Here is a 72,089-nt window from a genome sequence, read left to right as displayed (position 1 = left end):
AGAGGGGGACCTGCTGCATGGGTGACAGCTTCTCCCCACGTATCAACCTACCCTGGCTTTGCGCCCTGGAGAGGCCACTTCAGACCGACAACCAGAACGCAACACCATAGTCTCCTGAGACAGATGGACGCCTACTACTTGGATGGTCCACCAGTTTTTACATTCTTGTAAAGCCACTAGCACGCATAGCGTTTCGGGCAGGTCTTTTGTCCTAATACGGCTAAGTCCTAAGATTAATATTAATCTTAATTAATAACTCCGGAATACGACCCGCCAAATCGTTTCACTGCTGGGTGAAGAGAGGCGTAATGTTAAGGATTGGAACCCAGTCAATCCTCCCCGGCCAGGATACGAACCCAGACTAAAATGTTCGCGATGTGGGGTGGCTAGTGTTTCACCACTGCGCCACGGGGACCAGTCATTGAAAGTTGCAAAAAAATTGGGAACTCTAATAAGAAAGTCAACTTTGTTTTCAAGGAAAATAAAGTTATTGAACTGTAAACATCTCTGGTGCGGCCACATTTGGACTGCTGTATCAAGCATAGAGGCCTCAGCTTCAGAACATATCTGCTGTGGAGAAAGTACAACACAGAGCGACGAAAAGCATCTCAGAACTATATCGGATCCCATACCAGGAACGGTTGAGGGCCCCAGGACTAACACAGCAAGCCAGACGGGGCATGGTGGCTCCCATACCAGGAACGGTTGAGGGCCACAGGACTAACACAGCAAGCCAGACGGGGCATGGCGGCTCCCATACCAGGAACGGTTGAGGGCCCCAGGACTAACACAGCAAGCCAGACGTGGCATGGTGGCTCCCATACCAGGAACGGTTGAGGGCCACAGGACTAACACAGCAAGCCAGACGTGGTATGGCGGCTCCCATATCAGTAACGGTTGAGGGTCCCAGGACTAACACAGCAAGCCAGACGGGGCATGGTGGCTCCCATACCAGGAACGGTTGAGGGCCCCAGGACTAACACAGCAAGCCAGACGGGGCATGGTGGCTCCCATACCAGGAACGGTTGAGGGCCCCAGGACTAACACAGCAAGCCAGACGGGGCATGGTGGCTCCCATACCAGGAACGGTTGAGGGTCCCAGGACTAACACAGCAAACCAGACGGGGCATGGTGGCTCCCATACCAGGAACGGTTGAGGGCCCCAGGACTAACACAACAAGCCAGACGTGGCATGGTGGCTCCCATACCAGGAACGGTTGAGTGCCCCAGGACTAACACAGCAAGCCAGACGTGGCATGGTGGCTCCCATACCAGGAATGGTTGAGGGCCACAGGACTAACACAGCAAGCCAGACGTGGTATGGTGGCTCCCATACCAGGAACGGTTGAGGGCCCCAGGACTAACACAGCAAGCCAGACGGGGCATGGTGGCTCCCATACCAGGAACGGTTGAGGGCCCCAGGACTAACACAGCAAGCCAGACGGGGCATGGTGGCTCCCATACCAGGAACGGTTGAGGGCCACAGGACTAACACAACAAGCCAGATGTGGCATGGTGGCTCCCATACCAGGAACAGTTGAGGGCCCCAGGACTAACACAGCAAGCCAGACGTGGCATGGTGGCTCCCATACCAGGAACGGTTGAGGGCCCCAGGACTAACACAACAAGCCAGACGTGGCATGGCGGCTCCCATACCAGGAACGATTGAGGGCCCCAGGACTAACACAGCAAGCCAGACGTGGCATGGTGGCTCCCATACCAACAACGGTTGAGGGCCCCAGGACTAACACAGCAAGCCAGATGTGGCATGGTGGCTCCCATACCAGGAACAGTTGAGGGCCCCAGGACTAACACAGCAAGCCAGACGTGGCATGGTGGCTCCCATACCAGGAACGGTTGAGGGCCCCAGGACTAACACAGCAAGCCAGATGTGGCATGGTGGCTCCCATACCAGGAACAGTTGAGGGCCCCAGGACTAACACAGCAAGCCAGACGTGGCATGGTGGCTCCCATACCAGGAACGGTTGAGGGCCCCAGGACTAACACAGCAAGCCAGACGGGGCATGGTGGCTCCCATACCAGGAACAGTTGAGGGCCCCAGGACTAACACAGCAAGCCAGACGGGGCATGGTGGCTCCCATACCAGGAACGGTTGAGGGCCCCAGGACTAACACAGCAAGCCAGACGGGGCATGGTGGCTCCCATACCAGGAATGGTTGAGGGCCACAGGACTAACACAGCAAGCCAGACGTGGTATGGTGGCTCCCATACCAGGAACGGTTGAGGGCCCCAGAACTAACACAGCAAGCCAGACGGGGCATGGTGGCTCCCATACCAGGAACGGTTGAGGGCCCCAGGACTAACACAGCAAGCCAGACGGGGCATGGTGGCTCCCATACCAGGAACGGTTGAGGGCCACAGGACTAACACAACAAGCCAGATGTGGCATGGTGGCTCCCATACCAGGAACAGTTGAGGGCCCCAGGACTAACACAGCAAGCCAGACGTGGCATGGTGGCTCCCATACCAGGAACGGTTGAGGGCCCCAGGACTAACACAACAAGCCAGACGTGGCATGGCGGCTCCCATACCAGGAACGATTGAGGGCCCCAGGACTAACACAGCAAGCCAGACGTGGCATGGTGGCTCCCATACCAACAACGGTTGAGGGCCCCAGGACTAACACAGCAAGCCAGATGTGGCATGGTGGCTCCCATACCAGGAACAGTTGAGGGCCCCAGGACTAACACAGCAAGCCAGACGTGGCATGGTGGCTCCCATACCAGGAACGGTTGAGGGCCCCAGGACTAACACAGCAAGCCAGATGTGGCATGGTGGCTCCCGTACCAGGAACAGTTGAGGGCCCCAGGACTAACACAGCAAGCCAGACGTGGCATGGTGGCTCCCATACCAGGAACGGTTGAGGGCCCCAGGACTAACACAGCAAGCCAGACGGGGCATGGTGGCTCCCATACCAGGAACAGTTGAGGGCCCCAGGACTAACACAGCAAGCCAGACGGGGCATGGTGGCTCCCATACCAGGAACGGTTGAGGGCCCCAGGACTAACACAGCAAGCCAGACGGGGCATGGTGGCTCCCATACCAGGAACGGTTGAGGGCCCCAGGACTAACACAGCAAGCCAGACGTGGCATGGTGGCTCCCATACCAGGAACGGTTGAGGGCCCCAGGACTAACACAACAAGCCAGACGGGGCATGGTGGCTCCCATACCAGGAACGGTTGAGGGCCCCAGGACTAACACAACAAGCCAGACGGGGCATGGTGGCTCCCATAGAAACTTATAAAATACTCAACAAATTGGAGGATTTAGTGAATCCAGACCACTTGTTTAAAAGATCGCATGTATTGTTGTTGTTGAAAAAGATTCGCTACCTGGAACAAAAAGTTTCAAGTAACACGGGCTATGGTGAGCCCGTAGATAGTTATTTGGTCGCATGTAACATATACATGAGGCAACAGCTTAATCAAGCTCAACAGGTCACAATCACACCACCACCCCCCTCACCTCATCCATCCACACAGCTCTAGTATCACCTAGATATTGGTACTGGTAATGGCTCGAAAGAGCCTCTTCCTACGGGCTATTCATGCCCGTGCCACCTTTACGAAAGCTTAATCTTTATCAAGCAATTAAGTCAAAATATAGGAGAAAAAAAAACGTTTTTCCCCCCAAAGGGCTATAGACCCCTGGAACAGCCTACCTGCCAAAGCCTTAAACCCCACCACTCTCGATGGGTTTATTATAGGCGATTTTTTTATATATAAAATAAACACAAAATGTACAAAAAAGGAGAGCATAATATTATATAAACATAGAGCATGTAACAGACATAAAGGAGAAAAACACATAGCACACAGAACCCAGAACCCTGTACAGTATACAGAACCCCGTACAGTATACAGAACCCCGTACAGAATACAGAACCCCGTACAGTATACAGAACCCCGTACAGTATACAGAACCCTGTACAGAATACAGAACCCCGTACAGTATACAGAACCCCGTACAGTATACAGAACCCCATACATTATACAGAACCCCGTACAGTATACAGAACCCCGTACAGTATACAGATCGCCCATACAGTATACAGAACCCCGTACAGTATACAGAACCCCGTACAGTATACAGAACCCCGTACAGTATACTGCACCTGCATACAGTATACAGAACCCATTACAGTATACAGAACCCCGTACAGTATACAGAACCCCGTACAGTATACAGAACCCCGTACAGTATACTGCACCTGCGTACAGTATACAGAACCCATTACAGTATACAGAACCCCGTACAGTATACAGAACCCCGTACAGTATACAGAACCCCGTACAGTATACAGAACCCTGTACAGTATACAGAACCCCGTACAGTATACAGAACCCCATACAGTATACAGAACCCCGTACAGTATACAGAACCCCGTACAGTATACTGCACCTGCGTACAGTATACAGAACAGTGTACAGTATACAGAACAGTGTACAGTATACAGAACAGTGTACAGTATACAGAACAGTGTACAGTATACAGAACAGTGTACAGTATACAGAACAGTGTACAGTATACAGAACAGTGTACAGTATACAGAACAGTGTACAGTATACAGAACAGTGTACATTATACAGAACAGTATACAATATACAGAACAGTTTACAGTATACAGAACAGTGTACAGTATACAGAACCCCGTACAGTAAATACAATACCAATACCAATACCAACATCTGGACCAACATAACCTCTCCGCTTACTTCAGGGATAATCACCGATAACACTACAGACCATTACCCCACATTTCTCCTAACTAACATTAATAAACCACCTCTAGATACATGGAAGATAAGCTTCAGGCTGCACAATGAAACTTCTATAGGCAATTTTATAGCTGCTGCAGCTAATGTCAACTGGGAGACCGAATTAGGTAACATAGGGGACATCAACCTAGCAGTGCAATAATTTCTTCAAAAAACTCTCAGCATTTATAACACCCACTGTCCTATGCTAACGAAACAAGTTACAACTAAACGGCTAAACACTCCTTGGCTTACAAAGGGGATACTTAAATCTATTAATAAAAAACATGACCTTGAGAAGAAGTATAGGTTAGGACTCGTCTCCAAAGAATTTTCAAAGAATTACTCATCATTGCTATCTAACGTAATTAGAAGAGCCAAAATTAAATACTACGAAGGTAAATTTACCCACACAAAGGACAACATTAAGACAACATGGAGCACAATTTCACAAATATTGGGATCAAAAAGGATTTTTTTATAACAAACCAATACTCCTGTCAAATAACGATGGTCTGCTTTCAGCCTCTGATAGTGCTTTTGAATTCGAAAGGTTCTTCTCATCCATTGGGTCATCCCTTGCTAATGATATTCAATCTTCCAGGACTAATGTTCAGGACTATCTTACAGGTAACTATCCACAGTCTCTGAACCTAATGCCTGCTAATTCCACTGATGTTAATGAGATAATCCTTTCCCAAAAAACCAAAAGTCTAGTGCCCTTGAGGAGATACCAACTCTAATTTACTAAAAAGCCTCCAGATCTTTAGCCCCTGCTATTGCATTACTCTACAACAAGTCACTTGAACTCCAAACCTTTCCAGATATTCTAAAAAAAAAAAAAAAAAAAGAGAGTAACCCGTCTATAAATGTGGTGATCTCACTGATGTCAACAACTTCAGACCTATATCAATTCTGCCAAACTTGTCCAAGTAAGTAAGTAATTATCAAAAGAAGGCACCAAACCGGGAAGGCTATGTAGCACCATCAAATGCGCAAAATAATCAGAGGGCGCTAAATATCACCAAGGATGCCAATACGAGAACAAAAACGCATAAGGAGAATGATATCAAAAGTATCCGAGTTACCAAGAATTCTATTGAGGGACAGGTGACCGCGAGGGGCGGTCGGAAAGGAAGACACACGCTCGTCCTGGAAGTCAGGACATTCAAGAAGGACATGCACGACCGTAAGAGGGACAATGCAACTAGGACAATAAGGTGCAGGGCGGCGCTCCATCAAGTGACCATGGGTTAAGCGAGTATGGCCAATACGCAACCTCGCCAGAGCTGTTTCCCACCGCCGGTTACGGTGGAAGGAGGACGGCCACGAGGAAACACAACATTTAAGAGTACGTAGTTTGTTACCAGTAACAGACAACCAAGAAGCCTGCCAACGGGTAAGGACTGAGGAATGGATAACCGGGTAAAAGTCGGAATACGGAATGCCTTTACGAGAGATGGGACAAGAGCGGATAGCTTCCTTGGCGGCAGCATCCGCACGCTCATTTAAAGACACACCAATATGGCTGGGAACCCAACAAAACTCAACCGACTTAAATTTACTGTGAACAAGAAACAGCCAATGCTGGATCTCGACAACTACTGGATGAACCGGATTAAAGGACCCGAGAGCCATCAGGGCACTACGAGAGTCAACAACAACTACAAAGGAAGACTGACAATGAGAAAGCAGGAGACGAAGAGCATAGAGAATAGCATAAAGTTCCACTGTAAAGATGCTAGTCTCCGGAGGTAAGCGACACATATAAGTGCGATCAGGAAAAACAACAGAGTAGCCAACACCGTCCGCCGACTTAGACCCATCGGTGAAGACAGAAACGGAGCGGGAGTGAGAAGAAAAGTCCTCAAGGAAAAGGCGTTTTAGAACCGTAAGAAGGGTAAAAGCTTTAGTGATACGGGTCAAGGAAGTACAAAACCGCGGAAGAGGGACTCTCCACGGGGACAAAGAAGGAACAACACGAGGAGAAACATTAGAAATACGAACGGAAAGAGAATCCTGGAGGCGAGATAACCGGACAGAAAGAGGGAGGTGGTGAAGAGGAACAGGAACCGCAGGAGGGGTAAAAGTTAAAGCACGACAGAGGCGAGAGGAAGGATGTTGTAAGGACCGCGCAAGATAGCAAAGACAGTAGCGATCACGGCGGTCCTGGAGAGACAGGAAGCCAGTGTCAACATACAAGCTAAGGACGGGAGTCGAGCAAAAGGCACCAGAACTGAGGCGCAACCCAGTATGGTGCAAAGCATCAAGACGGCGAAGAGTAGAAGGAGAAGCAGACGAGTAAGCAGGGCAACCATAGTCGAGCTTAGACAGGACAAGAGAGGAATGTAAAGCAAGGAGAGTGCGCCTATCTGCCCCCCAAGAAGTATGGGACAAGACCCGAAGGAGGGTAAGGGCCTTAGAGCACTCAACACGGAGGTAAGAGACATAGGGAGACCAAGACAAACGAGTGTTAAGGAATAACCCCAAAAGCTTCGCGGAATCTTTGTATTCAAGGGGATGACCATAAAGTGGCAAAGAGGGACGAAGAACAACCCGTTTCCGCGTAAAAGTCATGGCACAAGTCTTAGAAGTAGAGAACTTGAAGCCATGATCGGTGGCCCAAGACGACACGGCATCAATTGCAAGTTGAAGCCGGCGCTGAAGGAGAGGCGAATCATCACCCTGACAGCAAAGGGTAAGATCATCGACATAGAGAGCGGAGAAGACACCAGAAGGAAGAGAGGAAAGAAGACCATTGAGGGCAACCAGAAAAAAGAGTAGTGCTCAGAACACTACCCTGGGGCACACGTTCGTATTGCTGAAAAGAGGCAGAGAGCGGTACCAAGGCGCACCCGAAAGGAACGACGAGAGAGGAAGCTGCGGAGAAAGAGAGGGAGATGACCACGAAGGCCAAAAGAATGAAGTTGAGATAGAATATGATATCGCCAAGTGGTGTCGTAAGCCTTTTCCAGGTCAAAAAGGACGGCAACAACGGAGGTCTTCGCAGCAAAAGCAGTATGAATATAGACCTCCAATTTCACCAGGACATCTGTCGTGCTGCGGCACTTGCGGAAACCAAATTGAGAAGGGGAGAGGAGGTGATGGTGTTCCAGGAACCACATCAGACGAACGTTAACCATACGTTCAAAGAGTTTGCAGACACAACTTGTGAGAGCAATAGGGCGAAAGTCCTTAGGGGAAGTACCCAGAGACCCCGGTTTGCGAACAGGGAGGGCAACGGCATCGAGCCAGTCCTCAGGGACTGACGACGACTCCCAGATCCGATTATACAGACTCAGTAAATACTGAGACGTGCACGGAGGGAGATGGCGAAGCATCTCATAATGAATACCAACGGAGCCCGCCGCCGTAGAACCGCAGAGGACCAGGGCAGAACGAAGTTCAGAGAGAGAGAAGGGATCATTATAGGGAAGTTGAAGACGAGTGCAGAAATCTAAAGGACGAGACTCAAGGACAGGTATACGAAGAAGAAAAGATTGGGGAAGATGAAGACCAGAGCTAACAGAAGAAAAGTGGGAACCCAGTACGGAAGCGACCTGCAACGGGTCCGCCACAAGAGTATCATGGAGGTGAAGGACCGGTGAAACATCGGGAACGAATTTACCCGCTATCTTGTGGATACGCTTCCAGATCTGGGCCAGAGGAGTTTCGGACGTAATTGTTGAGACATAAGATGCCCAACATTCACGTTTAGCCGTACGGATGGCCCTACGGGCCACCGCACTCGCTTTCCGAAAGAAAAGAAAAGAATCGGTCGTCTGCCTACGGCGGTGCCTCTTCCAGGCTCCACGCTTACAGTGGACAGCCCGAGCACACTCCGCATTCCACCATTGAACGCACTTCCGTGGACCCCGAGAGGAAGAGCGAGGGATAGAGCGGAGGGCAGCGTTGAAGACAGTGTCATGAAAAAGGAGGAGAGCGCGAGAGAGAGGCAGAAGGGAGAGGTCAGAGAGAATAGCACTGAGGGGTAAATAGGGTCCAGTCCGCCTTAGCAAACTGTCACCTAGGGAAAGAGAGGGAAGGGCGAAAAGAGAAAAAGGAAACAAGGATGGGGAAATGATCACTTCCATGGAGGTCATCAAGAACCTGCCACGTGAAATCTAAGTAAATAGAGGAAGAGCAGAGAGAAAGATCAAGACAGGAAAGGGTGCGAGTCAGAGAGTCCAAATGAGTGGGCTCACCAGAATTCAGAAGAGATAGGGAAGAAGAGAGGAGAAACGGCTCAAGAAGGCGACCCCGGGTATTCGTCAGAACGTCACCCCAAAGACAATGACGACAATTGAAGTCACCCAGCAGGAGCACAGGCTCCGGCAAGGAGTCTAGGAGGTGTTTCAAATCAGGAAGAGAAAGCGGGACAGTCGGGGGGAGATAAATGGAACAAACTGTGTACCATTTCCCCACAAAGATACGAGCAGCAGAACAATGGAGAGGCGAAGGAAAAAGTAAAGAAACAAAGGGAACATCAGCACGAATCAAAAGAGCAGAAGAATTAGGAGCTCCAGCAACGGCTGGAGGGGGGGGGGGAGAGAAAGGAATAGCCACGAAAACGACCAGGATGAGCACCAAGCATCGGCTCCTGGAGACAGACACAAAGGGGCGAAAACCACGAAATCAGAAGTTGGAGTTCGAGGAAATTGGCGTAATAACCTCGAACGTTCCATTGAAGAAGAGACATCGACGAGAAGAGAAAGGACAAAAACAGAGAACAAGGAAGAAACAAAGGCGAAAGAGCAACAGAGCACGTTGAAGAATATCAGGGTCGGGATCAGGGTCAGCAAAGTCAGGGTTAGGGGGCATGGGTAAACTGAGCAAAGACGGAGGGAAGGAAACGGGAGAACAGATCAGAGGTGGGTGGGCAGGGTCCGGAGGAGGAGGAGGAGACAACGAAGAGGAACAGTCAAGGACAGCAGCAGGAAGAGGGGTAGAAAGAGGGGAGCGTACCTCAGCAAGGGCAGCAACCGAGAGGGAAGCAGGGGCTAAAGAAACCTCCATAGCAGGAACAGGGGGCGCAACCACAGAAATGGGAGGGGAAGGAGCGAGAGAGGCAGAAGTAGGGGCCAAGGAAGAAAGCGAAACTTCTTACCTGCCGGGGAGGAGGAAGGAGAGGAGCCAGGTTTATGCTTCTGACTTAAAGAGACAGGTGTCCCAGCAACCACGTACTGGGCAACGGATTCTAGCGTCTCAACAGGAGAAGCTGAACGAGAGCACACATGACGTCCGTTTGGAGAGCGATGGACATCAGCCCGCACTGACAGGCGGCGGGGAGAGTCAAGAGACGGAGGGGAAGGATGGGAAGGAGGAACGGAGGGAGACGAGGAAGAAGACACAGGAGACACGACAGACCGGGTAGAAAGAAGGGGAACCCCAGACAGAGGACCAGGAGGTGGATCCTTCGGGAGAGAACCCAAAGGAACAGAGCAGGGGGCAGTGGGCGTATCAGGGTCCAAGGCCCGGAAACGGTTGTGAGTCTGAGGAAGGCGGGAAGGACGAGGAGAGGAAGAGCGCAACACGCGACCATAAGAGAGATTAGCATAAGGCGGGAGCCGGCGAACCTGGCGCCTCGCCTCAGGAAAAGATAAACGCTCCCGGTGCTTCAAGTTGAGGACGGCTGCCTCAAACTTGTAATGGACACACGCACGGGAGAAGGTAGGATGGGCCTCACCGCAGTTGAGGCAACGAGCCTGGGGAGAAGTGCACTCCGACTTAAGAGTGACCTTCGCCACCACACAAAGGACAGAGAGAGACAATCCCGGAGCAGCGGAGGGCACCATGCCCAAACCTCCCGCACTTGTTGCAGAGCCGAGGAGAAGGAATGAACTCCTGGACAGAGCACCTGGCACCAGCAAGAATGACAGAGGGTGGAAGGGTCCTACCATCAAAGGTAATCTTCACAACCCGGAGGGGTTGACGGCGACTACCACGAGGGGGACGAGTAAACGTGTCCACCTGGAGAATAGAATGGCCCTGGGCAGCAAGGATATGTCGAATATCGTCGTGGCAGTCGCGCAGGTCCCGAACACCGGTCGCAACATGGGGCGGGAGCAAAATAGTGCCAACACTGGCATTCAACTGAGCGTTCTTTGAGACCCGAACAGGGGTCTCGCCAAGGCAGGATAAGGCAGCCAAGCGGGAAGCAGCATCCTGAGAAGGAGCAGCAACGACACGTGTACCGAGACGAGTGGGGTTGAAAGTAATGGAGGCATCCACGGAATCAACGAGATGTCGATGGAGGGAGAAATCGTCAGGAGGCGCAGAATCAAGAGGGAGATCAAAATATTTGGTTTACGAAGCGGGACCAAACAAGGCTTGATAGGTAGCAGAACTGGAAGGAATCGAGCGAGGGCGGCCGTGACGAGGACGGCAGTGAGAACCCCCAGAGAGAGAGGGGTTAAAAGGCGCAGTAGTTACAACTAGAGAAGGAGCCGCGCCAGGGGACGAGGTAGTCACCACTGGGGGCTTGGGGCTCGACCCAACCACAGAGGAGGAAGGGGAGCCAAGGGAAGGAGTCAGAGAGGCCAAAGGAGGAGCAAGGTCGAGGCCCAATGCAGCGGAGGCTACAGAGCCCGGTCTTCCAATACGGACCGACTCGGGGGCTTGGTCGCCCACCCCACGAGCCTGGGAAGGTAAACCAGAAACAGCCGAAACAGGGGTTATCATCATTACGAAAAAGAAAATTCATTCACGAATGTGCCCCCACACCCACCATGGAGCCACAATTAGAGGCAGGACACCCAACAAGAAGCTATCGCCGATCTTGCCGGGGCCTCCTAGGGGTGCGTCGTGAGTATACGCCCCACAAACGCCACCTTAAGAACCGTCAGTCCGTCGAGATCGGGTTCAGTGACGAAAGGGGGATTGACAATAAAAGGTTCCCCTCGCTCTCGACGTCGGGTACTACAGTTCTACGGGTGCAAGAGTATGCCTCCTCAAGCACCCGGGCGTCAAAATAGAAGAAGTCCAAGGGAAGAACCAGAACAAGCAAAAGGTCGGCAGGAAACGGCAAGCAGATAGGAGAAGAGGGGGAAGAAAAACGAAACAGAAGGAAAAGGAAAAGGTGCCCAGCAGAATTGGAGAGGACGGCAGCAGGAGCACAAGGCTAGAACAGGACAGAGGACTGTCCCAAGGAGCATCACACTCCGGCAGCCGCCCACTGAGCCCCCACACGGCAACAACGAGCTAAGCGGGGAGGGGGCAAACTTGTCCAAAATATTTGAAAAACTAATCTACAAGCAGCTTTACTCTTATCTAGCCAAACACAATATACAGTACTTAGCTCTTGCCAATATGGCTTCAGACCCCCCAAAAAAGCACTAACGGTGCACTTATTAGTATCATTAACTTGATACATGCAGCTCTTGATAAAAATGAGTTCCCTGTTGGGTTATTTGTGGACCTGCGTAAGGGTTTTGACACTGTCAACCACCAAAACCTTCTTCTTAAATTACATCATTATGAACTCTGCAGGTGGAAAGTCCCATTGTGTGAAGAGAATTAGAATGGTGGAGATGTGATTATAAACTAGTGAAGATATTGACTCTTATACGTTTCACCTTTTTTAAAACACTTTGATGCACACGCGTCGTACCTACACGACGGGCTTGCTTAACGGGTTCCGCAACCGCGTCGTAAATAGCCGCGCGATGTAAAAAAAAAGAAACATATAAAATCCAATTCTTATTCGATCGACTTGGGGTTAGTATGAAAAATGTTTGCCATTAAATTTCCGTTTTCTCTAATAGGCACATGGCCTATTTGGGAAAACGGCATTGTTTTGTAACTTAGTGGGGAGACTATTGAGTTGTTGACGCAACGAGGGTAATCGCCCACTTCACACACTCTTGGTGTGGGCCGCAATCATGATTCTACATTTATATGCATATGTCTGTGTAGGGAATTTTATTGCGAGTTCAGTGATATAAAATTTAACGCTGTAGGACTAATGTGGAGCTGACAACAAACAAAAGAGTATGAACATTTTGTTGCTGTTTGGGCGTCACGGCGAGTGATCTACGCTTTATTTATTTCGTGGTTGGATAGCTAATGCTTTGGTGACATTTTATACATATGATCTTGTAGAGAATTTTATTGCCAACACCTTGATACCAAAATGAAATACGTAGCTTGAGAATTGGTTTCAGGAGAGTGAAAAGATTACACACTTTTTGGGGTTTACGCTCAAGAGCCCAAAACGCCGCGCGCACAATGCACTATTTTTTTTCACGAGGCCCCGGCGCATTAAAGTGTTTAAGCCGGGTCTTTCCTTCTAACCCCGTCCACTCCCGCAGCAGTACACAAGTGCACACAGTTACAAAAGCAGTGTGTAAACAAGAGGCTGGGTTGATATATTTGGAGGACAGTGTGAAGCCCAGACTGTTACTTTGTTACCCAAATTTGTAACAAATTAGATGGCAAATTCCTTGGCATTCTCATTGACCACAAGCTGAATTTCCAGGGACACATTCTAAATATATCAAAAAAAGTTTCAAAAACTGTGGGCATTCTTTCTAAGATCAGATATTATGTACCACGCCCTGCCCTGGTGACTCTCTATTACTCCCTTATCTATCCATATCTCAACTATGGTATTTGTGTTTAGGGCTCTACTACCCAAAATCATTTACGTCCTCTAATTACTCAACACAAAGCTGCTATTAGGACAATATCCAACTCTGGCCCCAGACATCACTCGGTACCCCTACTCAAATCTCTGAATATTTATTTTATTTTATTTTATTTATGCATATACAAGAATGTACATAAGGAATGTGAGGATACAAATATGGTAATTACAGTCTTATAAAGCCACTAGCATGCGCAGCGTTTCGGGCGGGTCCTTAATCTAAGAAAATTTTAAGGAGGTAAATACTTGCAAAATTTATAGACAAAAAAATGATAACAGATTACATGAAATAAAAAAAAAAGATGAGAGAAAATTGTAGGTACAGTATATTAAAGCACATAGGTAGCTAAGATTGATTGCAATGACAGCTTGAATGGTAGTTGACAAAAAATAGGTAGGCACAATACAGCAGAAACAATATAAGATTGATTGCAATGACAGCTTGAATGGTAGTTGACAAAAATTGGTAGTCACAATACAGCATATGGCTAGCACATAAAAGAAGACAGCAATGAACACAATGATAAGGTTGTTTGATATTACATAAAAATTAGGAGATTGGGTAACACTAGGTACAGAGCAAATTTAAAGCTCAGTGTAGGAAACTAAGAAGATGAAGTTAGGTACTTTTTGGTTTTGCTTTTAAATAAGGCAAAAGTTTTACAGTTTTTCAATTCACTAGGGAGTGAGTTCCATAGACTAGGTCCCTTAATTTGCATTGAGTGTTTACACAGATTAAGTTTGACCCTGGGGATATCAAAGAGATATTTATTTCTGGTGTGGTGATAATGGGTCCTATTACATCTGTCCAGGGAGAGTTTCAGAGCATGGTTTGCATTTAAGAACAGGGTTTTGTAAATGTAGTTGACACAAGAGAATGTGTGGAGGGAGTTAATATTTAGCAAGTTTAGGGATTTAAACAAGGGAGCTGAGTGTTGTCTGAAAGCTGAGTTAGTTATTATTCTGATAGCAGATTTTTGCTGTGTGATGATGGGCTTAAGGTGGTTTGCAGTGGTAGACCCCCATGCACAGATACCATAATTAAGATAGGGGTAGATTAGTGCATAATATAGTGAGAGGAGAGCAGAGTTAGGAACATAATATCTGATTTTGGAGAGTATACCAACTGTCTTAGAGACTTTCTTAGTTATGTGTTGAATGTGGGTGCTGAAGTTGAGTCTCTTGTCTAGGAGACATGTTAGACATTATATGTTAGACATTAACATGACATGTTAGACAATATGTTTGACATTAAGTCACTGCACATTCTCTCATGTGTATTATACATATATAAATCGCTAAACTATAATGCCAATCCTGATCTCAAATGGTTCATAGAAGGTTGTAATAGAACCCATGAGCACCACACCAGAAATAAATACAGTTTTGATATTCCTAGAGAACGACTTAATCAAACTAGAAATGCTCTACAAATCAAAGGGCCTAGAATGTGGAATGACCTTCCCAACCATGTTAAAGACTCTACCTCTCTCAACCAGTTTAAGATAAAAACGAAGCTATACCTAATAAATTCCCTGTAACCTACCTTACCCTTCTATTGTCAACCAATGTCTGTTTTTTTTTAAAGAGCGCTGTTTGTCGACATAATTGTATTTGTGCTGCTTTTTCAGCTATGTTTTCATTTCTTGTTTTCATTCTACTCATTATGCTCAATTAGTATTAAGCTTGTCATTTAAGTTTATCATGCCCGAAACGCTTTGCGTAATAGTGGCTTTAGGCATTGTATGTACTAGCTCTACCTATAAGTCAACCAATCTTTGTAAAAATTTATTGTATGTATGTACCTTACCTAAATAAACATTTTATTTTATTTTATTTTATTTTTTTTACTGGGTCTCAGCCAGCAAGGGAGACGCCACGCTGCCAGATGCATCAGTGTAAACATTACCCCAACATCCCAGTGGAGTGTTTAAGGCACTCAACAACGGGTCGTTAGCAGTGTCTCCTATGACCAACTGCTCATACCTTTCCATGCATGTAATATTCTTTTGTCTTGGTGTCGAGAATGGCTGATTAATTAATTACCTCTGGGAATGTTATTGATGAACAATCGTCAAGGGACTTTCCAATATTAGACATATATGTGCAAGTTAGTGTACCCATTATTGTTGTCCATTATGTGGAGTGTTTGACCATATGTTGACTTATTGGTAACTATTTTTGGCCAGGAAGTCAAGGTTATGTGGTGAAGATATTGAACACATGAGCACATTAGATATATGTACAGTTTTGACCAAAGGTTCACCTCAGTTACAGAGGAGACAGTCACGTGTGATGTAAGATAATTAACAACATGTTTGTAACATGGTGTAACGGGAGTGTTGAGGAGAGTTCAAGAAGAGTACACTGAGGGGTTGTGGGTCCAGCCTCAGTTAAAACCATTATTTGCCATTGTCCTTTATTTGTATAAAATGTTCTTCATTTTGATTTAGGAGTTTATTTCCTACCTCTGCAGGTGTGGAAGTGAACCGAGAGTAATTAAAGCCCATCACTATTTCTCGAATACATATAAATACAAATCAGGATGGGAATAATTAAATTAATGAGAAAATCCTTAGGAGCCGTGATGAGGATTCGAACCATTGTGGTGGGTATTCCCACGCACACACCCCAGACAATCAGGCCACGACATGGAAAAGGACTGCAATCTGAAGTTCTGCTGAACACACGAGGGTTTCCTGAGGCTTCTGCTGAAGCCGGACCAGGATTTTCGCACAATCCCCCCCCCCCCCCCACCATTCACTCTGACAAAGTGCATGGGGGGTAATCACATGTTAGTGTCATTACTCTGTGTATTAAAAGAGGAGCATCAGAGGTAGAACATTCCTAGATGACAGCGAGAGTACATGGGGGAAGGGGGGGGGGGGAAATTGTGTGAAAATCCTGGTCAGGCTTCAGTGGAAGCCTCAGGACATTCTCGTGTGTTCAGCAGAACTCCAGTTTGCAATTCTTTTCCATGTTGTGGCCTGATTGTCTGAGGCGTGTGCATTGGACTACCAAACACATAGGTTGTTAGTGTGATTACTCCCTGTGAATCAAATTAGTATGGGTGAGGATTGCTAAACATGCCCTCGTACGGATTTTTTAGGCTTACACTAATTTCCTTGTCGTCCTTTGTGCATGAACCTTTGTTTATAGTAATAGGTCCAATACTGGAGGAGATTTTTATTACGATTTCACATTCTTGAAGAAATATTCTGGAGTGTTCTTTATCTCTTGAGTGGCTTTCTGTTCTAATTTACAAGGCTTTACATGAATGTAAAAACATCATTGCTATGTATTCTTATAAACCAAATGTACCTTCTTGTATATAAATAAATAAATAAATTGCTTTTCTTCAATCTGGTATGGTTGGTGCACGTATGGTTGATGTGAGGCCTCACCAGGTGACTCTCTGGGTGTTACTGGCATCAGTGAAGTGCCAGAAGCAGAGCTTTCTTTCCTTCACAGTTGAGGGGAGGAACCAGTGGAGCTGGGGGTGCCCAAAGCCTCATAGGGACAACCACTATCCAAAGTGGACCTCTGGGCTCATATTGCTGCTCAGCAACGACAGCAGTGATTCTTGTTGACACTCCCAAGTTGGCTGAGAAAGAACTAAGAAATAATCCCCACCTGTTATGATATGAGTTTATCGACTCCCAATAATATATAAATATAAATATATATATATATATATATATATATATATATATATATATATATATATATATATATATATATATATATATATATATATATATATATATATATATATATATATATATGTTAAGAGGGAGTAACCTACAGCATCAATGTAAAACATATCCTGGCCAAATATCAATAAGTGTCTAGGGGAGTGAAAGGCTAACAAAAAATAATCCAGTTTACTGGGCATTAACATACCAAACAAAGAATACAATCTATAAACTCACACTCAATGATTTATCCAGCTTCTCAAAGCTGGGCATGATCATCAACAGGTCTCAAAACTGCATTCAAACAGCACTAGCTGACGCCAGGCTCTGTCGTGGCGCAGTGGGACACTAGCGCCTATTATGCTGCTAATACCAATTCAGGGTGGTGGTGGTGGTGTCACAACCATTAACAAATGAGGTATGAGGAATCAATATCATATACAGCACAATGGCATCACTTAAGATCCTCAGGTACCCACCTCACTAAGATATATAACAGCACCTATCACCTGGTATAAAGGATGCACAATGGTAGAATTGATCCATGGTATACATTACTGCAACATGACAAATATCCTAGCAGTCAAATGACACAAATAAGGTCACAAAACCCGGACCGTAGTGGCAACACATGCGCTCGACTGAGAAAATCAAAGAGTGACCGCCCAGAGCCATGCTGGCCGGGAGCGACACTGTATCCACCTCTATGAGTCAGCTGACTCCTCTCTTTCAAATATCTCAAGCTCATATACAGACATATCTCGATCAAGAACTTCTAATTCATATATCAACAAAATAAAGACTATAATACACAACCTTACATAATAATACATATCAATAATTCAGTACATTAAAGATTATATCATGATATAAAAATATGTGAACAAAGAATTCATATTGGCAAGACATGGTAACACTGGCGGGAGAGGGGAGGAGGGGTTAAGGGAGGATTTCAAGACATCTGCCAGCCAGCCATTATACATAAGTATACATGAATACAATATAAAGTATATATATACAACATGTGTATCAAAACCATGTCTATGTGGTATACATCTCACAGTGCCAAAATCTAATTTAATGTTAGAGGACAATGTAATGAACAATAATGAAAGGGAAATTACACAGTATACATGACAGTAATACATCCGAGACCTAAATTTATACATTCTCCATCATAGTTCACATAATATTTCCTATACAGCATTATGAAGCATTCCATAATATAAGTATATACGGATGTTTTTCAAGCTACATGACATTAGGCTACTGCTATTCACTAGATTTCTAATATATATCCACAAATACATGGCAAGGACTTATGGTACAGATATACAATATACATAGATATATGTGGCATACATTGGCAATACACATTTTTTTTTTTTTTTTTTTTTTTTTTTTTTTTTTTTTTTTTTTTTTTTTTTTTTTTTTTTTTTTGAGATATATACAAGAGTTGTTACATTCTTGTACAGCCACTAGTACGCGTAGCGTTTCGGGCAAGTCCTTAATCCTATGGTCCCTGGAATACGATCCCCTGCCGCGAAGAATCGTTTTTTCATCCAAGTACACATTTTACTGTTGCGTTAAACAGAGGCTACAGTTAAGGAATTGTGCCCAGTAAATCCTCCCCGGCCAGGATACGAACCCATGACATAGCGCTCGCGGAACGCCAGGCGAGTGTCTTACCACTACACCACGGAGACTGCCTAAGTCTCCGTGGACTTAATACTCCGTGGACTTAAATTTAATACTAGTGTGTTGTCGAAAAAAGAATAACTACATAAATTAATATTCGTGATACGTGGCTAATCAGCCAAGACATCACTATACAGTTTAAGCACATCATACACCAGCTACAGTATGATCATACTGGTGTATGTGTGGTCATAACACCACCTCACACCCATATGGTAATACCACAACACACCATGGTCCAGTATGGTAATATCACAACACACCATGGTCCAGTATGGTAATATCACAACACACCATGGACCAGTATGGTAATATCACAACACACCATGGACCAGTATGGTAATATCACAACACACCATGGACCAGTATGGTAATACCACAACACACCATGGTCCAGTATGGTAATATCACAACACACCATGGGCCAGTATGGTAATATCTCAACACACCATCGACCAGTATGGTAATACCACAACACACCATGGTCCAGTATGGTAATATCACAACACACCATGGTCCAGTATGGTAATACCACAACACACCATGGACCAGTATGGTAATACCACAACACACCATTGACCAGTATGGTAATATCACAACACACCATGGACCAGTATGGTAATATTACAACACACCATGGACCAGTATGGTAATATCACAACACACCATGGACCAGTATGTTAATATTACAACACACTATGGACCAGTATGGTAATATCACAACACACCATGGTCCAGTATGGTAATATCACAACACACCATGGACCAGTATGGTAATATCACAACACACCATGGGCCAGTATTGTAATATCACAACACACCATGGTCCAGTATGGTAATATCACAACACACCATGGTCCAGTGTGGTAATATCACAACACACCATGGTCCAGTATGGTAATATCACAACACACCATGGTCCAGTATGGTAATATCACAACACACCATGGTCTAGTATGGTAATATCACAACACACCATGGTCCAGTATGATAATATCACAACACACCATGGACCAGTATGTTAATATTACAACACACTATGGACCAGTATGGTAATATCACAACACACCATGGTCCAGTATGGTAATATCACAACACACCATGGACCAGTATGGTAATATCACAACACACCATGGTCCAGTATGGTAATATCACAACACACCATGGACCAGTATGGTAATATCACAACACACCATGGTCCAGTATGGTAATATCACAACACACCATGGTCCAGTATGGTAATATCACAACACACCATGGACCAGTATGGTAATATCACAACACACCATGGACCAGTATGTTAATATTACAACACACTATGGACCAGTATGGTAATATCACAACACACCATGGTCCAGTATGGTAATATCACAACACACCATGGTCCAGTATGGTAATATCACAACACACCATGGACCAGTATGGTAATATCACAACACACCATGGTCCAGTATGGTAATATCACAACACACCATGGTCCAGTATGGTAATATCACAACACACCATGGTCCAGTATGGTAATATCACAACACACCATGGTCCAGTATGATAATATCACAACACACCATGGTCCAGTATGGGAATATCACAACACACCATGGTCCAGTATGGTAATATCACAACACACCCGTGTAATAGTGAAATAGCAGTGATAGTGAGGTGATAGTGATATGACAGTGATAGTGATATATCAGTAAATGTAAGGAGGAAAAATATCAACGAGAAGATAATGCAGTGAAAGTGAAATGATGTTGGTGTAGCAGTGATAGTGTTATGTGATAGTGAGCTGTTGGTGATATAACAGTGACAATAGCTGTCATATAGTGACACCAACAGTTTGTTATTCAACATGGTCAGTATATGACCCCAAGTGTGGGGCCTGAGGTGATGGTGATATATAGAGGTGATAGTGAAGCTATAGTGATACAGCAATGATAGGTTACAGGACTGGGAAGATATAGCATTGATGGTGATACAGCCGTGATTGTCAGGTATATGATACCAAAGTATAATACCAAAGATAGTGAAGTTATGATGATATTGTGAAAAAAGTCTGTCCTTAAATTACATTGGCATCAAAACACGCAGTGATGCAAGAGTGATGGTGATGGTACAGTGAACTAGAGTGACAGCACAACACCACAGTAGTGATGGTGGTGTTACAGTGAACTAGAGTGGCAGCAAACACCACAGTAGTGATGGTGGTGGTACAGTGAACTAGAGTGGGAGCACAACACCACAGTAGTGATGGTGGTGGTACAGTGAACTAGAGTGGCAGCACAACACTACAGTAGTGATGGTACAGTGAACTAGAGTGGCAGCACAACACCACAGTAGTGATGGTGATGGTACAGTGAACTAGAGTGACAGCACAACACCACATTAATGATGGTGGTGTTACAGTGAACTAGAGTGGCAGCACAACACCACAGTAGTGATGGTGGTGGTACAGTGAACTAGAGTGGCAGCACAACACCACAGTAGTGATGGTGGTAGTACAGTGAACTAGAGTGGCAGCACACCATCACAGTAGTGATGGTGGTGGTACAGTGAACTAGAGTGGCAGCACAACACCACAGTAGTGATGGTACAGTGAACTAGAGTGGCAGCACAACACCACAGTAGTGATGGTGATGGTACAGTGAACTAGAGTGGTAGCACAACACCACAGTTGTGATGGTGATGGTACAGTGAACTAGAGTGGCAGCACTACACCACAGTAGTGATGGTGATGGTACAGTGAACTTGAGTGGCAGCACAACACCACAGTAGTGATGGTGATGGTACAGTGAACTAGAGTGGCAGCACAACACCACAGTAGTGATGGTACAGTGAACTAGAGTGGTAGCACAACACCACAGTAGTGATGGTGATGGTACAGTGAACTAGAGTGGCAGCACAACACCACAGTAGTGATGGTACAGTGAACTAGAGTGGTAGCACAACACCACATTAGTGATGGTGCTGGTACAGTGAACTAGAGTAGCAGCACAATACCACAGTAGTGATGGTACAGTGAACTAGAGTGGTAGCACAACACCACAGTAGTGATGGTACAGTGAACTAGAGTGGTAGCACAACACCACAGTAGTGATGGTGATGGTACAGTGAACTAGAGTGGCAGCACAACACCACAGTAGTGATGGTGATGGTACAGTGAACTAGAGTGGCAGCACAACACCACAGTAGTGATGGTACAGTGAACTAGAGTGGCAGGACAACACCACAGTAGTGATGGTGGTGGTACAGTGAACTAGAGTGGCAACACAACACCACAGTAGTGATGGTGGTGGTACAGTGAACTAGAGTGGCAGGACAACACCACAGTAGTGATGGTGGTGGTACAGTGAACTAGAGTGGCAGCACAACACCACAGTAGTGATGGTACAGTGAACTAGAGTGGCAGCACAACACCACAGTAGTGATGGTACAGCGAACTAGAGTGGAAGCACAACACCACAGTAGTGATGGTGGTGGTACAGTGAACTAGAGTGGCAGCACAACACCACAGTAGAGATGGTACAGTGAACTAGAGTGGCAGCACAACACCACAATAGTGATGGTGATGGTACAGTGAACTAGAGTGGCAGCACAACACCACAGTAGTGATGGTACAGTGAACTAGAGAGGCAACACAACACCACAGTAGTGATGGTGATGGTACAGTGAACTAGCGTGGCAGTACAACACCACAGTAGTGATGGTGATGGTACAGTGAACTAGAGTGGTAGCACAACAAAACAGTAGTGATGGTGGTGGTACAGTGAACTAGAGTGGCAGCACAACACCACAGTAGTGATGGTGATGGTACAGTGAACTAGAGTGGCAGCACAACACCACAGTAGTGATGGTGGTGGTACAGTGAACTAGAGAGGTAGCACAACACCACAGTAGTGATGGTGGTGGTACAGTGAACTAGAGTGGCAGCACAACACCACAGTAGTGATGGTGGTGGTACAGTGAACTAGAGTGGCAGCACAACACTACAGTAGTGATGGTACAGTGAACTAGAGTGGCAGCAAAACACCACAGTAGTGATGGTGGTGGTACAGTGAACTAGAGTGGCAGCACAACACCACAGTAGTGATGGTGATGGTACAGTGAACTAGAGTGGCAGCAAAACACCACAGTAGTGATGGTGGTGGTACAGTGAACTAGAGTGGCAGCACAACACCACAGTAGTGATGATAAAGTGAACTAGAGTGGCAGCACAACACCACAGTAGTGATGATAAAGTGAACTAGAGTGGCAGCACAACACCACAGTAGTGATGGTGATGGTACAGTGAACTAGAGAGGCAGCAAAACACCACAGTAGTGATGGTGATGGTACAGTGAACTAGAGTGACAGCACAACACCACAGTAGTGATGGTACAGTGAACTAGAGTGGCAGCACAACACCACAGTAGTGATGGTGATGGTACAGTGAACTAGAATGGCAGCACAACACCACAGTAGTGATGGTACAGTGAACTAGAGTGACAGCACAACACCACAGTAGTGATGGTACAGTGAACTAGAGTGGCAGCACAACACCACAGTAGTGATGGTGGTGGTACAGTGAACTAGAATGGCAGCACAACACCACAGTAGTGATGGTACAGTGAACTAGAGTGGCAGCACTACACCGCAGTAGTGATGATGGTGGTACAGTGAACTACAATGGCAGCACAACACCACAGTAGTGATGGTGATGGTACAGTGAACTAGAGTGGCAGCACACCACCACAGTAGTGATGGTGATGGTACAGTGAATTAGTGGCAGGAAAACACCACAGTAGTGATGGTACAGTGAACTAGAGTGGCAGCACAACACCACAGTAGTGATGGTACAGTGAACTAGAGTGGCAGCACAACACCACAGTAGTGATGGTGGTGGTACAGTGAACTAGAGAGGTAGCACAACACCACAGTAGTGATGGTGGTGGTACAGTGAACTAGAGTGGCAGCACAACACCACAGTAGTGATGGTGGTGGTACAGTGAACTAGAGTGGCAGCACAACACCACAGTAGTGATGGTGATGGTACAGTGAACTAGAGTGGCAGCACAACACCACAGTAGTGATGATGGTGGTACAGTGAACTAGAGTGGCAGCATAACACTACAGTAGTGATAGTGATGGTACAGTGAACTAGAGTGGCAGCACAACACCACAGTAGTGATGGTGATGGTACAGTGAACTAGAGTGGCAGCACAACACCACAGTAGTGATGGTAGTGATACAGTGAACTAGAGTGACAGCACAACACCACATTAATGATGGTGGTGTTACAGTGAACTAGAGTGGCAGCACAACACCACAGTAGTGATGGTGGTGGTACAGTGAACTAGAGTGGCAGCACAACACCACAGTAGTGATGGTGGTAGTACAGTGAACTAGAGTGGCAGCACACCATCACAGTAGTGATGGTGGTGGTACAGTGAACTAGAGTGGCAGCACAACACCACAGTAGTGATGGTACAGTGAACTAGAGTGGCAGCACAACACCACAGTAGTGATGGTGATGGTACAGTGAACTAGAGTGGTAGCACAACACCACAGTTGTGATGGTGATGGTACAGTGAACTAGAGTGGCAGCACTACACCACAGTAGTGATGGTGATGGTACAGTGAACTTGAGTGGCAGCACAACACCACAGTAGTGATGGTGATGGTACAGTGAACTAGAGTGGCAGCACAACACCACAGTAGTGATGGTACAGTGAACTAGAGTGGTAGCACAACACCACAGTAGTGATGGTGATGGTACAGTGAACTAGAGTGGCAGCACAACACCACAGTAGTGATGGTACAGTGAACTAGAGTGGTAGCACAACACCACATTAGTGATGGTGCTGGTACAGTGAACTAGAGTAGCAGCACAATACCACAGTAGTGATGGTACAGTGAACTAGAGTGGTAGCACAACACCACAGTAGTGATGGTACAGTGAACTAGAGTGGTAGCACAACACCACAGTAGTGATGGTGATGGTACAGTGAACTAGAGTGGCAGCACAACACCACAGTAGTGATGGTGATGGTACAGTGAACTAGAGTGGCAGCACAACACCACAGTAGTGATGGTACAGTGAACTAGAGTGGCAGGACAACACCACAGTAGTGATGGTGGTGGTACAGTGAACTAGAGTGGCAACACAACACCACAGTAGTGATGGTGGTGGTACAGTGAACTAGAGTGGCAGGACAACACCACAGTAGTGATGGTGGTGGTACAGTGAACTAGAGTGGCAGCACAACACCACAGTAGTGATGGTACAGTGAACTAGAGTGGCAGCACAACACCACAGTAGTGATGGTACAGCGAACTAGAGTGGAAGCACAACACCACAGTAGTGATGGTGGTGGTACAGTGAACTAGAGTGGCAGCACAACACCACAGTAGAGATGGTACAGTGAACTAGAGTGGCAGCACAACACCACAATAGTGATGGTGATGGTACAGTGAACTAGAGTGGCAGCACAACACCACAGTAGTGATGGTACAGTGAACTAGAGAGGCAACACAACACCACAGTAGTGATGGTGATGGTACAGTGAACTAGCGTGGCAGTACAACACCACAGTAGTGATGGTGATGGTACAGTGAACTAGAGTGGTAGCACAACAAAACAGTAGTGATGGTGGTGGTACAGTGAACTAGAGTGGCAGCACAACACCACAGTAGTGATGGTGATGGTACAGTGAACTAGAGTGGCAGCACAACACCACAGTAGTGATGGTGGTGGTACAGTGAACTAGAGAGGTAGCACAACACCACAGTAGTGATGGTGGTGGTACAGTGAACTAGAGTGGCAGCACAACACCACAGTAGTGATGGTGGTGGTACAGTGAACTAGAGTGGCAGCACAACACTACAGTAGTGATGGTACAGTGAACTAGAGTGGCAGCAAAACACCACAGTAGTGATGGTGGTGGTACAGTGAACTAGAGTGGCAGCACAACACCACAGTAGTGATGGTGATGGTACAGTGAACTAGAGTGGCAGCAAAACACCACAGTAGTGATGGTGGTGGTACAGTGAACTAGAGTGGCAGCACAACACCACAGTAGTGATGATAAAGTGAACTAGAGTGGCAGCACAACACCACAGTAGTGATGATAAAGTGAACTAGAGTGGCAGCACAACACCACAGTAGTGATGGTGATGGTACAGTGAACTAGAGAGGCAGCAAAACACCACAGTAGTGATGGTGATGGTACAGTGAACTAGAGTGACAGCACAACACCACAGTAGTGATGGTACAGTGAACTAGAGTGGCAGCACAACACCACAGTAGTGATGGTGATGGTACAGTGAACTAGAATGGCAGCACAACACCACAGTAGTGATGGTACAGTGAACTAGAGTGACAGCACAACACCACAGTAGTGATGGTACAGTGAACTAGAGTGGCAGCACAACACCACAGTAGTGATGGTGGTGGTACAGTGAACTAGAATGGCAGCACAACACCACAGTAGTGATGGTACAGTGAACTAGAGTGGCAGCACTACACCGCAGTAGTGATGATGGTGGTACAGTGAACTACAATGGCAGCACAACACCACAGTAGTGATGGTGATGGTACAGTGAACTAGAGTGGCAGCACACCACCACAGTAGTGATGGTGATGGTACAGTGAATTAGTGGCAGGAAAACACCACAGTAGTGATGGTACAGTGAACTAGAGTGGCAGCACAACACCACAGTAGTGATGGTACAGTGAACTAGAGTGGCAGCACAACACCACAGTAGTGATGGTGGTGGTACAGTGAACTAGAGAGGTAGCACAACACCACAGTAGTGATGGTGGTGGTACAGTGAACTAGAGTGGCAGCACAACACCACAGTAGTGATGGTGGTGGTACAGTGAACTAGAGTGGCAGCACAACACCACAGTAGTGATGGTGATGGTACAGTGAACTAGAGTGGCAGCACAACACCACAGTAGTGATGATGGTGGTACAGTGAACTAGAGTGGCAGCATAACACTACAGTAGTGATAGTGATGGTACAGTGAACTAGAGTGGCAGCACAACACCACAGTAGTGATGGTGATGGTACAGTGAACTAGAGTGGCAGCACAACACCACAGTAGTGATGGTAGTGATACAGTGAACTAGAGTGTCAGCACAACACCACAGAAGTGATGGTGGTGGTACAGTGAACTAGAGAGGCAGCACAACAACACAGTATTGATGGTACAGTGAACTAGAGTGGCAGCACAACACCACAGTAGTGATGGTGGTGGTACAGTGTACTAGAGTGACAGCACAACACCACAGTAGTGATGGTACAGTGAACTAGAGTGGCAGCACAACACCACAGTAGTGATGGTACAGTGAACTAGAGAGGCAGCACAACACCACAGTAGTGATGGTAGTGATACAGTGAACTAGAGTGACAGCACAACACCACAGTAGTGATGGTACAGTGAACTAGAGTGGCAGCACAACACCACAGTAGTGATGGTACAGTGAACTAGAGTGGCAGCACAACACCACAGTAGTGATGGTGGTGGTACAGTGTACTAGAGTGGTATCACAATACCACACTAGTGGTGGTGGTGGTACAGTGAACTAGAGTGGCAGCATAACACCACAGTAGTGATGGTGGTGGTGCAGTGAACTAGAGTGGCAGCACAACACCACAGTAGTGATGGTGGTGGTACAGTGAACTAGAGTGGCAGCACAACACCACAGTAGTGATGGTGATGGTACAGTGAACTAGAGTGGCAGCACAACACCACAGTAGTGATGGTGGTAGTACAGTGAACTAGAGTGGCAGCACAACACCACAGTAGTGATGGTGGTAGTACAGTGAACTAGAGTGGCAGCACAACACCACAGTCCACCACAGTCACCTCCCTAATGTCACTGTGGTTGACTGCTGCCCTCACCACATCCAGGCCGCTCACCACATCACCGAAGACATTTAACCACTGGCGACCATCCTGGCGGTCCCTGGTGGTGATGACGAACTGGGCACACCTGGGACCCCCCAGCCCCCACAAGGACAACACAGTTCCTGCCCGGCCTGACTCCAGGTACTGCCCCTGGAGGTCAGGCAGCAGTGGGGTTCCTCCCTTACCATCATTACTCTCGTAGTCTCCGCCCCCCACCCATTCATCCGGCTTACCCTTGTTCCCCACCCGCAACAGTTTAGTGTTGCGGTAGGTGTGGCCCCGCTGGCCTGTACACAACAACACAAACTGTCTGGCCAGCGGAGTGTCAGGGGTCAGCCGGATGGTGACCCGCCCTCTTGTTGACCCCGCCCACCCGAGGTCAAGGAACGCCAGGGTGCAGGAGGGCTCCAGCACGCCCACAACCTCACTCTCCTGCAGAAAATGAAATAAATCATACTGATAACTTTATAATAAAATGTTATCATATTAGTTATCAAAACTCAGTCAGTCAGAAATGTCAGTAAGACTACTGGGTGTAATAAAGTAACCTGGAGGGTGTGGGCGTGGGCGGGCGTGGGCTGACGCAAGAGTGGGTGGAGGTACAGCTGTCCGTCTTGTAGAGTTATCCTGGCGGAGCGGCGGCCATCTTGGTCTTCCTGGACGGCCAACACCCGGCCAGCCTCCACCAGCCTCTTGACGGGCTCCCTCATCCTGCGGAGGTCCTCAACCTGTGGACAGTGTCAGCCCCATTATCACCTGTGGACAGTGTCATCCCCATTATCACCTGTGGACAGTGTCAACCGAATTATCACCTGTGGTCAGTGTCAGCCCCCCTCTACTGGCAGGGGGGTTGGAGCTGGACCTGTAGCTCCAGCCCCCCCCCCCCTCATTTGGCAGGGGGTATGTGCTGGACCTGTAGCTCCAGCCCCCCTCTACTGGCAGGGGATTGATGCAGAACCTGTAGCTCCAGCCCCCCCTCTACTGGCAGGGGGTTGGTGCTGGACCTGTAGATCCAGCCCCCCTCTACTGGCAGGGGGTTGGTGCTGAACCTGTAGATCCAGCCCCCTCTACTGACAGGGCGTTGGTGCTGGACCTGTAGCTCCAGTCCTCCTCCACTGGCAGGAGGTTGATGCTGGACCTGTAGCTCCATCCCCCTTCTACAGGCAGGGGGTTGGTGCTGGACCTGTAGCTCCCGCGCTCCCCCTACTGGCAAGGGGTTGGTGCTGGACCTGTAGCTCCCGCGCTCCCCCTACTGGCAAGGGGTTGGTGCTGGACCTGTAACTCCAGCCCCTTTCTACTGGCAGGGGGTTAGTGCTTGACCTGTAGCTCATGCCCCACACACTCCTCCCCTCTACTGGCAGGGGGTTGGTGCTGGACCTGTAGCTCCAGTCACCCTCTACTGGCAGAGGGTAGGTTCTGGACCTGTAGCCCCAGCCCCCCCCTCTACTGGCAGGGAATTGGTACTGAACCTGTAGCTCCAGTCCCCCCTCTTCTGGCAGGGGGTTGGTGCTGGACCTGTAGCTCCAGCCCCCTCTACTGGCAGGGGGTTGGTGCTGGACCTGTAGCTCCAGCTCCCCTCTACTGGCAGGGGGGATGGTGCTGGTTCTGTAGCTCCCGCGCTTCCTCTACTGGCAAGGGGTTGGTGCTGGACCTGTAGCTCCAGCCCCCCTCTACTGGAAGGGGGTTTGTCCTGGTCCTGTAGCTCCAGCCCCCCCCCCTCTACTGGCAGGGGGGCTTGGTGCTGGACCTGTAGCTCCAGCCTCCCTCTACTGGCAGAGAGTTGGTGCTGGACCTGTAGCTCCAGCCCCCTTCTACTGGAAGGGGGTTTGTCCTGGACCTGTGGGTCAACCCCCCCCTCTACTGGCAGGGGGTTGGTGCTGGACCTGTAGCTCCAGCACACCTCTACTGGCAGGGGGTTGGTGCTGGACCTGTAGCTCCAGCCCCTCTCTACTGGCAGGGGGTTGGTGCTGGTCCTGTAGCTCCAGCCCCTCTCTACTGGCAGGGGGTTGGTGCTGGACCTGTAGCTCCAGCCCTCCTCTACTGGCAGGGGGTTGGTGCTGGGCCTGTAGCTCCAGCCCCCTCTACTGGCAGGGGGTTGGTGCTGGACTTGTAGCTCCAGCCCTCCTCTACTGGCAGGGGGTTGGTGCTGGACCTGTAGCTCCACCCCCTCTACTGGCAGGGGGTTGGTCCGGGACCTGTAGCTCCAACCCCCCTCTACTGGCAGGGGGTTGGTGCTGGACCTGTAGCTCCAGCCCCCCTCTACTGGCAGGGGGCTTGGTGCTGGACCTGTAGCTCCAGCCCTCCTCTACTGGCAGGGGGTTGGTGCTGGACCTGTAGCTCCACCCCCTCTACTGGCAGGGGGTTGGTCCGGGACCTGTAGCTCCAACCCCCCTCTACTGGCAGGGTGTTGGTGCTGGACCTGTAGCTCCAGGCCCCCTCTACTGGCAGGGTGGTTGGAGCTGGCATTGTTTGGGAGTTTGTTGGCAGTTTCAAGGCTTCAGTCTCTTCTAACCCAGCAGTGGTGTGTTTTGGTTCACTGTCTTCCTGGATGCTTTCTCGGTAGGTTGGTGGAGTGTCACCCGCTCTCTGTGCCTCTGAGAGGGAGCCAGGATCCCGGGTTCAATAGAGGATCACAGGTTCAATCTTTATGCAGAACAGAAATGGTTCACATGTTTCTTTTCACCTGTTTCTGTTGTTCACCTACCAGTAAATGTTTACCAGAAGTTAGGCAAGTATTGTGTATTGTATGTTAAGGAAAGTCAGTTGCTGACCTTGCGAAACCTCCATAAACCTAAGAACAGGCTTCCTCTCCTCAAAACGCAACTCAATATCTTGTGATATGAACCATGAGAGAAAATAAAAAACTTACTGTTAATTGCTTCTGGGGGATCTCTCCAGTGATTTCCTGAACTTTATTCATGATGCTGGATGCTGAGTCTCCTAGGTGTACGGGGTCAGCTGTGGCACCTGTCTCTGTGGTCGTCATCTCCAGGGCCTCCCTGATGGTCTCCTGCACCTGTCATTACCAACACAAACATTAATGGTGGAGGCTGAGTCTCCCAGGTGTATGGGGTCAGCTGTGGCACCTGTCTCTGTGGTCATCATCTCCAGGGCCTCCCTGATGGTCTCCTGCACCTGTCATTACCAACACAAACATTAATGGTGGAGGCTGAGTCTCCCAGGTGTATGGGGTCAGCTGTGGCACCTGTCTCTGTGGTCGTCATCTCCAGGGCCTCCCTGATGGTCTCCTGCACCTGTCATTACCAACACAAACATTAATGGTGGAGGCTGAGTCTCCCAGGTGTATGGGGTCAGCTGTGGCACCTGTCTCTGTGGTCTTCATCTCCAGGGCCTCCCTGATGGTCTCCTGCACCTGTCATTACCAACACAAACATTAATGTGGAACCTGGACTATAATGAAGCATCAGGCTCTGAGTAAAGTAGCTGGACTATAATGAAGCATCAGGCTCTGAGTAAAGTAACTGGACTATAATGAAGCATCAGGCTCTGAGTAAAGTAACTGGACTATAATGAAGCATCAGGCTCTGAGTAAAGTAACTGGACTATAATGAAGCATCAGGCTCTGAGTAAAGTAACTGGACTATAATGAAGCATCAGGCACTGAGTAAAGTAACTGGACTATAATGAAGCATCAGGCTCTGAGTAAAGTAACTGGACTATAATGAAGCATCAGGCTCTGAGTAAAGTAACTGGTCTATAATGAAGCATCAGGCTCTGAGTAAAGTAACTGCACTAAATTGAAGCATCAGACTGAGTAAAGTAATTTGACAATATAAGTAATGTTTCTCTACACTGACCACAGTGTAGAGAAACACCAAGATGACAGTTGACTTTATTAATAAAAATGTTTCAGGTGTTAGAGCAAAATGTTTCCTATATATAAAGTCTACTCTCATCTTGATGTGTGTCCATGTCAAAAGTGTTTATATAGAGGCAATACTACACTCAGTTGGGTGAGAACAATGTGACCTTCAGCAGCGTACCTTCACTGAGGTGTGGACAGTCTTGACATCAGGGAAGAGTTCCTGGCACTTCTTGAGCCAATTTTCTACCGCCATGTTGCATTGGTCAACTTCATTGATAGTCATGAATACTTCCTGTGCTGTGTTGACTGTGTCGAGGCTCCCCAACATGGCCTGCAGCTGAGTCTTCCCTTCCTCTCCTTGTGTTGTCATATCCACCACACTGGTATCCTCCAGTTCCAAGAGCTTCATTGCTGACTTGTTCTGCTCTACCAGAGAATAGAGTCTGTCCTGGAGCTGGAGGTGGTGAGTCTTCCAGTCCCCCAGCTGGCCCCGGTACTCCCCCAGCTGGGACAGTACCTCTTCACAGCTAGTAATGAGGCTGCTGATGCTGCTCTTCTGCTCCTCCACCATGGAATGTAACTTCTTGCTGATTCCTCTTGCAGGAGCTTTAATGGGTTTTGCTGGTAACGTTTTCTCTGGTACAACCTCGATACCTTTTAGTTTTCTGATAAGGGCCTCCATACCATAATTAATTGGGAACTGAGTAGCAGCTGTGGCAGCGTGCTCGGCACGGCAGCTGGGGCAGGTCAGCTGCCCATTCTTGATAGCATTGTCAATACACTGGGAGCAGAATGTGTGGCCACACAGCAGTGTGCGAGGCCGTAGCTGATTGTCATCATAATTGTTAAAACACACTGAACATTCCTCTGGGTTGTTATCCTGTGGAAAAAAATATTTGGTTAAGCAAGAAGAATTTACAACAAAAAGCAATATTACAGTATTGTACTGTATTTACCAATACAAATTATATAATATTTACATAATATCTTTGTACACAGGAGCCTCGGTATTTGCACTGCTCATAATTCACACTTTTTGGTATTCAGACGCTGTGTTCATGTTTGGTATTCGTCTGTTTGCTCGGCATTCAGATGTAAACACGCGTCCCTGATGCATCAGTTTCACCACAGCTGTTGTTCAGTGCACAACCTACTACACTTTTCTCTTGGATATTTTTTATATTCTTATTGTAAATAAGTCACCATGACACCTATGAAAGCTTGTGATATGAGCCAATCAAAAAGAAAAATGGTTAGAATCACGATACAGATGAAGAAAGAACTCATAGCTAAATATGAGTGGTACCCGAGTGTCAGCTGTTGTTACAGAGTTTGGTATGCCTAAATCTAGTTCTCTATTAACCCTCAAACCGCTAGGGGCCCAAATGGAATTCACACCCACAGGCGCAACAAAAAAAAAAATCCAAAAAATTCTTTTGTCTTATAGAAGTGTTCATTTTTGTTCCCTGATCACGGAAAAAATAACAAAAAAATCGTAGGTGGCATATTATAGCCGCAATAGGGTAGGGAAGTCTGGCAAAAAAGGGGCGTTGGCAGAGCCTTCGCCAGACGAGGTCTACTCCGCCCGAGCTGTCAGACGGCAGTTGCCACAAATATATTATTACCTAATTATTTCAATGTCTCTGATTTTTTCTTAGTTTTTTTGCAGTAATATTATTCCATACAGTGAATTGTGGTATATTTATATTATAAAATGTGTGAACCATCGCTGTACTCAAAATTATGGTGTGCATATTAGTGATTCAATTATTATGTTCATAAAACAATAAACAAATAGTTTTGCTGTTGTTAGACTATATACACAGGTTATATATAAGTATCTGCATGTTTTGTACACCATAACAAACTACTAAGTTGGTCGTGTGAGTCAAAAAGCAACGAGGAGTGACCGCCAAACACCAGCGAGCCACTCACTGCCACTCCCTCCCTCAACACCACCTCACTCACCCTCATTTACCTCCCACAATACTCTTTCTGTATTTATTCACTATACACAGACGTTATATATACGTATTTACATGTTTTGTTCACCATAACTGTACATCTAAGCTTGTATGGTGAGTAAAGGCCATAAGACGTAGCTACTCACACAGTTAGCTGATCGGCGGCCGCCCTCAAGGCCAGACGCACTAATATTTGTCCTCCAACAATATTGTTTGTGGTGTTATTACGCTATATACACACATTATATGTAAGTATCTACCTGTTTTATTCACCATACCTGAACAAATAAGCTGGTATGGTGCCCAAAGACCATAGTGGCCATCAGTAAATAACAGGCCAAGTCGTGCAGACGACGCTCCTCCCTCACCAAAATGGCGGCTCCCAACCTACTCCTCTCGCTGTTATCTCACACTATACACACGTTATATATAAGTATCTACACTTGTGTTCACCATGGCGAACCACTAAGCTGGTATGGTGAGTGCAGTCAATAAATGGTGACCACACACAGTCAGAAAATGACGCCACAACCCTCCCTCCCACAGCATTACTCCTCCCTCCATGGAGCACAGCGCTAAATATCACCACAATCCTGCTATTATCAGAATCCTGGTCAGTTTTATCACAGTCAGGGGGCTTCAGTAATACTATCACTGCTAAATAATAGCAGTATCATTTATATTATGGTATTTGTAGGCGATGCTGTGGTCACAAGCTGAACAGCGGTGCTGTGCGCTCGTGCTGCATGCGCCAGCCTTGGTGGCTTGCTCAATACTGATGCTGTAACACCCAAGAATGTTGGCCTGGATTTTTTTTCTAGGTGGCATCTGGCAACTATCGGTCGTGGCTGTACTATAGCTGCCCCTATCCCAGGCGGGGCGTTTAAATTATAGCGCTAGACACGAAATCATATATAAATGATGTGCGCGGTTTCGGTTTTGTCACTGATATCATTTATATATGATATGCGCGGTTTGAGGGTTAAAAGAAATGTGTGCAAAATGAGGGAAAGTGCAAACCTTTTCTTGAAATTATCACCTTGACAAAATGTGTTACAAATCTGTTGAATAACAATGCTATGTCTCACTTTAAAAACATTTTAATGCACAGGCAAAAACAATCATCCTTGGACAAGTTTCTTGTAAGAAATGCATTCAGTGAGTGTAATGAGGGAAACAGAAAAAGACAGAAAAGAGAAAGAACATCAGAAGCACCACTTCCAGAAGTTTTAATGTTAGGGAACTCCCCTGCCAAAGAACATCTCTCTTCCTCTGCCTCACTAGTTTCCACATATGCCATCAACTCTCCGAAGTACAGGTAAAGTGTAGTGTGGTAGTATTTATTCCATTTAATTATTGTATAACTATACAGTATTTATTTTTGTGGTTTGGAACTGATTAATCCAATATACATTATTCCTTACTAGCTGTACTTGGCCACGCATTGTTGTGGCTCAGCAACGCATGTGTGTTGTTGAGCCACAGCAGCTTTCCCGTCTCCCAGTCCTCCCCACCATTCCCCAGTCCCCTCATCCTCCCAACTATTCCCCACTCCACCATCCCCTCGTCCTCCAAACCATCTCTCACTCCCCCGTCAACTCAACCTCGCTACCATTACCCCCTCCCCCGTCCCCTCATCCTCTTCATCATCACCCACTCCCCTGTCCCCTTGTCCTCCCCACCATTCCCCATTGCCCGGTTCCCACCATCCCCAACTCCCCCATCCTCTCGTCCTTCCCACCCTTACCCCCTCCACTGTCCCCCCTCACCATCCCCCCACTCCCGTCTCCTCGTCCTCCCCACCATTCCCCACTCCCTCGTCCGATGCATTCCCAAATTGATTTGATGTTCCCATTAGAAAATTAGGAACATCAAATGATCTGATGCTCCCATCACTGAAATATAAGAAAAACAGTTAAAAAAAAAATGAAAAAAAATCAATCTATACTCACAAAATTTACGTTATGATAAAAACACAGCTCAATTCCAACGCCATGTCACAAAATAATTACTTTAGACACTTGATTATCCAGGATTCGAATATCCAGAAAACGCCCTTATACAGTGGCACCTCGATGTACGATTGCCCCTACTTACGATAATTTCGAGTTACGATGTAAATTTCATCGAAAAATGCGACTCGACCTCCGATATTTGTTGCTACACGTTCAGGTCGACCAAGCACGTGGTTCCCAGTCACGCGGCCAACCTGCCTCAGTTTACTACAGCTGCCTGCTTAGTGACGATCGCGCCTGTAAGAAATTCCGCTTTTGTGGTGATTTTTTTGCATTTTGAACATTAAAGTAATTATTATATATCATGCCATGAGTCCCAGGAAAGTCAGTGGTAAGGCTCAACATATGAAAACCCATGTAAGGATGACCATAGAGCAGAAACAAGAGTACAGAATGTCTCTTCCTCAACAATTAAGAAAATGTGTGCAGCATGGGAAGAATTGCAAATCTTTGCTGAAACGACTCACCCAAATCAAGCTGCAGTAGGCCGTTGCCGTAACCTGTTAAATGACACTGTGATGCATCATTACAGACAAATGTTAAAACGAAGGGAAAAACAAATGTATCTTGACAAATTTGTAGTGAGACAAACAAGCACTGAACCACAACCAGGTCTTAGTGGTATTCAGGCAAAACGTAGGAAAGAGAGAGTACCCCAGAGAAAACATCACTGCCTGATGTGATAATGGAAGGGGACTCCCCTTCCAAACAGTAGCAACTCTCTTCCTCCCTCCTCATCACCATCTTCCATACGCCATCAAGAGCCCTCCATAAAGGTAAGAGACACTTTGGTACTGTATTGTAGTTAGAAAAAAACATTGTATTCAGTATAAAATGTATTTTATGTTAATATTTTGGAGGGTGGGGAACGGATTAATTCAATTCCCTTTATTTCTTATGGGAAAAATCGCTTCGACTTACGATATTTCGACTTACGATCCGCCTCTGGGAACGGATTAGTATCGTAAGTCGAGGCCCCATTGTACAGCCAAAATCGTGATGGATTAAGTTATCTCAATATCCAGCCAAAATGTCCACAGGAGCCGGAAAATCAGGTGTTTGTCCGGATAAAAATCTTGGCCAGTTAACTTGCTGCCGATGTTGCAATATCCAGACAGTCAGCCGGACAAGGAGTGAATTATCCGGATATGAAAGCCAGGCCGCAGGCCGTACCATATTAATCCCGTATGGCTGTGGCTCAAGGAGCATGGTGTTGGAGGGGGTGGGGTGGGTGGGTTGTGTCAGGAGAGAGGGGAGCGTTGGGAGGGACCACCTGGGGGGATAAGCGGGATGTGGAGTGGCCTATACACTACAGTACAGGAATTATTATTAATTTTAGAACAATTCATCATAGCCAAAAACAAAAGAAATACTAGAATACTAAATAGTTTTTCCAGTGTTCTGACATCAATTTTCGTGTTACGTCTTTCATTTTGGTATCAAATTGTGCGCAATCTAAAGGCACATATTTTAAAACTAGCCCCATAATAATAAAACAATAAATAGAATTTTAACAAATATTTTAACTTTTGGACACTTTTTAACGCTCACCACAAAATTATTTATATCTTTCCAGTGTTCTGACATCAATTTTCATGTGACGTCTTTCATTTTGGCATCAAATTGTGTGCAATCTAAAGGCGCTCATTTTGAAACCACACCCAGATTGATCAGTTAAAATTTAAATTTTTTACAAATATTTTAATGGATGATTTTAGACCGCGTCATCCGAGACGGCCCAGGAGAAAAACGGATGTCACTGGAAAGCGACATCGGAGCGTGAAAGTGATAATTATTAATACACTCACCAACACAGGTTAGTGACAACTGTTATGAGCCACCAGTCCCTCATAATATCCACCCCACCCAGTATGAGAGTTATAGTATTCTATACTTATACCATGTTTGGACTGGCTTATAACCCATTAATATGCAATACAGCATGTGTAGTTAGGTAGGTAGTACTGAATTTATAAGTGTTTCAGGCTCTCCAGACAACAGTATTAACAAAAACTCCATGATTTGCTCATCATCAGCTCTACTGAACTGCCTGAAGAACAAGAAGGTCAAAACTGTTCAAGTGTAGCCAATCAACTGATTACATCAGAGATAAACTTTAATGATACTATTAAATCTATCAGATTAGATAAAAACAATCACCACAGCAGCAGACAGATGCTCACTAAACTAGCTTATCCCAATGATAAGTAAGACCTCATTCAAGCAACTACAAATATAAAACCAATCTTTATATTAATGAGTGCCTTACCAAGCAGCGTTGATCCTCCTCTACAGACTGCATCATATTATATTAATGAGTGCCTTACCAAGCAGCGTTGATCCTCCTCTACAGACTGCATCATATTATATTAATGAGTGCCTTACCAAGCAGCGTTGATCCTCCTCTACAGACTGCATCATATTATATTAATGAGTGTCTTACCAAGCAGCGTTGATCCTCCTCTACAGACTGCATCATATTATATTAATGAGTGCCTTACCAAGCAGCATTGATCCTCCTCTACAGACTGCATCATATTATATTAATGAGTGTCTTACCAAGCAGCGTTGATCCTCCTCTACAGACTGCATCATATTATATTAATGAGTGTCTTACCAAGCAGCATTGATCCTCCTCTACAGACTGCATCATATTATATTAATGAGTGCCTTACCAAGCAGCGTTGATCCTCCTCTACAGACAGCATCATATTATATTAATGAGCGCCTTACCAAGCAGCGTTGATCCTCCTCTACAGACGGCATCATATTCACAAACAAAACCCAAATCTTATCAAGCAGTGCTACACCAGGAATGGAACGACCATTGCTAAAAAAAGAACAGCAAAAGACATGAAATCAAAAGTGTCCAACAATTACTAACTTTCTTTGCTGATTGTGATATAACTGGAAGTCAGCAAACTTCCAAATGTCATTGTTGAGTGTAACACATGAGTGATCAGGCCTTACCTAGCTTAACCATATCTAAATTTTGGCTTTTTTATATTTGTATATTAATTACTAAATGCTTCTTTTTTATATAAATGGCTTTAAATACATGTAATTTACCCTCTTATAACTATTACTACAAAGACTTCAATTTTATAAAATGTAATAATTTTTTGAATGCTTAATTTGTCTAGTTATCAGATTCTTAGCTTACAATATTTGCAACTTACCCATTTATCTGTTGATACTAACACTTCAATTTCCCAAAATGTAATAAACCTTGAACTCTTAATTTGTCAAATTATCTGAATCTTTAATTCATTACTTTGTGAATTAAAAATTAATAATTAAATTTCTCACTTATATATCTGCCCATTAATATTAGCTACTAGTCTTGTTTGTTGTCTAATATTCCAATATTGTTAATGGATTCTTAAGCTTTAAGTACATCAGTGCTTCCAGCCCATATGTGTTTGTTTCTATTGCATACCCTTATCCAACTTGTCTTATCACCATATGATATTACTGTATTACAATCTTAAGAGATTACTGAATTTTTAATTTGATTAATTATGTTTCCTTTTTTATTAATTATTTTGAATCTGAATCCATTTATTTATTCATAATCTTAATCTAATTGTCTAATTCTCACTTTATCTTTTTTTTTTTTGCCTGTGTATTGCCCGTTTATATTGCATATCCTTGCCCATGTTGTATTATTACCATATAATATTCATGTATTACAATATTAATCTAATTCTTAAATTAGCTAATTATTTGAATTCCATTTGATTAATTATTTGAATCTCAATTCGTTTACTCTAGGAATCTTAATTTGATTAATTATCTAATTTCCCACTCTTCTGTTCTTTATTATTTTTACTTTTATATCTGGTAAATTTTATTACTTATATACAGTATCTGCTAAATTTTATTACTTACATATCTGCTGAATAATATTTGCAATCACTTCTCTATTCTTGCATTTTTTCTTTTCAAATACAGTGCATCATCACTCTAACAGACCCCGCTCTAACGAATTCCCGGATGGTCCAAATGAATTGTATTTGGCACTAAATGTTCAGTGGAAAATACAAAAATTCATTTGTGTTGTTCCACTGATGGTGATGACCTAGTCCGGCATGGCAGGGCTGTGAGAGCTGTGTACTGTACACACTCTCCACATCGTTCACTTCACTATCCATATCACTAGTAGCAGACACCTGTGTTAGGTCTTTTTCCAGATTTGGGATATCAAAATCATTAGCATGCTCATCTTCAAGCAATATGGCTTGTATTCCAACATCAGATGATGTTTTCTTAAAAACATGGCCGACTAGGGCTGGGAGCTCGATATGGATGAATACGACATGGTTGCTACCTTGAATATGAGCCTGGCCATGACTCTGGGGAATGCTGGGAATTTTCTTCAAACTGGCAAACACGTCAGGAATCCATCTTGTACCCAAGTCAACACCGCGTTGGACAGGTGTTTAGAAGCCAGAGGCGCGTGTGCCACCTATTGTTGCTCACTCAGTACTAATCCAGCCAGCAGCCCTACGACATTCTGGGAATTTTTTGCAAGATGGCTGCCTCTCACTGGAGGTCCTAAGAGTCCATTTTGTACTCAACCTACCGCAAGCGCGCTTCGACTGTGTACGAAGAAATAAAAAATACTTTTGTCAGTTGGCACAGTAATTGGCGAATGGCATTTGTCGTTTGGCGCAGTGCAGTCGTTAAGGTGTTATGCGCACCCCTGATTGAGCAAAATTATACGCTAATTGCATTTCAGAGGGTTAATACACTCAACATAACTGGGTAATAACACCATGATTAAACCTTAAACTGCGCAACACGTCATATGATGTGTTGAGTAACTTGCTATAAATTGTGCTTCATGTCATATGACGTGATGGAATACCACACAAGATTTGAATGGCCAGCGGGGTAGGGGGCCTCCATACGCTGCCCAGGGGCTATAGTAAACCAGCTGCCATTTTGTAAAAAATATCCAGCTCACGCTACCAATGCGTGGGAGGCACCAATTACCCAGCGGTCACCATGGCGAACGCACAGCCAAACGCCTCCCGCGCACGCACCACGCAATCACTTACTCAAGAGCAAATAACTAGTGAATTATTTTCTGATGGTGAGGAAAGTGATTTTTGATGACCCTGACATTGATAAGGACTACAGACAATTAACCGATGATAGTAGCACAGACAGTGAATATGAGATACAGTCTCCTCCCGTGGCGAGGCCTACATGCTCACCCGTGCCTCCTCGCTCAGTGTCTACTCCAATTCACCAACGACCACACAGTTCTTGTGCTTATTTAGAGTACGAGGATATTTTGGGCGACGAGTCAGAGGAAGGTGACTCATTTTCTGGTTTTCGTGAAGTGGATTCAGAGCATAGTGTTACCGAGCCTGTTGCTAGTACCAGTGGTGATACCGGGTGAGAATTTGTCGTGTCAGCAGCGTCTCGCCCATCCAAGCGCCGCTGCATGGCACCACATGAGGAACCAAGACCCTCATGTTCACGGGATTTCACCTCACGTTTACATAGCGCCCGTACTTTGCGTAGACGGACTTTAGCTCCTGGTCCACGGTGTGCAATGCTTCCTCGCTGTCGTGCTGCTGTTGCGTCTCGCAGGACACCAGGTGTACTTGTGTGGAGTGATGGTGACGATTTTATTCCTCTAATTCCTGCCTTTGACAATAAAGAAGTTGGGATTACAGACCTTTTCCCTGATAATGGTGAGGACATGTGTGAAATGGATTACTTTACAACATTTTATGATGAGCCGCTCATGGAATATATTGTACACCAAATGAACCTTCATGCGACTCATCTCATTGGAAAAGAGATAACAGAATATTCACGATTGCAGCGTTGGAAAAACACTATTATAGGTGAAATATATGTATTTTCGGCAATATGTATGTTGATGAAACATTGTGTCAAACACGCTATCACAGATTATTGGAGCAAAAACCTGACTATTCCAACACCTTTCTTCGGGAACTATATGTCCCGAGACAGGTTTCAGATACTCCTCAGGTGTCTTCATTTTGCAAGTAATGAGGACCGGACAGAGGATGATAGACTTTGGAGAGTCAGGCACTATATGAATGAAGTGATTGGAAAGTTCAGAGATTTCTACGTACCAGCACAGACGCTGGTGATTGACGATTCCCTTGTGCTTTTCAGAGGACGTGTTGCATTCAAGCAGTATATTCCCTCCAAACGCAACAGATTTGGATTGAAATTCTTTGTGATTTGTGACTGTGAAACAGGATAGGTGTTACACACGATTCTGTATTCTGCTAGTGATGTAAACATTCCCGGTAACGACCAACATGGTTTCTCAGGTAGTGTGGTAAAGTCACTGATGGTACCATGGATGAGCAAGGGCCACATTTTATACACGGATAACTGCTATACAGGTCCCTTGCAATCTAGGTTCTTGATTTAAAATAGAACTGGATTGTTTGGCACAGTAAAGCCAAGAAGAAGGGAAATGCCAGTGTTTGACAATAAACTTGAAGTTGGTGACTGCCAACTAAGAAAAAGTGATCAAATACGCTCAGTTAGGTGGAAAGACAAGAGAGAAGTGAACTTGCTGACAACCATTCATGATAGTACAATGGTGAACAGTGGCAAGGTGAACCGAGTAACGCAAGAACCAATAAGCCAAATTGTGTTCTTGACTATAATATCAACATGCATTTGGTTGATAAATCTGACATGATGGTGGGCAGTGTCGAGTGAGTGCGGAAAACATTGAAGTGGACGAAAAAAACAGCGTTGAATGTAATGAAACGCCATTTTCTGGGCGAGTCCCGGAGGCTCCCCGGAGCTATCCATGGCTGATATGGATACCCTAACTATTTTGCATCAGTCGATGTGGGTGGAGTTCTAGGCCTACCGGGGACCACGAGCCAGAACCTGGCCCCCTCAGAGAGGCACGGGGAGCAATGGCCCATAGAAATGCACATGTGATTTGGAGCATTCTATACCTGCCATCGACCGGGACAGGCACCCAGAAAGGTAAGCGCCACAAAACAAACCCCTATTCTGGTTAAACAACAAAAATCGACAAATGAGTGGACAGAACTCCCCCAGGAAAACGAACTAACAAGCATGACGTCACGCGAGCCGCGCCGCATGTCTGCGCAGCTCCCCCCTCCCCGGGAGGGGGAAGGGGGAGCCCCAGACCCCCGCGCCGGTGATCCCCGCCCCAGTTCTGAGGCTGGATATCAAAACCGTGAAAAACCCGCCGACCGGAGGGCGGGAGGGTGCTGGGGAGCCTCCGGGACTCGCCCAGAAAATGGCGTTTTATTACATTTAACGCTGGTTTTCTGGGGGGAGCCCTACGGCTCCCCGGAGCTACCTCACCAAAGACTACCTAAAAAATAAGGGGACATACCCGGGAGGCGGTCGGAGAATCACTCCACAACACGAAGTCGAGACAACAACCCAAGGTATAGCATTCGCCAGAAAAAAGGGAGAACGGCCGCAGACGAAGAAAACCTATGATCACGACAATAGGAGCCAAAAACCACTGCGCCTGAGAAGAGCAAGAAGCTCTGCCACACGGCCCCCAGAGGCGAATGCCAACACAAAAAGAAAACCGAGGCAAAGCAAACCTGACCCCAAGGAGCCACAACCACCAAGGAGAAGAAAAACAGGAGAGCACCCTGTCCAAAGACCAGGACGACACAGACAGTGCATAAGCAGGCCGGAGGTGTAACAACGCACGATACAACCTGCGAAACGGCGCAGAAGGAATATCGATACCGAAAGCTAGCAGCAGAAACCAAGGTGCCAGACCCAGGAACGGCCCCAAGTGCCTCTACATCCTCCGCAAGCCAATCCTATGACAGCCCCAGGAGGGAAAAGAAAACGCAGGACCAAAACGAAAACGCCACAAGTGTGCAAGACCACCTCCACAAGTGCAGCTGACAGGGAAGGAACTCGCATAAGGAGCCGCCCCGCACCAACATCCTGCAGAAGGGCAGGAGCGAAAAGACTCATTAGGAGGAGCAAAATCTCTCCCAGGAAAACTAGGAGCGCCGAGACAGTGTGAAGAGAAGAGATATTCACAAAAGAACAAAAAGGCCAACACCCAGAAGCTGCTGGGAAGAGGACCCACAAGCCCTAGAAAGGACCGGAGGGAAGCTCAACCGAATGACGACAGACGCACCAGAAAACGGGAAGGAGCAAAACAGTCCCGAACCATCGAGAATAAAAAGAAGCAAACACAAAGGACGAAGGCCCCAAAACCCCGTCATACCCGAGACCAAAAGTCATGCAGAAACCCCAAGAAGAGGGTGACATGACGGAAGAAGGCCCGTCCCGGAAAAAGGGGCGAAGATCGTAGAAAAGCACCCACCGACAGGACGGAAACAACGGGTACAACGGACAAGGAAACCAAGCCCAGGGAGGGGCCGACGCCCACAAAGCACGTGCGGAGAGGGGGAACGGAAAACCCCACACCACACTACTGCATGTCCCCCCCAGAGGGTTAGAAACACCCCGGCAGGGACCAACGGGGCCTGAGGCCTCTAACGTGAGCCCCACCCCAGCCCCGGGAACCCACCCTGCAGGCCCCGGGGCCGAGCTGTCCCCTCAAAGCCCCAGCGTCAAGAAAACCCCAGGGCAGCCATGAAAAACACGAAGGAAGGGAGCCTACTAGGCTCTGGAACTTGAACCGAAACCGGAGGATAGGCGAGGGGCGAGATGAAGACCCCAAGCTCATCCCCAGCCAGCACAATGAGGCGAGGACAAGACAATGAAACCAAGGAACATGGAAAAACCAGGCCCTGCACGGCAAGACCGGCAAGGAAGGAGAGCCCCAGAGGGAGCACGGAAGGGCCGAACATAACGCCACAACCAACCCTGACACGCAGCTGCTGTACCAAAACCGCAGCAAAACGTCACCACACTCCCAGAGGAAGCGACAGAGAAGATAAATAAATCGTACACGAGTGGCACACAAGGGGACATAGGCGGAAACCGAGCACCCAACTGAGCCACAGGGACGGTAGAAGAAACGTGTGCAGTGTAACCTGTAATTACTTAACCTATACCTATTATAGGTATAGGTTAAGTAATAATTGTAATTACGAAGCAATAAGATGCTTATCTTAAGATACTAACAAGGTTAGGTAAGGTCGGTGTTTTCTATGAAGCTTTTTAAGGGTATCTATTATGTTTAGTATATCACCTATGCACGTAGTTAATAAGTCAATATTGACTTTACGAATTTGCGAGAACGGGTTGGGGGCGGGGATCGCCGGCGCGGGGGTCTGGAGCTCCCCCTTTCCCCTCCTGTGGAGGGGGGAGCTGCGCAGACATGCGGCGCAGCTCGCGTGACGTCATGCTTGTTAGTTCGTTTTCCTGGGGGAGTTCTGTCCACTCGTTTGTCGATTTTTGTTGTTTAACCAGAATAGGGGTTTGTTTTGTGGCGCTTACCTTTCTGGGTGCCTGTCCCGGTCGATGGCAGATATAGAATGCTCCAAATCACATGTGCATTTCTATGGGCCATTGATCCCCGTGCCTCTCTGAGGGGGCCAGGTTCTGGCTCGTGGTCCCCGGTAGGCCTAGAACTCCACCCACATCGACTGATGCAAAATAGTTAGGGTATCCATATCAGCCATGGATAGCTCCGGGGAGCCGTAGGGGCTCCCCCCAGGAAAGTGTTTTTCGATGTGTTGACATAAGCATCCTGAACAGCTATATGTATCTGGTGAAAACTGGACGTAAACCAAGTTTCCGTTCGTTTGCTTTTACACTTGGGACACAGTTATTAGCAAAGTTTGGCAAAGATGTTTCTGGCACACAAAGACCCATCATGAACCCAGTGTTGCAGCATGCTGCTACACCCAGGCTCACTCACATTGAGGGCTTTCAAGCACACAGACTAAAACATTTGCCACCAGCTGGAAAGCGTGCAATAGACCAACGTGATTGCTTACTTTGTAGAACAATAAAAAGAGATCAGAAACGTAAACTTGTGCAAACATGGTGTGAAGCGTGTGCAGTTCCATTGTGTGCTGTCAACTGCTTCAACAACTATCACTCTCTCCAAGAATTCTAAATGTGCAATAATAGTGCAAAAACCTGTAAATAGTGTGTGCATGTGTGTAAATATAATAATGAACAATGTGAATACATATTATATTTGCATAATGGGAAAATATTTTTGTGTGCATGTGTATACTCAATGTATGCAACATTTATTACCATTGAACATGAAGTAACATTATATGCAACACAATTAGTGAATAATATTTGTGATAAAATACGCCTAGACACTGTAAATAATGCAGCAAAAATAAATTTGTGGCAATTCTGACTGCTTGAGGACTGCGTGCAATGCCTCTGGGACGCACCTTGCATGAGCAAGCTTGCAGGGTGTGACGTCATCGCTCATATTGTCGGCTCATTTATGTCATTTGTATGTACGATTAATTTTTTTCTCTCTCGTGGTCAGGAAACACAAATTAACAGGTTAGGAAGAATTTTTTTTTTCTTTTTTGTTACACCCCTGTGGGTGACAAGGGACAAATAGCCCTTAGCAACACACGGGTTAATACACTCACCATCACTGGGTAATGCCAATATGATTAATACACTCACCATCACAGGGTAATGACAATATAATTAATACACTCGCCATCACTGGTAAATGACAACACCAACATTAATACACCTATAGTTAATGAAAATATCTTGATTAATACATTCACAATCACTGGTTATTGACATCAACATGATAAACACACACACTGGTAGTACAGTAAGAATAAAATTGTCCTTACCATCATTAATGGGCAAAAGTTGTGTTTGCTATCGTCCTGGGTAGCCGAGCAGAGACTGGACGCAGTATTACCTATTAAGGCAAAATAAAACAAATTTAAGGTTTCTATGACTAAATTTTCCCCACCAAAACATAGTAAATGTTTAGAATACATTAAATAATTTTGTTTAGGTATTGTGCTTTGAGCAAAAGTAAGGAGGGTGGGCAGGAGTAAGGAGGGTGGGCAGGAGTAAGGAGGGTGGGCAGGAATAAGGAGGGTGGGCAGGAATAAGGAGGATGGGAAGGAGTAAGGAGGGTGGGCAGGAGTAAGGAGGGTGGGCAAGAAAGAGGAAGGGGGTATGGGCAGGTTCTCGGCTGCCTCCCCCCCCCCCTCTCTTTGACAGCCTACGTAATGCAAACCACGTGCATTAACCCTAAAGCTGCTACAGCCTGGGCTGTAAAAGCTGGGGCTGGACAAAAAATATTTGAATTATGTGAAAATTAATATTAAATGTTAAACAAATCTCCGACTTATTGGCTTAAGCATCAAGAAAGTTTCATTCAATATTTTCAGAAATGTATTTTAGACAATTTTTTTTTTTAAAGGAGAATATTTTGTTGATAAGGAGAACAGCTCCTATTAACTGGAAGTTAGGGATAATGCAGTAATAAAGAGATGCAAGCACTTGTCCGATGTACAAAGAAGAAGAATAGTAGCAAGAAGTGTCCACAAAGTAGATATGCAGCTGGTGTCTGTATAGCATTGCTGAGTAATACATCATAATACCAATAATAATGAGTATGTTATCATGCTCAATTTTGTTAAATATTATAAAAATGCATTGCCTAATGTTAATATCTGTTACTTTCACCAATGTTCATTTTTTTTTGTCTTCTTTGTTTATTATCTCATTTTGTTGTAACCTCTACATCCTAGAGAGTGCATACCCATCCCCTAACTATGTCAAGATAGAATGAAATTGATCACCAAATAAATCAGTCACAACTGGCAGAACTTGGGACTTTGAATTTTTTTTGACTGAGTTTTTCACAGATTTAAAATTCTATTTTCTTTTTCTCTTTAGGCGGTTTTGATGATTAGGGACCAGATTAGGGCTTTATCACTTTTATAAAGTATACATTTTTATCCTCTAAATCATTATAATTTTCCCTATATTTAGTTTTTTGGGGGGTTATTTTTTCTTAACATCATTTCAACACATATTGATCTACAACTTTCACATATTCGAGTACGAATGCCAAACAACGTTTATTAAAACATATAAGTAAATTAATGAATTAGAACTACCTTATTCATTGTTGATAACTTCAACTTCAATTATCTCAAACTTTGAGTCAGCTTCAAAAAATTCAGTTTCTGACTGATACCTGGTTGATGGGATTCTGGGAGTTCTTCTACTCCCCCAAGTCCGGCCTGAGGCCAGGCTTGACTTGTGAACGTTTGATCCACCAGGCTGTTGCTTGTAGCGGCCCGCAGGCCCACATATCCAGTGAAGTGTTAAGTCTGCAGACACTAACAATGCTCTCTTCTACCATGTGAGGGATTCTAATTATCCCATTGATTGGTCTTCCTCCAAAATAATCTTTCCTGCCTCTACTCTACACAAACGCCGTCTTGTCGAATCGGCTCTAATACACAATGTACCCAACATGAACTTGAGTTCTGGCTTTGTTGCTGTGGACTCTTCCCTTTCACAGTACAGTATATACTCAAATGCTCTAATCTTTCTAATAAACGTGACCTTTCATAAGCTTACCCTTTCCATTTACCTTTCTTTCTCTTTTCTCTCTTTTTTCTGTTCATTGTCTTCTCCTACGTTCCCTTGCTTTCCTCTTCTCATTATTTTCTCCTTCTCTTTCGGTGGTTATAATAGGAACTGCCTCGTATGGGCCAATAGGCCCTCTGCAGTTCCTACTACTAGCCCCTCTACTACTACACCTTACTTTGCTCCTCATCTCTCGTGCCTATTTATTGCCTGTCTCTACTTCCTCATCACAATCAACTTGAGAATGGTCCAGGACGGACCGAAACGTCGTCGTCCCTTCACATTCTAGTGTGTGGTCTTGTCATCATCCACCACCGCCCGGACTGATTCTCACCATTTTTACAAATAACGTTCACAGCTGTCTGTTCTACAATCCTATTAGAATGGATTTTTCACAGACCCTAAACGTTTGTAGTTATCAATTTTTTTCTAAATTTGACGCATAATTCAAATGCCACATTGACGATTTTTTTTACAGTAAACTAAACTGAAAACATATATTCTAAATCTATGAAAATGAAGATCATATACTATTCTGAGAGCATAATAACACCAAATGAACAATTGGTGATAGTATATATTTTTGCAGCTGATCTCGAAATCTGAAGTATTCAATATTCAATTTTATACAGTAATTATTTTTTATTTTCTTATTTTTCAAGTTACGTTTGTGATCATTTAGACAAAGTTGCAGGATTTGCTAGTATGCACAAAAAATTGGAAAGCATTAGAGCAATTTTGAGAAATTGAACTTTGCCATCAGGTCCTGTCGTATATGTATGCCATGCACAGCTTAAGGGTTAATACAGAGTTGTACTGTATAAAATGCATGAAACTTCAAAACTAACAATATTTCACTAATTATAACAATAATATTATAAATAAAACAATTTGTAACAGTCAATAAGTACATCAAATTTTGAGTATGCCTATAAAATAAGCACAGGTCATGTCAACGCGTTGGGCCTGGATGATATGGCTGGCACCATGTGCTTCTCCTCTTCCTGGGGTAAAAACGTCGGGCTCGCGCGCGAAGGATTTTCGTGATAAATTTGAACAAATTTTACTGTTTAAACTCATTTAATCTGTCAAGATGTCTCAGAGCAGCATTCATGGTATTGAAGGTATAAAACAAAAGAGAAAACATTTGTCAATTGATTAGAAAGTTGACTTGACAGAGAAAGCAGAGCATGGATACTCTGTCACTCGACTCGCCCAAGAATTCAACATTGGTAAAGCTACAGTTTGTGATATAAAAAAGCAGAAGGATAATATTAAGAAATTCTTTGCTCAAACTGATGCAATAGGCAACAGGAAAACAATGAAACCTGCTAAGTATATGGATTTGGACTCATCTGTATTTAAATGGTTAACACAGCATGGTGCAAAAGGAATTCCTGTTTGAGTTGATCCTATTAGAAATGCAGCTGAAAGACTTGCTGTAAAGTTAAATATAGACAATTTCAAGGCTTGTATTGAATGGGTATGTCGATTTAAAGAGAGGCATGGCATCATTAACAAGAAAAATTGTGGCGATGCATTAAGTGCAGATGTTGGAAGTGCTAATGCATATAAGCATAAACTTTCTCAGCACATTATATATAATAATCTAAGCTGGTTTTAAGTGTACAATGCAGATGTAACAGGCTTTAACTGGAAATGCCTTCAAAGAAACACTTTGGCCTTCAGGCTTGAGAAGAGTATTCCTGGTTGCAAGGTAAAGAAGGAAAGAATTTCAGCATTATTGTGCTCTAACGCAGATGGCAGTCACCGAACAATGTACGCAATTGTTGGGAAATCTGCCAACCCAAAAGCATTGAAAAACTGCATGAACAGACTACCTGCCATCTACTACAACACAAAAAATGCCTGGTTCACACAGATTATTTTTGAGGATTGGTTCCAGTATCACTTTTATAAATTAGTAAAAAAGCAGCAGATCAATGAGTGTAGAATTCATCCTGCTGAGGTAAAGGTAATGCTGTTGACTGACAATGCCCCAGCTCACCCCATTGCTAAATTAACATCGCCTGATGGCAAAATAACATGTATGGCTTTACCACCAAACACTACATCTGTAATACAACTCATGGATTAAGGGTTATCTATGCTCTCAAAAGGCTTTGTCTGGCTAATGTCTGAGGCTAATGCCTGAGCTATGAATTTAGACATTATGGAAGTGCTGCTCTCTGAGGAAGAAGAGATACTTAACCACTGCACTGTGCAACGCGCTTGTAGGCGCTCGACGGGTGGTACGTAACACACCTCAGGGATCTTATAGGTATAGCGTATGATTCAAAACTCCCGCAGCTACATGGGGTTCACATCAGCCTCCTCAGGGCTCTTATAAAGACGTCATTTAAAAAAAAATCGTGGGCAACATTCCCGGGTGTAAGAGCCTCAGTACTGAGTGAGCAACCAAGGTTGGCGCACACAGCATGAGCTCACAGCACTGCTGTTCAGCTTGTGACCACAGCATTGCCAAATAATGTCAAAATATATATGTAACTGGTATTATTTAGCCATGATAGTATTACAGAAGAGCCTGAGTGTGATAATGACTGTGTACAATGTTCAAATGTCAGTGAATCAATGCTCTTCAAGATGTTCACAGCGCTAGCCACAGCACAACAGCATTATTTTGTCCATCTAGGAATCTTCAAACGACTTCATATGTTCCTTTACAAAATAAACGTGTGGTCTATTATTCATTTACAGGACTTAGTGACCAGGATTGTGATAATAGCAGGATTGTGGCGCTCTTATAAACAGACGCCATTTAAAAAAAAATCGTGGGCAACATTCCCGGATGTAAGAGCCTCAGTACTGAGTGAGCAACCAAGGCTGGCGCACACAACATGAGCTCACAGCACTGCTGTTCAGCTTGTGACCACAGCATTGCCAAATAATGTCAAAATATATACATAACTGGTATTATTTAGCCATGATAGGACGATAATAGCAGGATTGTGGTGATAATTAGTGCTGTGCATAGTATTGTGGGCAGGTGGAATTTTGGTAAGGGAGGGAGGGGAATCGAGGTAGCGTCAGTGTGTGGCAGCCACTCTTGTTTTGCTCACCATACTAGCTTAGTGGTTCACTATGGTGAACACAAATGTAGATACATATATATAATGTGTGTGTATATAGTGTAATAACAGCAACAGGAGTATATTGGGAGGAGCCATTTTGGTGAGGGAGGTGGCGTCGTACTCGTAGCATTGTCTTCTGCTGTGTGACTTGTCATGCAGTGTATGGTGGCCACTGTTCTGTTTGGACATAATACGAGTTTAGTTGTATGGTTATGGTGAATAAAACATGTTGATATTTATACATAATGTGTGTAAATAGTGTAATAAAAACAATAACAGTATGGTGGGAGGAGGAATGTTGGCGAGTAAGGTGTTGGAGAAGTGAAGGAGGGCTGGCTGGGTGTGGCAGCTCAATCTTGTTTTTTGGGCTCACCATACGAACTTAGTGGTTCGTTATGGTGAACACATATGTAGATGTTTTTTTTTTTTTGAGATATATACAAGAGTTGTTACATTCTTGTACAGCCACTAGTACGCGTAGCATTTCGGGCAGGTCCCTGGAATACGATCCCCTGCTGCGAAAAATAGTTTTTTCATCCAAGTACACATTTTACTGTTGCGTTAAACAGAGGCTACAGTTAAGGAATTGCGCCCAGTAAATCCTCCCCGGCCAGGATACGAACCCATGACATAGCGCTCGCGGAATGCCAGGCGAGTGTCTTACCACTACACCACGGAGACTAAATACATATACAATGTATATGTTATATACAATGTGTGTATATAGTGTAATAACAGTAAAATCACTGTTTGATCGTAGAATATAATATACACCTTACATCTTGTATAATCTATGATTGAACAACTGACCACTATCGTACCTTCCTCATAGCAAACATGGACATAACACCACCAGAAGCAAACTCTCATTCAGGCTACACAGTGAATCAGCTTTAGGCAATCTCTCAAATGCACTTCACAATATTAACTGGGAATCTGAATTCAAGAATACACAGGATATAAACTCATTAACTAACCTCTTTCTCTCCAAAACTCTAAGCTTCTTAAATACTCACTGTCCCCTCCTTATCAAACAAGTAACTGACAAAAGAATAAACAATCCGTGGCTCACAAGTGGCATACTCAAATCAATCAACAAAAAACTTGAATATGAAAAGAAATCTAAGATTGGCCTAGTTACAAAGGAAGTAGTTAAAAGGTACTCATCAGTGCTTACCTGTATCATAAGAAAAGCTAAACTTTCATATTATGAGAATAGATTCAAAGAAGCAAAAGGCAACATGAAAAACACATGGAAAACCATCTCTAATATCTTAGGAACAAAACGACACTCCCACAACCAGATAATACTCTCTAAGGATAGCTACACAGTGTCAACTGATTTAAAAATGGCAAGTGAATTTAATAGCTTCTTTTCATCGGTTGGTGCTAACCTTGCCAGTAAAATCCCACAGACTCAGACACATATCAATACATATCTCTCAGGCAGCTATCCAAACTCTCTTCTCCTTTCACCAGTCAGCCCGACAGATGTTGTGTCCATCATACACTCACTAAAAACCAAAGCTGGGAACATCAGTGAAATCCCATCCACTGTATACAAGAGCGCCTCCCATGCCATTGCGCCACCCATAGCTCTGCTGTTCAACAAATCCCTAGAGTGTCATACCTTCCCTGATATCCTTAAAAAAGCAAGAGTAAAACCAGTTCATAAAGGAAGCAATCCGGCAGACATAAACAATTATAGACCAATATCAAACCTACCCACACTATCAAAAATATTTGAAAAAAATTTCTACAAACAGCTCTACTCCCACCTCGTAAAATTTGACATACTCAGCCCCTGTAAGTTTGGCTTCTGCTCCCAAAAGAGTACCAACGATGCAATTATTAGTCTCCTTGATATAATTTACTCAGCCCTTGACAAAAATGAGTTTCCGATTGGACTCTTCATTGACCTGAGAAAGGCCTTTGATACTGTTAATCACAACTACCTCTTACGTAAACTCCATCATTAACCCTCAAACCGCGCATATCATATATAAATGATATCAGTGACAAAACCGAAACCGCGCACATCATTTATATAGGATTTCGTGTCTAGCGCTATAATTTAAACGCCCCGCCTGGGATAGGGGCAGCTATAGTACAGCCACGACCGATAGTTGCCAGATGCCACCTAGAAAAAAATTCCAGGCCAACATTCTTGGGTGTTACAGCGTCAGTATTGAGCAAGCCACCAAGGCTGGCGCACGCAGCATGAGCTCACAGCACCGCTGTTCAGCTTGTGACCACAGCATCGCCTACAAATACCATAATATAAATGATACTGCTATTATTTAGCAGTGATAGTATTACTGAAGCCCCCTGACTGTGATAAAACTGACCAGGATTCTGATAATAGCAGGATTGTGGTGATATTTAGCGCTATGCTCCATGGAGGGAGGAGTAAGGCTGTGGGAGAGAGGGTTGTGGTGTCGTTTTCTGACTGTGTGTGGCCACCATTTATTGACTGCACTCACCATACCAGCTTAGTGGTTTGCTATGGTGAACACAAATGTAGATACTTATATATAACGTGTGTATAGTGAGAGATAACAGCGAGAGGAGTAGGTTGGGAGCCGCCATTTTGGTGAGAGAGGAGCGTCGTCTGCACGACTTGGCATGTTGTTTACTGATGGCCACTATGATCTTTGGGCACCATACCAGCTTATTTGTTCAGGTATGGTGAATAAAAAAGGTAGATACTTATATATAATGTGTGTATATGGCGTAATAACACCACAAACAATATTGTTGGAGGACAAATATTAGTGCGTCTGGCCTTGAGGGCGGCCGCCGATCAGCTGACTGTGTGAGTAGCTACGTCTTTCTGCCTTTACTCACAATACAAGCTTAGATGTACAGTTATGGTGAACAAAATATGTAAATACGTATATATAACGTATGTGTATAGTGAATAAATACAGAAAGAGTATTGTGGGAGGTGAATGAGGGTGAGTGAGGTGGTGTTGAGGGAGGGAGTGGCAGTGAGTGGCTCGCTAGTGTTTGGCGATCACTCCTCGTTGCTTTTTGACTCACAAGACCAACTTAGTAGTTCGTTATGGTGTACAAAACATGCAAATACTTATATATAACCTGTGTATATAGTGTAACAACAGCAAAACTATTTGTTTATTGTTTTATGAACATAATAATTGAATCACTAATATGCACACCATAATTTTGAGTACAGCGATGGTTCACACATTTTATAATATAAATATACCACAATTCACTGTATGGAATAATATTACTGCAAAAAAACTAAGAAAAAATCAATCAGAGACATTGAAATAATTAGGTAATAATATATTTGTGGCAATTGCCGTCTGACAGCTCGAGCGGAGTAGACCTCGTCTGGCGAAGGCTCTGCCAATGCCCGTTTTTTGCCACACTTCCCTACCCTATTGCGGCTAAAATATGCCATCTACGATTTTTTTGTTATTATTTCCGTGATCAGGGAACAAAAATGAACACTTCTATAAGACGATAGAATTTTTTGGATTTTTTTTTTTGTTGCGCCTGTGGGTGTGAATTCCATTTGGGCCCCTAGCGGTTTGAGGGTTAAGGTGTAACAGGGGGTGGGGGAAATAGCTCTCTTTAGTCCATTAGTTCGCTCCCCAGTTAGTCAACTATTCTAGAGTTCCCCCCAGAGTTCCTACTGCAACCTCTCTTGTTCAACACCTTGTAACCCAGGTATTTGATTACCTAGGTGCTACAACTACAAGGCGCTGTAACTTGATCAGCTACCCGCAAACTCTAGAGAAACTCCAGAACCATTTCACTGCCACAAACGTATACGAGAACCAAAAGGGAAGAAATGGATAATGAAGTAATGAGTGAGGGTTTGGGGTAAGAGAGGTAGGGAGGTGGGAGGAGCGAGGAGGGTTGTCAGTTGAAAGGGCGAGTTTGGAGAGGGGCGGAGGGAGAAGAGAGAGAGTACGGAGATGAGTGGAGGTAGAGCTAGAAGGGTAGGTGGGTAGAAGTACAAAAGTAGACAGTAGAAGTAGTAGTGCTGCCACCATCCATTCTAGACAGTACATACATGACAAGGAATGGAACTTGTCTGTATCAAAAGATGTTATTAGCATATGTCAACGAGAATCATGTTCCAGGCAAGATTCTTTAATCCCATAGTCTCAAGAGTACTCTACACTTTAGTTTGCATATTGTATCCAAAAATCCCAAATCTAGGAACAATTAAAATCAGATTAAAAGTAAGTGAATTTCTCAATAAATTCATCAAGTATATTTAAAAGGATAGATATCATAATTCAAGCAAACAAACTGAAGGTTCACTATTAAATTACAAAGTGAGCCACTACCCAAGAATTTGAGACCATTACCACTGTCTGTCCCTGCTAGTCACACAACACTAGTAAACACGACTAAGTCACCTTCCATGTTCAACTCACCAAGTGTCTGCCAATAGCTGGATAGAGAGGAAAGGGGGGACTGTAGTTGACAGGAACAGTCCCGCCCCGTCCGGCTGACAGCCTCCCTGGCTATGCTGTCCTCTGTTCTGCTCTGCTGACTGTTCTCCTATTGCTTATCCTCCCGAATCTACAGCTCTCCGAGTATATATTGGGAAACCTAGTAGCTAACTCCGCCCACAAGTAGATAGCCCCAGGCACTCTAACAAGCCACACCTAGAACTGGCGGCTTGTTTAAAGGCTATCAGGCTACAATTATCAGATTAGCAGAAGCAAGGTGAAATTTGCTTGAGCTGACCTCAGGTCAACTTGAGGTCATTAACGCTTAGAGGTGTGAGTTTCAGGCCGACTGAATGGCGCCTTTCAAATCCTTGTCTGTGACTCATGAACTATATATATATATATATATATATATATATATATATATATATATATATATATATATATATATATATATATATATATATTAAATACAACAAAACAAAACACCTTTATGGTGTTACAATGGAATCCGAGGCCATGCCCTGGACTATATCCAATCCTATCATAGTGATAGACACCAATGTGTAGCCATCAATGATATAACCTCTCCCACTCTACCAATAACCATTGGAGTGCCACAGGGCAGCATCTTGGGACCTCCTATTTCTTATATAAATCAATGATCTGCCTAATGTCTCTAACATTCTGAAACCTATATTGTTTGCTGATGATACTACCCTCATCTATTCTAACCCCCAACCTACATACACTAAATAATGTTGTTAATAATGAACTAAAAAAAGTTCACTTATGGACGTCAATCAACAAACTATCACTTAACATAGAAAAGACCTACTACATCTTATTTGGTAGCAAATCAACAAATGCAATTCAGCTTCAGATAGACAATGTTAACATTAGTAATAAAAATGATGGAAAGTTTCATGGCCTATTCCTAGACAAGAGACTCATCTTCAGCACCCACATACAACACATAACTAAGAAAATCTCTAAAACAGTTGGTATACTCTCCAAAATCAGATATTATGTACCTAACTCTGCTCTCATCTCACTATATTATGCACTTATCTATCCCTATCTTAATTATGGTATCTGTGCATGGGGTTCTACCACTGCAAACCACCTCAAGTCCATCACCACCCAGCAAAAATCTGCTATCAGAATAATAACCAATTCTGCTTTCAGACAACACTCAGCCCCCTTGTTTAACTCCCTAAACATGCTAAATATAATCTCACTCCACACATTCTCTTGTGTCAACTACATTTACAAAACCCTGTTCTTAAATGCAAATCCTGCACTGAAACTCTCCCTGGACAGATGTAATAGGACCCATTATCACCACACCAGAAATAAATATCTCTGTGATATCCCCAGTCAAACTTAATCAGAGTAAACACTCTATACAAATAAAGGGACCTAGTCTATGGAACTCACTCCCTAATGAATTGAAAAGCTGTTCAACTTTGGCGTCATTCAAAAACAAAACTAAAAAGTACCTAATTTCATCTTCATAGTTTTCTAGCTTGTTGCTTTAAAATTGCACTGTATCTAGTGCTACCCAATCTTGATGTACCCAATCCAAACAACTTTACCATTGTGATCATTGCTGTCTTCTTATATGCGCTATCAATTTGCTGTATCGTGCCTATTAATCTTTGTTTAAATTACCAATCAAGCTGTCAATGCAATCAATCAGAGCTTTAATATACCAATGTGCTTTAATATACCTACTAATTTCTCTCATCTCATTTTTTTCTTGCAATGTATCTGTTATCATTTTACTAATTCTGCTAGAATTTACCTACTTAAAATTATCTGTTAGATTAAGGACCTGCCTGAAACGCTGTGCGTATTAGCGGCTTTACAAGATTGTAAATACCATGCTATGTATTCTCACAAACCCAATGTACCTTCTTATATATAAATAAATAAATAAATAAATATATATATATATTGTGACGATAATCTCCTTCAAGAGATTGAGCCTGCTCTTCCCTCCAAAATACGTCGCTATATACATCTATATAAAACTAATATGGAAGAAATATCCAACACATACAACTCCAAGGTTTGCCAGAGCACAAAACGTATGCAGCCAGGAACACCTGCTCCACATCGAATCACCAAACTACCTGTCTGTCGCCAGCTCATCGCTGATTGGCTGCGGGTCCAGTTGTACCTGCCCTCCACCCACCACACTACCTGATGTCTGGGGCCACACGACCGCCAGACCTCAGAATATCCAGTGCTTTCAACAAGTTAACACGTCTTCGTTGGTAGACTAAGCTGTGGCTTACGTGTACTAAGAGAGGTGATAGCTTAAAGCCAATATTCCTGCACCAATATTTACATTGTTTGTTATACACTTGTTATTACTCACTTGTCTTAACATAACTTTTCATTTTGTCATTTGATTATTCTTATTATTTTGATTGATTGATTTTATTATACGAATTTGTATGTCCATTTTATTCATGTTTTGCTTTTCTAACGTAATTAAAATCTCATTGTTAAATTTACTTGTGTTTTGTGTGTCTTCCCATTACCTTACCACAGACGAAGTTCCAGATTTTCTATTTTTTGTTTCTATATGTGACGAGGCCATACCCCTAGCTTTTGAACAGCCGAACACCAACGCGTTACCGTCACAATATATATATATATATATATATATATATATGTCACATATATAAGCCCCATAATTTTGAGCATAGCGATGAACCCTGAGCGCTCCATCGCCCAGTGCCCAAAATTTACTCAACTTCCCAACTCCATCACGGCTAAAGTATGTCAGTTAAACAAGCTACGAGGATGAGGGAAGGGGACGTTCCCTCCATGCTAGATTTAATATTTACCAGGAAGGAGGAAGAAATATTTGACATTCAGTACCTTCCTCCCTTGGGTAAAAGTGACCATGTCTTTTTTGGGAATAAAGTATGCAATGCGTTATAATCTGGAAGAAAATATGACGGTCGATGCAAATGAAAAACCTGACTTCAGGAGAGGACATTATGGCAACATTAGAAAAATTTTTAGTGAGTATAATTGGACAGACTTGTTTCTAGGCAAGGAAGTGAATGAGATGTATGTCAGGTTTTGTGAAATATATGATAAAGGCACAAAAAAATTTATACCAAAACAGAGAAGCAGAACTAGGAAACAGGATTGGTTCAACAGAAAGTGTGAGAGGGCCAGAGACCAAAAGACAAAAATGGAATCAATACAGGAAGAGGCTGAACCCCCAAACATACCAGCGATACAAAGATGCAAGAAACAACTACACGGCAGTGAGGAGAGAGGCAGAAAGAAATTTTGAAAAAGGGATTGCAGACAAATGTAAAACAGAACCAGGTCTATTCTATAAATTCATAAACAACAAATTGCAGGTAAAGGATAATATTCAGAGGTTGAAAATGGGAAATAGATTCACGAAAAATGAAAAGGAAATGTGTGAAACATTAAACAAAAAGTTCCAAAGTGTGTTTGTACAAAATGAAATCTTCAGGGAACCAGATACAATAAGAATTCCACAGAACAACATAGAGCACATAGAGGTGTCTAGAGACGAAGTGGAAAAAATGCTCAAGGAGCTAAATAAGTACAAAGCAGTTGGTCCAGATGGAGTTTCACCATGGGTTCTATGAGAATGTGCACCTGAGCTCAGCATTCCTCTTCAACTGATTTTTCAGGCATCCCTGTTTACAGGAGTTGTAGCTGATGTGTGGAAAAAGGCTAACATAGTTCCAATCTACAAATGTGGAAGCAGGGAAGACCCTCTTAATTATAGACCGGTATCATTGACAAGTGTAATAGTCAAAATATTGGAAAAAATAATTAAATCTAAATGGGTAGAACACCTGGAGAGAAATGATATAATATCAGATGGACAGTATGGTTTTCGATCTGGAAGATCCTGTGTATCGAATTTACTCAGTTTCTATGATCGAGCAACAGAGATATTACAGGAAAGAGATGGTTGGGTTGACTGCATCTATCTGGACCTAAAAAAGGCTTTCGACAGAGTTCCACATAAGAGGTTGTTCTGGAAACTGGAAAATATTGGAGGAGTGACAGGTACGCTTCTAACATGGATGAAAAATTTTCTGACTGATAGAAAAATGAGGGCTATGATCAGAGGCAATGTATCGGACTGGAGAAATGTCACAAGTGGAGTACCACAGGGTTCAGTTCTTGCACCAGTGATGTTTATTATCTACATAAATGATCTACCAGTTGGTATACAGATTTATATGAACATGTTAAGATAATAGGAATGATAAGAAACTTAGATGATTGTCATGCCCTTCAAGAAGACCTGGACAAAATAAGTACATGGAGCGCTACTTGGTAAATGGAATTTAATGTTAATAAATGCCATGTTATGGAATGTGGAATAGGAGAACATAGACCCCACACAACCTATATATTATGTGAGAAATCTTTAAAGAATTCTGATAAAGAAAGAGATCTAGGGGTGGTTCTAGATAGAAAACTATCACCTGAGGATCACATAAAAAATATTGTGCGAGGGGCCTATGCCCCGCTTTCTAACTTCAGAATTGCTTTTAAATACATGGATGGCGATATACTAAAGAAATTGTTCACAACTTTTGTTAGGCCAAAGCTAGAATATGCAGCAGTTGTGTGGTGCCCATATCTTAAGGAGCACATCAACAAACTGGAAAAGGTGCAAAGACATGCTACTAAGTGGCTCCCAGAACTGAAGGGCAAGAGCTACGAGGAAAGTTTAGAGGCATTAAATATGCCAAAACTAGAAGACAGAAGAAAAAGAGGTGATATGATCACTACATACAAAATAGTAACAGGAATTGATAAAATCGATAGGGAAGATTTCCTGAGACCTGGAACTTTAAGAACAAGAGGTCATAGATATAAACTAGCTAAACACAGATGCCGAAGAAATATAAGAAAATTCACTTTTGCAAACAGATTGGTAGACGGTTGGAACAAGTTAGGGGAGAAGGTGGTGGAGGCCAAGACCGTCAGTAGTTTCAAAGCGTTATATGACAAAGAGTGCTGGGAAGACGGGACACCACGAGCATAGCTCTCATCCTGTAACTACACTTAGGTAATTACTGTACATACAATATTTATTTTTTAGTTTCCCATGATCAGAGACTTTATTTTAACATTAGAAGAGAAAAAAAATTTTGCCAAGAATTTATTTCCTGCACACAGGGGGTATCCATATTTGGAGCCCGAGCAACACACTGACTAATAAGGATACAAAGTATGCTCTCGGACGCAAGTTCGAATCCTCGTCACAGCCCTTGTGGATTTGTTCATACAAAGGCTAGTAGAACATTAGAAAACTTCAAGAAATATTCAATTAAAGATGCAATTTACAACTAGGCCAAAGAATGGAGCGAGTTAAAGGTCACCACATTAAAGAATGCATTGAATAAAATTCTGAGTCCGGTACCTGGTTAGAATGAAGACAAAGCTTACTATGATTTTGAGGGCTTTGATAATGCGATTTTTGAGACATTCAGAGATGCATGTGAGGAAGATTTGCAACTTTCTGATGTGAATGAGTGGTTAAATAATGATGCTGATGATCCAGGTTATGGTGAATTAACTGATAATGAGATTATCTAGTCTGTTACTGGTAATAATGATGAGGATGTGGAAGAGGAAGATGATAGTGTGTTATCTATTCCATATGCTGCATCATTGCAAAAGGTTAATGATCTGCTTGATTTGGTTGCTGTAACTGATAATGAAGAGCTGACAGATTATTACCTGCACCTAAAGGACAAGAAAAATATTATAATGAAGCTCACAACAAAGAATCAAACTAAGATTCAAAAGTTTTTGGTACGGTTTCACAGTAGGCCTACAGGACCAGCACCCAGCACTAGCAAGGACTCACCTTCTGAGGATGCCCAGGCAACTGGACCAGCACCCAGCACTAGCAAGGACACACCTTCTGAGGATGCTCAGGCAACTGAACCAGCACCCAGCACTAGCAAGGACTCACCTTCTGAGGATGCTCAGGCAACTGGACCAGCACCAGCACTAGCAAGGACTCACCTTCTGAGGATGCCCAGGCAACTGGACCAGCACCCAGCACTAGCAAGGACACACCTTCTGAGGATGCTCAGGCAACTGGACCAGCACCCAGCACTAGCAAGGACTCACCTTCTGAGGATGCTCAGGCAACTGGACCAGCACCAGCACTAGCAAGGACTCACCTTCTGAGGATGCCCAGGCAACTGGACCAGCACCCAGCACTAGCAAGGACTCACCTTCTGAGGATGCCCAGGCAACTGGACCAGCACCCAGCACTAGCAAGGACTCACCTTCTGAGGATGCCCAGGCCACTAGACCAGCACCCAGCACTAGCAAGGACTCACCTTCTGAGGATGCCCAGGCCACTAGACCAGCACCCAGCACTAGCCATAACTTACCTGGGAGTACCACTTGAGCTGTACAGCACAGTTCTAATGACATTAAATGTACAAAGTGTAGTTTATATGATATAAGTGTACTGCAGTAGTGTGATTCTAGTGGTCTGTACTTTATGTACAGACTGTAGTGTATAATGTACATTTGTTAGAAAAGTTACTGTTCTTTAAACAATTTATATTCATATGTGTGGCACTCTCAGGATATTGAGGCTAACAAAGTTTGCACTACACAACTCAACTGGTAAGGTAAGTACAGTACTGTAACATGCAATATAAATTTATTTCATTGCAATACAAATTCTTTGTTATTTAAATTTTTCATAAGGCAAATGTGGACTGGCATATGCATTAATGTGATTGTATTTTTTTTTTGGGGGGGGGGGAAGGGGGTTGCTGGGGCCGAACGGATGGAATGAATTCCACACTGGAATGAATCGGCTATGCCCCATATAGTTCATTCAAGCGAGTACACACATTTAATTTCTACATTTACTGTCTACATTTAATGTCATCTAATTTCATGCATTTCTTTGATAAAGTGTTTACTCGTGTTCTTTATGATCTTGGTTATTTGAAAGTGTTGGCCAAATTAACCTTAAATTATAGTATGTTACTCTATGTTCTGATATGTTCAAAGAAAATGTTATGAGGAATAGTGCACTTGCTTTTCTAAATTACACCTTGTATTTCCATTCTATAATTAATGTAAATAAACTACTGTACTGTTGCTAGAACTACTGACTCCATAATGTAATAGTCTATGCTTGTCATCCTTAAGTATCACCTTCTTCGTACTAATTTTTTATTTTCCTTGAACATTCTCATTTTGTTAGCTTACTTCTCTAACAGTATTAAGTGTTTTATCCCGTCACAACTTTAATTAAAAAATTTCTATATTATTATTAATTTTGCCCGAAATGCTTTGCATAATAGTGGCTTCATTAGTATGTGTAACTTCTGTCCCTTCAATTGAACAATATTCTTATGTTCTTTGTAGACACAATCTTTTGAATAAATAATAATATTATTATTATTATTTACACAGAAAATCACACTAAAGTGATATACATCAATGAGAAAATTCCCTCGGGCTGTGAGATGATGCGAACCTGCAATGTTTGCATTACCTCACAGCCTCAGTGGATTGTTCATTGATGTATATCACCTTAGTGTGATTTTCTGTGTATCTGAAGTTGTGCATACAATGTTGAACTACAGTACTTTATCCTTCACCTGAGTGCTTGGGGGTCTTACATAAAACTTGGACTGGCTTCAGGACTGTGATATCAGGATATCACAGACTTCCTGTGATATCAGTAGAAATCCGATTGTAAGAAAGTCAGTGGTGGTACAGTAGTAGAGTATGCAGCTGGCAATGCCTTGGTCATGGGTTTGCAACACTACACAGTCCCAGTAGAATTTCTCATTATTATTATTATTATTATAAAAGTTATCATTATTCAATAGGCCAATGTCCACACCCCAACAATGCCATTGGAATATAATTTACCCCAACAATTCTAATGGCCTACATCTACACCTCCAACAATTCCAAAGTCCTATTTCCATACCCCAACATTATTGTTGAAGAAAAAAAATTGCTGTTTGTTGACCAACTTGTATATTGGCTATTTTCTACCATGTTCCCCCCCTTTTTTCATCTTTTATTAATTTTATTTTTTCCTTTCAATGCAATTATACTTTAAGCTTAATTACTATTAAGTTTTAGTCTAAGTGTTTTTTTTCCCCACCTCACCTTACCCGAAACGCTATGCGTACTAGTGGCTTTAGGTATTGTATGTACTACCTCTATCTTTAAATCAAACAGAATGTTTGTACTGTAACTCTGCAACTATGTATGTACTTTTCCTAAATAAATTTTTATTATTTTTATTATTAACAATTGTATGTTGGGGGTGTAAGACAATGTTGGAGCAGACAATGGTGGAGCAGAAAGCTCAGTACTCACTTCCCCCCTTCAGAGCAGGAGAGATTGCTGAAATAGAGGGAATACAGAGAACATATACGGCACGCATCGTTGAGATAAAACACCTAAATTATTGGGATCGTCTCAAAGCTCTCCGAATGTACTCTCTAGAAAGGAGACGAGAGAGATACCAAATAATATACACATGGAAAATACTGGAGGGCCAGGTCCCAAATCTACACAGTAAAATAACAACGTACTGGAGTGAATGATATGGAAGAAAATGCAGGATTGAACCTGTGAGGAGCAAAGGTGCCATAGGCACAATCAGAGAACATAAGAGCAAAGGCAACTGCAGACGGCCTATTGGCCCATACGAGGCAGCTCCTATCTATAACCACCCAATCCCACTCATTTACATGCCCAACCCATGCTTGAAACAATCGTGGGACCCCACCTCCACCACGTTACGTGGTAATTGGTTCCACAAATCAACAATCAACAACCCTGTTACCGAACCAGTATTTACCCAAGTCTTACCTAAATCTAAATTTATCCAATTTATACCCATTGTTTCGTGTTCTGTCTTGTGCTGATACTTTTCATACCCTATTAATATCCCCTTTGTTGTGTCCATTCATCCACTTGTAAACCTCTATCATGTCACCCCTAACTCTTCGCTGTATAAACACAAACAGCCATGGATTAGGGCATGGCTATACCAAAGGAAACAGAGAGTTAGTATAAATGGAATCAAGTCAGAGTGGGAAAATGTTGTAAGTGGAGTGCCTCAAGGCTCTGTCCTGGGACCTCTGTTGTTTATAATATATATAAATGATTTAGATTCAGGTTTGAGTAGCAACATTTGCAAATTTGCCGATGATACGAAAATCGGTAGGGAAATTAATTCGGAGGAGGACTCACTATCACTTCAAGTTGATCTAGATAGGGTTTTGAAATGGTCAAAGGATTGGCAGATGCAGTTTAATGCTGATAAATGTAAAGTTCTGAGGTTAGGTAATGATGATAGAGTTACAAGATACGAGCTAGATGGTGTTGTGATTGCGAAGTCGGATTGCGAAAGGGATCTGGGAGTTATGATTAGTAAGAATTTAAAACAAAAGGATCAATGCATAAATGTTCGTAATAAGGCAAATCGGACACTTGGATTTATTAATCGCAGCGTTAGTAACAAGACACCTGGTGTGGTTCTCAAGCTATATCTTGCTCTAGTTAGGCCCCATTTAGATTATGCAGTTCAGTTTTGGTCGCCATATTATAGAATGGATATAAATTCACTTGAACGTGTCCAGCGTAGGATGACTAAGTTAATTCCCCAAATTAGAAATCTTTCATATGAAGAAAGATTAACAAAGCTTAAGTTGCATTCACTGGAAAGGCGAAGAGTTAGGGGTGACATGATAGAGGTTTACAAGTGGATGAATGGACATAACTGGGGGGATATTAATAGGGTATTAAAAGTATCAACACAGGACAGAACACGAAACAATGGATATAAATTGGATAAGTTTAGATTTAGGAAAGACTTGGGTAAATACTGGTTCAGTAACAGGGTTGTTGATTTGTGGAACCAATTGCCGCGTAACATTGTGGAGGTGGGGTCCCTCGATTGTTTCAAGCACGGGTTGGACAAGTATATGAGTGGGATTGGGTGGTTATAGAATAGGAGCTGCCTCGTATGGGCCAATAGGCCTTCTGCAGTTACCTTTGTTCTTATGTTCTTATCAGAGGTCCACGGTTGTTCAACGTTCTCCCAGTGACTATAAGAAATATTGCCGGAACAACCGTGGACATCTTCAAGAGAAAACTGGACTGTTTTCTAAGAGAAGTTCCGGATCAGCCAGGCTGTGGTGGGTATGTGGCCCTGCGGGCCGCTCCAAGCAACAGCCTGGTGGACCAAACTCTCACAAGTCGAGCCTAGCCTCGGGCCGGGCTTGGGAAGTAGAAGAACTCCCAGAACCCTATCAAGAAGGTAATGCACTCAAGTACTTACGGAGGATGATGAGAGTGCGAGGAACAAGGTGGTCAGGTGGAGCCAGTGACTCCTTCCTTCAACAGTTTTGTCTCTCCCTCGTGGTATATCCTCAATGTCTTCAGTGGTGTGGCCTCACCACACACTTACACTGCCATAAGTGTCCTGAGAGTACTGTGGGAGGGACAATTTGGCGGGTATTGTGGACACAGGTCTTTAAGACAGGCGAACTTCACGAGTCGTGGAGACGTCTATAGCAACCTTTGTTGTGATGACGTCACTCGCTCGCTCGCTTACCCGCCACGTCGCTCTTCCCATTTTCTTTGGTTACTGATCTTTGCCGACTTTTAATTAACCTGAGAGCCACTAATATTGGTGGCCTCAACGAGGACAGGAAGTTGGCGGCTTGTCAAAGGTCCTACCCATTTGCCTGGACGATCTTTTCTATCTGTATGTTAAAACCCAGTAGAATTTTGGCGTTGACCTTACCTACTCTTTGGCGGGTAGGCTGTTCCACTGGTTTACCACCATACGGGTAAAAAAGCCTCTCCTGTTTTATGTCCTACATTGTGGCTTGTTGAGCTTGAACCCGTCGCTCCTCGTTCATGTTACATCTGACCTTGTGAAGAAAGTGTCTTTCTCTTTGGACATCGTCCAAATTGTTGAGTATTTTAAGTGTTTCGATGAGCTCCGCCCTGTCATGCCTGGTTTGCAGTGTTGTTTGGCCAGTGGCCCTCAACCCTTCCTGATACGAGAGATGACTAAGCTCTGGTATGATTTTTGTTGCCCGGTGTTGCATCTTCTCCAGAGCAGCTATGTCTTTCTGAAGATAAGGTCTCAATGCCTGTATGCAATAATCCAGGTGGGGGCGCACCAGAGACTTATACAATTGAAGGACTACTTTAGTTTCCTTGAAGGTAAAGGCACGCTTGATTATTCCCAATGTTTGGTTCACTTTTTTAACTGCCGCTCCCACTTGTTGTGCAACTTTTAGTGAATGGTGGATTCTGATTCCAATGTCGCATTCTTCATCTATCTGTTGTAAGGTAGTGTGGGCAATTTGGTAGTTGTGACGTGGAATGTTATGCCCTACTGGCAAGGTCTTGCATTTATCGACATTAAAGAGCATTTGCCAGTCATCTGACCATTGGTGGAGTTCATGTAGATCTCTTTGTAAGGTCTCAATATCACTTTCACTTCCTTCTTTATCACAGATCTTAGTGTCATCTGCAAATGTGTCATCTGCCCAACATTCCATCTCCCAGGATGAACTGGACCAGCAAAAGCTGCTTGACTATGTTATTGTGTCGTCCCAAAATATTCCTGTGGAACGTGAAGGTGAAAAGTGTATTGAAATAGTTCAGGCTCTCATAAAAGACGAATTGCGTGTCACTCTAAATAAAACCGACATTATTGCTGCCTACAGAGCAGGCAAAAAGAATCCATCAGGTCTAAACCAGCGGAAAATTCGCCTCAAGCTAGCTTCCCAGTCCATAAAATCGCATCTTGTCCGGACAGCTGCATCCCAACGAAAGGGAATCTACATCAACGAGTGCTTGACTAGAAAAAGACAGCAACTCCTCCACCGCCTGCGTCAAATCCGTCATCAAAACCCAGATGCTATTCATCAGAGCTTCGTTAGAGATGGCTTGATTAAAGTGAGAAAGACCTCAGGAGGTAAAATGTTTACAATTGCTAATGAGGATAACCTCAACACTTTCCTCTCCCAATGTGGTTTGTCTCACCTTATTATCCCTCTCATTGAGTCAACATAATTAACCCCCTTGTCACCTAGTGCAGGCTAGGTATCCAAAGTCTCTTTGTTACACTTTTTTAAAGTAAATTTTAATTTAATGTATATTAGTCATTTATTGGACTTAATTAATTGAGTGCATTAATATATCTTTAGTTCTTATTAATTATAGGATCAAAACTAAACTATTTATAGTTAATAATCATTAGATTAAACTTGCCTATGTTTATTATTCAACTTTTTTCTTTGCTTTCATTTATTACCTAGGTTGCCTAGCCTCGCCATACTCCCTTACTCCATTGTACCCCTGGCTTTGTCTGTGTCTCAAAATGCAAATTATTACTTACAGTGTACCTGAGAGTACTTGTAAGCAATCTACTTCATTTTCTTTTTGTTCATTTTGTGTTTGTCTTGTATAGGTCTTGTTTATATTTTAATTCCCCCCCTTTTATATCAAAATTTTGTTTTGTAATTGCCATTCTTGCCTTGTTTTCCTGCAACCAGCCTTCTTATGCAAACAAGTATAGACCCAGAACTAAACCTCTTATCCACTATCTTTGACAATCATCACTTTAATTATCAAAATTGCAAATATTTTACAGCACATGATGTAAACAATGTATTAACACATAATCACAATATCTCTGTAATTAACTTGAATGTAAGATCACTTAGCAAACACTTCGATGATGTTAGTGCCTTGATTGAAACTATTGACAACAAATTCTCTTTTATTATACTTACTGAAACGTGGTTAAAAGAGGATACTACTCAACTCTTTAATATGCCTAACTACTCAGCAATTCACAACTGTCGACCAATTCAGAGAGGTGGTGGTACTGCTCTTTACTACCACCAAGAACTAACATGCTTAAAAGTAATTAGAACTAGAGACTACTGTGGGGAGTATATCTCTGCTAGTTTCAGAGTCAAGGGTGCTGAGTCTGTCCTGTCTGTGGGAGCAGTCTATAGAATTCCTAACACTGATGTGTCCGAATTCAACTCTAACCTTAGAAATCTAATACTAGATAACAGACTGAACAAAAACCATCTAATTATCGCAGGGGACTTTAATATTGACCTCTGCGAGCCTGAGCATCCTACTGCTGCCAGCTTCCTCAACTGTATGAATTCCTGCTTCCTCATACCCTTAATCACTAGACCTACATCAATCTAGCAGTGCAATCTTTTCTTCAAAAAACTCTCAGCCTTTATAACACCCACTGTCCTATGCTAACGAAACAAGTCACAACTAAAAGGCTAAACAATCCTTGGCTTACAAAGGGAATACTTAAATCCATTAATAAAAAACATGACCTTGAGAACAAGTATAGGTTAGGAATCGTTTCCAAAGAATTTTCGAAGAATTACTCATCATTGCTATCTAAAATAATTAGGAGAGCCAAAATTAAATACTACGAAGATAAATTTACCCACACAAAGGGAAACATTAAGAAAACATGGAGCACAATTTCCCAAATATTGGGATCAAAGAAGATTTTAAATAACAAACCAATATTCCTGTCAAATAATGATGGTCTGCTTTCAGCCTCTGACACTGCTCTTGAGTTCAATAGGTTCTTCTCTTCCATTGGGTCATCCCTTGCAAATGATATTCCATCTTCCAAATACAAATACAAATATTTATTCAGGTAGAGTACATACATGCAAGGTGAGATACAAAAATTTATAGATTTATAGATAGAGCTAGTACATACAATATATGCCTAAAGCCACTATTACACAAAGCGTTTCGGGGCAGGAAAAACACTAAGACTAAAACTTAATACTAATTTAGATTAAAGTATAAATTGTGTTGAGAAAAAATAAGAAAAAATGAAAAAAGGGGGCGGGGTAAACTTGGAAGAAAAAAAAGCAAAAATACAATTTGGTCAACAAACAGCATTGTTTCAATTAGTAGACATGGGTTGACATTTTGGGGGTGAGGTAGGTTACATGGAGTTAATAAGGTAGTACTTTGTTTTTATCTTAAACTGGTTGGGAGAGGTACAGTCTTTAAGTCCAGTCGAGTTAAGTCCAAATTAGTACAGTCCAGTACTAATATTCAGGACAATCTTACAGGTAACTATCCACAGTCTCTGTACCTAATGCCTACTAATTCCACTGATGTTACTGACATAATCCTTAACCTTAAAACCAAGTCTGGTGCCCTTGAGGAGATACCGACCCTTATTTACAAAAAAGCCTCCAGATCTCTAGCTCCTGCTATTGCATTGCTCTTCAACAAGTCACTTGAACTCCAAACCTTTCCAGAAATTCTAAAAAAAGCAAGAGTAACCCTTGTCCACAAATGTGGTGATCCCACTGATGTTAACAACTTCAGACCTATATCAATTCTGCCAAACTTGTCCAAAATATTTGAAAAACTTATCTACAAGCACCTTTACTCTTATCTAGCCAAACACAGTATACTTAGCTCTTGCCAGTATGGCTTCAGATCCCTAAAAAGCACTAATGATGCGCTTATTGTATAATTAACTTGATACATGCAGCTCTTTATAAAAATGAGTTCGCTGTTGGGTTATTTGTGGACCTGCGTAAGGCTTTAGATACTGTCAACCACCAAAACCTTCTTCTTATATTACAACATTATGGAGTCAGAGGACACTCCCTGCAATACATTAAGTCTTACCTTACTGACAGGCTCCAATATGTTTCTGTGAATAATTCAATTTCTCCCACACTACCCATCAACATTGGTGTTCACTAGGGCAGCATACTTGGCCCTCTCCTCTTTCTCATCTACATTAATGATCTTCCAAATGCCTCCCAACATCTCAAACCAATTCTATTTGCTGACGACACGACCTTCATTTACGACAGTCCTGACCCCCTTGCTCTAAATGTCACAGTGAATACTGAACTAAATAAAGTCCATCACTGGCTAACTGCCAACAAACTCACCCTCAATATTGACAAAACTTTCTATATTTTGTTTGGCAATAAATCCTCAAATCAAATAAATCTCAGGATTAACAATACCCAAATTTGTAACAAAGTAGATGGCAAATTCCTTGGCGTTCTCATTGACCGCAAGCTGAATTTCCAGGAACACATTCTAAATATATCCCAAAAAAGTTTCAAAAATTGTTGGCATTCTTTCTAAGATCAGATATTATGTACCTCGCCCTGCCCTTGTGACACTCTATCACTCTCTCATCTATCCTTATCTCAGCTATGGTATTTGTGCTTAGGGTTCTACTACCCAAAATCATTTACGTCCTCTCATTACTCAACACAAAGCTGCTATTAGTACAATATCTAACTCTGGCCCCAGACATCACTCGGTACCCCAACTCAAATCTCTGAATATGTTAGATATTAAGTCACTGCACATTCTCTCATGTGTATTTTATATATATAAAACGCTGAACTGTAATGTCAATCCTGACCTCAAAAGCTTCCTAGAAGGTTGTAACAGATCCCATGAGCACCACACCAAAAACAAATACTTATTTGTTATTCCAAGAGTGCGACTTAGTCAAACTAGAAATGCTTTACAAATCAAGGGACCCAGAATGTGGAATGACCTTCCCAACCATGTTAAAGACTGTACCTCTCCCAACCAGTTTAAGATAAAAACTAAGTACCACCTAATAAACTCCCTGTAACCTACCTCACCCCTAAATGTCAACCCTTGTCTACGATTTTAAACAATGCTGTTTGTTGACCAAATTGTACTTTTGTTTTTGTTTTTCTGCCAAGTTTACCCCGCCCCCTTTTTTCATTTTTTTCTTATTTTTTCTCAACACATTTTATACTTTAATCTCAATTAGTATTAAGTTTTAGTCTTTAGTGTTTTTCCTGGCCAAAACGCTTTGCGTAATAGTGGCTTTAGGCTTTGTATGTACTAGCTCTATCTATAAATCCATCAACTTTTGTATCTTACCTTGTATGTATGTACTCTACCTGAATAAATATTTGTATTTGTATTTTTGTAATTGTCAAAATGATGTACCTTGCATACATCAGATCTTTAGTGGATTATGCTGCACTTCTGCTTGTTTTGATGCCTGAAAGAAAGCTTGAGGGGCTTGAAAAACTGCAGAACGAAGCCTTGAAGATTATCCTTGAGTGCCCTCGTACCACAAAGATACTTAACATGAGAAAGGAACTTAATATTCTGAGCGATGTTGATTGTGTTACTGAAATTAACTGTCAAATTGGTATAAAAATGCTTAGACTAACTCATCCTAACCCTTGCACAGAAGCCCTCCAGCATTTCTTTATTGAAGGTCAACATTGTTCCAAATGGATGACTAAAACTGGAACCCAACTCAGAATGTATCAGGCTTATGATTTGTACCAAGAGAGACAACTACGGCACTTTCCTGCATATTGATGCTCTGTCCACAGACCATTCTCTCTCTTAAATC

At 43.6% G+C, this 72,089-nt stretch overlaps 2 protein-coding genes across 2 annotated transcripts; one reads left to right on the top strand and one right to left on the bottom strand.

Annotated features, from left to right (window-relative positions):
• Nucleotides 1-16,331: 16,331 nt before the first annotated feature.
• Nucleotides 16,332-66,219, bottom strand: LOC138360980 (tripartite motif-containing protein 5-like). The gene is made up of 8 exons (XM_069320464.1): nucleotides 65,961-66,219; nucleotides 46,290-46,360; nucleotides 31,711-32,412; nucleotides 30,576-30,722; nucleotides 28,255-28,434; nucleotides 28,135-28,138; nucleotides 27,701-27,993; nucleotides 16,332-16,472 (listed from the first exon to the last, which is right to left on the bottom strand). Exons 2-8 carry the CDS (start codon nucleotides 46,293-46,295, stop codon nucleotides 16,332-16,334), a joined length of 1,473 nt encoding a protein of 490 aa, XP_069176565.1. The 5' UTR covers nucleotides 46,296-46,360; nucleotides 65,961-66,219.
• Nucleotides 49,832-50,152, top strand: LOC123752089 (tigger transposable element-derived protein 7-like). Its single transcript, XM_069320463.1, has one exon. The coding sequence runs from the start codon at nucleotides 49,832-49,834 to the stop codon at nucleotides 50,150-50,152; it is 321 nt and encodes a 106-aa protein (XP_069176564.1).
• Nucleotides 66,220-72,089: the final 5,870 nt, after the last annotated feature.

This window comes from Procambarus clarkii, unplaced genomic scaffold (genome assembly GCF_040958095.1).
Source record: "Procambarus clarkii isolate CNS0578487 unplaced genomic scaffold, FALCON_Pclarkii_2.0 HiC_scaffold_137, whole genome shotgun sequence".
Lineage (NCBI taxonomy): Eukaryota > Metazoa > Arthropoda > Malacostraca > Decapoda > Cambaridae > Procambarus > Procambarus clarkii.
Note: the sequence above shows the minus strand (reverse complement) of the source record. Positions and strands in the feature narration are given on the sequence as shown.

Excerpts from the sequence above, each read along its gene's own strand:
- LOC138360980 (XM_069320464.1), bottom strand. Across the intron at positions 28,435-30,575 it reads TCCCCCAGAAGCAATTAACA|GTTGAGGACCTCCGCAGGAT; the intron begins GTAAGTTTTTTA and ends CACTGTCCACAG. Across the intron at positions 16,473-27,700 it reads TGGTGAGCGGCCTGGATGTG|GGAGTAATCACACTAACAAC; the intron begins GTGAGGGCAGCA and ends TTTGATTCACAG.
- LOC123752089 (XM_069320463.1), top strand. The coding sequence starts at position 49,832 with ATGTACGCAATTGTTGGGAAATCTGCCAACCCAAAAGCATTGAAAAAC.